General features: G+C 39.0%; 7 protein-coding genes across 8 annotated transcripts; all 7 read right to left on the reverse strand.

The window, feature by feature from the left end:
* Positions 1-16,239: 16,239 nt before the first annotated feature.
* On the reverse strand, positions 16,240-17,100 carry LOC112185258 (senescence-associated carboxylesterase 101-like). The gene has a single exon (XM_024323505.1). The coding sequence runs from the start codon at positions 17,098-17,100 to the stop codon at positions 16,240-16,242; it is 861 nt and encodes a 286-aa protein (XP_024179273.1).
* A 6,315-nt stretch (positions 17,101-23,415) lies between these two features.
* LOC112186791 (senescence-associated carboxylesterase 101) lies at positions 23,416-26,442 on the reverse strand. Of its 2 annotated transcripts, none has more exons than XM_024325303.2 (4): positions 26,046-26,442; positions 25,515-25,839; positions 24,819-25,370; positions 23,416-24,621 (listed from the first exon to the last, which is right to left on the reverse strand). In XM_024325303.2, the coding sequence occupies exons 1-4, from the start codon at positions 26,078-26,080 to the stop codon at positions 23,758-23,760; spliced, it is 1,776 nt and encodes a 591-aa protein (XP_024181071.1). In that variant the 5' UTR covers positions 26,081-26,442; the 3' UTR covers positions 23,416-23,757. The 2 variants fall into 2 exon arrangements, with proteins under 2 accessions (XP_024181071.1, XP_024181070.1); XM_024325302.2 differs by having other exon boundaries at positions 23,416-24,624.
* Positions 26,443-26,611: 169 nt separating this feature from the next.
* On the reverse strand, positions 26,612-33,217 carry LOC112186790 (GPI ethanolamine phosphate transferase 1). Its single transcript, XM_024325300.2, has 18 exons — positions 32,913-33,217; positions 32,626-32,817; positions 32,390-32,545; positions 31,839-32,132; positions 31,439-31,668; positions 31,272-31,346; positions 30,907-30,973; positions 30,434-30,759; positions 30,001-30,234; positions 29,722-29,909; positions 29,212-29,353; positions 29,004-29,112; positions 28,592-28,694; positions 28,295-28,478; positions 27,731-27,829; positions 27,590-27,648; positions 27,251-27,356; positions 26,612-27,000 (listed from the first exon to the last, which is right to left on the reverse strand). The coding sequence occupies exons 1-18, from the start codon at positions 33,145-33,147 to the stop codon at positions 26,836-26,838; spliced, it is 2,964 nt and encodes a 987-aa protein (XP_024181068.1). The 5' UTR covers positions 33,148-33,217; the 3' UTR covers positions 26,612-26,835.
* Positions 33,218-33,984: 767 nt separating this feature from the next.
* On the reverse strand, positions 33,985-35,030 carry LOC121051671 (gibberellin-regulated protein 14-like). The gene is made up of 4 exons (XM_040514565.1): positions 34,973-35,030; positions 34,843-34,881; positions 34,445-34,730; positions 33,985-34,358 (listed from the first exon to the last, which is right to left on the reverse strand). The coding sequence occupies exons 1-4, from the start codon at positions 35,027-35,029 to the stop codon at positions 34,177-34,179; spliced, it is 564 nt and encodes a 187-aa protein (XP_040370499.1). The 5' UTR covers position 35,030; the 3' UTR covers positions 33,985-34,176.
* Positions 35,031-37,594: 2,564 nt separating this feature from the next.
* Positions 37,595-38,822, reverse strand: LOC121051357 (formin-like protein 3). The gene is made up of 2 exons (XM_040513635.1): positions 38,787-38,822; positions 37,595-38,722 (listed from the first exon to the last, which is right to left on the reverse strand). Exons 1-2 carry the CDS (start codon positions 38,820-38,822, stop codon positions 37,595-37,597), a joined length of 1,164 nt encoding a protein of 387 aa, XP_040369569.1.
* Positions 38,823-38,920: 98 nt separating this feature from the next.
* On the reverse strand, positions 38,921-40,298 carry LOC121051672 (formin-like protein 16). The gene is made up of 4 exons (XM_040514566.1): positions 40,165-40,298; positions 39,977-40,054; positions 39,337-39,378; positions 38,921-39,103 (listed from the first exon to the last, which is right to left on the reverse strand). Exons 1-4 carry the CDS (start codon positions 40,219-40,221, stop codon positions 38,951-38,953), a joined length of 330 nt encoding a protein of 109 aa, XP_040370500.1. The 5' UTR covers positions 40,222-40,298; the 3' UTR covers positions 38,921-38,950.
* Positions 40,299-53,364: 13,066 nt separating this feature from the next.
* On the reverse strand, positions 53,365-59,129 carry LOC121051896 (early nodulin-75-like). Its single transcript, XM_040515502.1, has 3 exons — positions 59,004-59,129; positions 57,234-57,686; positions 53,365-53,589 (listed from the first exon to the last, which is right to left on the reverse strand). The coding sequence occupies exons 1-3, from the start codon at positions 59,058-59,060 to the stop codon at positions 53,500-53,502; spliced, it is 600 nt and encodes a 199-aa protein (XP_040371436.1). The 5' UTR covers positions 59,061-59,129; the 3' UTR covers positions 53,365-53,499.
* Between the last annotated feature and the right edge of the window lie 11,729 nt (positions 59,130-70,858).

Genomic DNA, 70,858 nt, shown 5'->3' on the forward strand with positions numbered 1-70,858 from the left:
CTATAGTTTCGAGGAGGAGACTATATATATAAAATTGCTGAAGGGGGATGTGCTTAAGCCCATAAGGGAGTCACCTAGGGAGGTAACCCAACTTCTGTGATTGGAGATCCCATGAAGGAAGTTCAATGTGGTAGAAACAATCCATACTGCGTGACTCAAATATAGCACACATAAACTTTAAGGATATATCCAAAAGAGATATTATCATGTGCATCCCTAAGGCATTAAGTGCTATATTAAATTTAACGTTAGGAAGGGAAAACAATGATACCCTGAATGAGTTTCGAGACGGGCAAACTCCCGCGGGGTCCAGGCACACGTACCCTTGGAGAACTCACCTAAGTGAGAGTTGTTCGTGAGGCCGCGGCAATGAGAATTGGACTATTCTCTAATACTCTCATGAGAATCAAGATACGCGCATGGCCATAAATGCGCCAACACGCGAACCTGTCTAATTACCCGTACTGTGTGTGATATGTTGAAGTTTGGTCAAAGGTATCAAAGTTCAAGACTGTGTCACTTTGGTTCCTCAAATAGAGACTATCACACTAAGCTAGGTTCAAACCTGAAAGGTACCTATGCCGATTGCACAGTAAAAGCACTCACTTATTTTGTTTTAAATGATTTTATTTTAATTTTAAATCAGTGGGGGATTGTTGGAAAATTTATGATTTAAAATTAAAATATATTTTATTTATTTCTTTATTTATTTTGGGGGTTATTTTTATTTTGTGTTTATTTCTTTATTTATGGTTTAACAGTTTTATGTTTTAAATATATTATTATTATTTGACCGTTATATGGTTAATGAGGTTATTGATGGTATATAAGGGTACATGGCTATGGTTGGAAGGCATATGGTGAGACATCAAACATGCACATGTGTGGGAGTTTAGATTGTCGGATAATGAGGGTATACATGACGGTATAATCCACCATAATGCAACCACTCTAGCCAAATACCTCAACCAAAGATATTCTTACAAACTATACATATACATACTTTACTTATACACCGTTTTGAGTGCACGGGTGATAAAGGTTCAATGGGGCTTCTTAGCTGCACGACGGAGCTCGAAGAGTTGTTGTATATTGGGGGAAGTTCGTCATTCAACCATGTGCAGTAGGGGACGAATCTTCTCTTAGGACAGTGCGCTTGCACGCCTCGACTCGATAAGTTTTCCTATATAAAAATCTATATATTATATTATTTTCTTACTTTATTTTAGTTTCTCATCTATATCATTATTCTTATTTCCCAATATATTACCATATTATTTTGTATTTTAATTTACAGAAATTCCGTCCCATATTTTTTACAACATAAAGTCATGCTTAATCTTTGCCTGTTCATACGCAAATCACCATTACTTTACTCAGTAGTTGTTTTAGTTCCGGACTACCACATTTGTTTATGTTTGCTGGAACCACTTTTGTCCCAAAACAAACTTGAGAATAAGAATGTATTTGAGAGAATGATGAGATAATTTTATTGTTGAATGTATTTTTCTAACCAGACCAGATGTAGCATATGCAGTCAGTGTAGTGAGTCAGTTCATGCACAATCCAAGTGAGGCTCATATGGATGCCGTTGCGAGAATTTTAAGATACTTAAACACTGCACCAAGGAAAGGTCTGATGTTTTCTAAACATAATCACCTGGAGGCCGAAAACCGACCCGAACATAGTCGGTTCGGTTCTACCTCGGTTCTTGATCCAAAAAACAGCAAATCCGAACCGATAAGCCATAGTCGGTTTCGGTTCCGGGTTGACTACTGGAAACTGCAGAACCGACCCGAGGCCAGCCCTACTTATATGACAAGCATAAATGGAATGAATAGCTTGAAGATGAGTAACGCTGCCATAAGAAAAGGCTGCAATGAGAGAAAACAATATCAGCTAAGTAGCACTGTTGAAGGAAAATCAACTTAGTGTGCCTTATATATCAAACTAGGAGTAGTAATAGGAGATAATGTTCTAGAATTCCTAATCCTATACGGATTAGTATTCCTTGTAATATTAGAATATGTACTTTGTAATCCCTATATATAGGGCTCCTATTCTCAATAATAATACACAATTCTCTCATCAATTCTCTCTCGAATCTATTTTACTTAAACACGTTATCAGCACGACTCTAACCACATAGCAAAAACCAAAAAACCCGAAAACCTTTTTTCACCAAAACTGCCGCAGCACCTAGCCCCTTGCTAGCCCGCCTGCTCCTGCAACCTTCTCGGCCAGCCTACCTGCCAGCCCGCGCGCTTGCCTGCTTTCACGCACCTGCGCCCAGCTCGTAGCCCTGCAGCCCCTTGCCCATGTGTCCGCTCCATGCTGTATCGCTGCCCCTGCAGCCCCACAGTAGCCCCTGCTACCTTGCGTGCTGCCCCTGCAGTGTCTGCATCCCAGCTGCCTTTGTAGCCCCGTCGGCCAGCAACGCAACCTACCGGCCACACTCTCGGCCCCATCCCATTAGTGCACAAGCCTAGCACCGCCGAGCCATTAGCCACGACCAGGATTGTAAACAAGTTACAATCCCAGGTTAGGATCGAACATCCACTTCAATCCTAGCTTAGGATTGAAGCGGCATATGCAATCCCGACCCAGGATCGATAGCACACCTGCAATCCTACACGCCTGCATCAACACGCGCGTGTATTGAGAATTTCAAATTCTGAAATTCATGAGTAAGTTTTCACTGGTAAGTTGTTCCAATTTTTGAAATTTAAATTTATTTTTATTTTTCCGGGGACTTACAAAATCCTTTCTTCTACATCCCACCTTTCTGTAACGTGGGTTCGATTTGCTAAAAGCGGAATCGTGGGGATTCAAGCTATATACAAACTAAGTGCGTTCGTCATCTTCAGACTAAAAGCGTCCGTGAGCATCGATTTTTACGAACTAAGAGTGTTCGTAGGCTACGGACTAAGAGCGTTCGTAAGCATAAAAAATTTGACCATATAAACGTCATTGGTTTCAATCCAAATCCAAAAAAAATTGGAAACTATCAACAAAGACAGTGGTTATAACTCTTTCTCACTAGGCGTACTCAAGAGTAATTGTGATGTCTAGGAAAAGTTTGAACTGAGAGAACGGTTTAAAAGTGAGCAACGCTCCACCAAAATCTCGCCTTACCTTACCTGGTCACAACCAAATTGGAATTACCAAACAGATTGATTCACTACTACTTGTCTAGCTTGATTATCCTTTTTTGGATTAAATTTAGAAACTTTGACATAGTCATTGGCTTTCATTGAAATAAAGTGTCAATTTTGATTCGAACTTTATTCATTCAAGTATGTTTCCCGGAGAGCTAGAATGCCTCGTGGATAGTGCTACTACGCACACCATACTTCGAAATAGGCAGTTATTTCTTGAGATAACGCCTACTCAATCTTAAGTGACTACGATGGCAGGGTCATCTAAATTGATTCATGGTCGAGGACCAGCTCAATTCTTGTTGCCACATGGCACAATCATTAATGTCACTGAAGCTCTCTACGCTCCTAGGGCTGAAAGAACCCTTTTGAGCTTCAAAGATATAAGAGCCAATGATTTTCATGTGGAAACACATTGTGAGAATGGACAAGAGTTCCTTTGCATCACCTCTAATGACTACGGACATAAACGAGTATTAGAGAAACTTATGTGTCGATCTAGTGGGTTGTATGCAACCACTATTCGAGTCATTGAATCTAACCATGTCATGAGAGATGATTTATGGGATTCTGACACATAGGCTTTGGCATGACCGTTTGGGACACCCAGGTCGTGATATGATGATCCGTATATTAAAGACTTCACACGGACATCCATTTTTCATATCGAAAAGAAGTAAAAATCGGTTTTTGGAAACCGAAAGAGCCCCTGCGCCTCACGGCGCCGTTCACCCCCAAAACCGGCCATCCTTGGCCGGCACCGCCGTCCCCCTGCGGCCTCAGGGTGGCATTGACTCCACCAATGCTCTTTCTACTCCAAATTTTGCTTCTAAAGTCAATTGTGACTTAGTGGCTCAACCAAAATCCTCATTGGTTGTTTCTAAAGCCCATCATTCGTTCTGCAAAGCCTGCTCTTTAGCAAAATTAGGATCGAGACCATCCTATGCAAAGGACACTAAAGAAAATATACCATTCTTACAATGAATCCAAGGTGATATTTGTGGACCTATTCAACCACCATGCGGACCATTTCGATATTTTATGGTGTTGGTTGATGCATCGACACGCTAGTCACATGTCATGCTATTGTCCACTAGGAACGCTGCATTTGCTAAACTCCTAGCCCAAATTATTAAGCTAAGGGCTCACCACCTTGATCATCCTATTAAGTCTATAAGGTTAGACAATGCTGGGGAGTTTACATCAAAAATTTTTGATGATTATTGCATGTCCATTAGGATTGAAGTTGAACATCCAGTTCCTCATGTTCACACCCAAAATGGTCTCGTAGAAGCCGTCAATAAACGACTACAAATGGTCGCTAGGGCATTGGTAATGCGCACCAATCTCCCTATTTCTGCTTGGGGCTATGCAATATTGCATGCAGTTGTGCTTATTCGTCAGAAACCCACTGCCACTCAACCCTTCTCTGCGTCCCAGATGGTGACTGGGTATGAGCCTAATGTCTCACACTTATGCATATTTGGGTGTGCAGTTTATGTGCCTATTGCGCCGCCACAGCGCACCAAAATGGGTCTTCAACGACGATTAGGCATTTATGTTGGATATGATTCTCCAACGATTATCCGCTACATAGAACCCTTGACAGGCGATCTCTTTACCGCTAGATTTACGGATTGTCACTTCAATGAGACAGTCTTCCCGTCGTTAGGGGGAGATAAGAACATCAATGTTCAACAGGAATGACAGGAATTGTCGTGGTCTGTCCCCACTCTGTCTCATCTTGATCCCCGAACCGCACAGTCCGAAATTGAAGTGCGGAGAATTCTCGATCTTCAGAACGTAGCAGAATCGATGCCTGATGCGTTTTCTGATATCGCTAAAGTGACGAGATCACACATACCTGCTGCAAACGTGCCTGCAAGGATTGATGTCCCTAAAAATAGAGGACATGACGCCACCTCAAGGGCAATTGAGCAGGGCGCCAATGTCCCCTCTCACAGTGATGATGACGTTGTGGCTAGGCCCATGGCTCCTGCCAGGAAGAGAGGGAGGCCCATAGGTTCGATGGATTCTCGCCCAAGAAAGAAAGCAAGTTTGGCACAAAATAATCCATTAATCATCGATGTAAATAATCCATCTCATGAGAATATTCCAGATTATGGTTATGTCCAAGAAACATCATTGGGGGACGCTCCAATGTCAGAACCGATTCCAGAGAATAGAGAGATCTCCATGAATTACACTAGTGTACATGAGATGATGGATAGAAATTCTATAGCAATTAATGATGCGTTTGCATATCATGTTGCAAAAGGAATCATAGAATATGATGATATCGAACCTCGCTCTGTCGAAGAATGTCAACGAAGAGTGGATTGGCCTAAATGGAAAGATGCGATCCAGGCTGAATTGGATTCACTAACAAAGAGACAAGTATTTGGGCCTATAACGCAGACACCCCCAAATATAAAACCTGTTGGGCATAAATGGGTCTTTGTTAGAAAGCGTAATGAGAAAAATGAGGTGGTTAGATATAAAGTCCGCCTCGTGGTGCAAGATTTCTCACAACACCCTGGAATCGACTATGAGGAGACATATTCTCCCGTAATGGACGTTATAACGTTCCGCTACCCTGTCAGTTTGGTAGTTTCCGAAAAACTTGACATGCAGCTTATGGATGTGGTTACAGCATATCATTATGGGGATCTAGATTCAGAGATATATATGAAGGTTCCAGATGAACTTCAATTTCCCAAATCAAGTGGCTCTAAACCACGGAGCGTGTTTTCAATAAGATTAAAACGCTCACTATATGGATTAAAGCAATCCGGATGGATGTGATATAACCGTCTAAGTGACTACTTGATTGGGAAGAGATATATTAATAATGAAATATGCCCATGCGTGTTCATTAAAAGAACAAGTTCCGGATTTGCAATCGTAGTAGTTTATGTCGATGACATGAACCTAATTGGAACTCTAGATGAGTTAAAGGAAACTGCTAAATAATTGAAATCCGAATTTGAGATGAAAAATCTTGGGAAGACACGGTTTTGTCTCGGTTTAGAACTCGAGCACCGTAGTGATGGAATTTTGATCCATCAGTCTGCATACACTCAGAAAATCCTAAGGCACTTTAATGAAGATAAAGCAAAGCCTTGGTCGTAGTCTTAAGCCTGGAAAAGATCCGTTTCGTCCAAATGATGAGGACAAAGAATCGTTAGAGGCCGAAGTCCCCTATTTAAGTGCAATAGGCACATTATTGTACTTAGCTCAATGCACAAGACCGGATATCTCATTCGCAGTGAACTTGTTAGATAGACATAGCTCTGCGCCAACACGCCGCCTTTGGATTGGTGTAAAGACAATCTTTCGATACCTAAGAGGTACGGTTGATATGGGCCTATTTTATCCCTACAGAGAAAATAGGAATAACGGAAGGATGGGATTGGACCATATATGTAACATCCCGAACCTAAATTCACCGGTTTACTAGTCATTGGGACGGTAAACAACATTTACTTTCATTTTTACTTTCGGTTTAGTACTTTTAGTGGCCCTAAAAGTTGACTTTTTGTTCGGGTCAAAATTTGAGAAAATGTTCTTCATGGAAGTTGTAGAGGACGTTAAACCGAGCGCGTACATATGTGGTACGTAAAAATCGGACTTCGTATGCCAAAGTTATGGCCAAAAATGTGAAGTTACTGTTCATGGTAATTTTTGATTAAAATAGAAAGTTACCCCGGGTAGGTTTCCATTTCCGGAAACCCACCCCAGCACTTTCTCTCTCCTCTCCCCTGACCTCTCTCTTCTCCGGTTCGACCATTTTCCCTCTCCCTCCGATTTCGGGCGATTCCGGCCACCAACCGGCGTGCCACCGGTCACCAGAGGAGCGCCTCCTCCCTCCGAGCACCCTAGCAACCTTGGTTTTCCACTATTTGGCCGGAAAACCACGGATCGAAGCAAAATCCCCTCCGGCTACAGTTTGAAGCTTTTGCCGATTTCCGGCGATTCCGGCCACCTCCGGTCCCCATTTCGCCGTCGAAGGTTCGATTTTCATCACTGATCATTTCCCCTATGGCCTTGTATCACGATTTGTTGTGTAGATGCCGAATCGACGAATTGAAATTCTAGGGTTCTTAAGGATTTCGATGGAATAAATTCTTGTTTATTTATTCGATTTTTGGCATTGGGAATGCCTCATTGACAATCTACTTATTTCTTTAGCGTGTGGGACACGCTGTTAATTTATACGACTTTATGAGTATTTTCGGGTACGGTTGGGAATCGTACCCGTGTTTTCTTTATTCGTGGGATATGGGGAAGCCTTAAGGATTTATGGGATTTTATTAGTTTTTACCCACCATACCTGGGTCGTTATATATATATTTATTGCTAGCTAGCCTATTATAACTCCTCCCTACTTACTATGTGTTTGTAGGCGAGTAAGAGCAGAGCATGGGATGCTCCAGAGTGTGGGACACTCCGACCCGAGCCTAAGAGGCTCCCTTATTTCGTATGGTGAAATTTCTTCCCCATATTTTATTGTTGCTTGACTAGCGGGGCTAGTCCGATTTTCACTGTAGCCAGCGGGGCTGGTCTTATTTTCTTGAGAAATGAGATTTCGGTTTTACGATATAGTTTTCGAATGTGGTGACTAGCGAGGCTAGTCAATTTATCGTTTTGGAATTCTTGGATTTAAAGCTAAATGTATTTTTCTAATTGTTGCATGCATCGGTTATTAAAGAGAATAAATGTGGGAAAGTATGAAATCCTTTTTCCTTTGAGTTGTTTATTTTGTCCACTCACGCTAACGTTTTTCGTCTACTTTCCTCTGGGCCTTTCGGTTTCTAATGCCCAGTTTGCAGGCGAATTAGTGGAGGTCGGGCGTACATGACATTTGAGGCATAGTTGTCACTACTTCCGCAGTGTAGGATCACTTGATCCTTTACTCCTCTGTTATATCCCTGTGTATAGTAGTACTGCTCTGCTTAACCTTTGGGATTAGTATTTTTGAGTTTTGTGTGTTTTACAGGTTTTCGGGTAGTCCATTTTAGAGATGACTCTGCCGAATTTTTGGTAGAGTTATCCCTAAGGTGGGCCCCACAGGGCCACCTCTGGTTTCAGGGTGAAATTCGGGGCGGGTCCTGTCAATTTGGTATCAGAGCATTAGGTTGTTAGGTTCTGTAGACTCGTTTCTATTCTGTTACCTTATATACTTGGTGTTGCCCAGTACCTCTCGAGTGATGGCCCGACTGCAGCGGTTCCCCATCGTGTGCTCTTCGGTGCTGTGGTATTCATCAAGTGTGTAAGGTACAAAGTTAGTTGGTTTTCTTCTGGTGCTATGCCTCTTGTACGCTGACCTCCTAGGGTTTTCTTTGCGTATTCGATTGGTTAACTATCATGCGCCTATCCCTGGTGATGGTAGAGTAAAACTACTCTACAGTTTTGAGTTGTGCTACTAAATGTGATTCGAGGAAAATGTTGTGGTTGTCTTTTCTTTGATGCCAACAAGTTTGTTGGGGCAGGGATTAAGGTGCGGAAACCGGAGTTCGAGTTTGTGTTTGAGTGTCTGAGACGAGCAACAATAGCTTTGGGCTGTCTCTAGATGATATGATTGCTTCGGGAATCAGGATTGTGGGTAGAAATGGACTTGGTAATAATGGTGGTTTTGACTTTGAACCAAGTTTCGGGAAAGATGTTTTGTGATGTGATTGGTTGTTAAGTAGCATTTGAAATATTATTGGAAGTTTTTGGTGGTTCTTTGGGAACCTCAGTGTTGGAAACCATTTACAGAGAAAATTGAATAATTATTCTGGGTTGTTATGGCTAGAGTCTTTGTTTTCAAGTGACTTTGGTCACTGATGATGGCAAGTGAGAAGTGATGACAGTAATTGAGAGATATAGTAGGATGAGATTTTTAGAAATTGTCATTTTGAGTCGTACCCTAACCAGGGTGTATGGGTATGGTTTTGCTCGGAATAAAAGAATTGATTTCAAATACCACAACTTATAGTTTTGTCTTCCCGAGTATTGGATGATAACGAGCAGAGAGATTAACAAGAGTGGGTTTTTGCAGTTATGTGCTTGAAGTGCAAGAATTGGAAGAATGCTTAAGGTTTTATAATAGAGTTACGACTTTGATCGGTAAATAATTGGGAGAGTTGGAATCAAATCTTCGTATGTGGTATTATGCAAATTGATTCCTTTGTTTATCCATTTATGAGTGAAACGGTTGTACGTAAATTTGGGGAATAGTGATAGTGACATAGTTCAGTGTTCTTAGAAGTTCAAACGGAATTACTTTGTGATACGGAATCTGATTCGAGTTTTGAATCACAGAGCCTTGAAGGTTGAATTGTGATAGACTCTTAGTGGAAGTTTGCCGGACGAATGGGTTGTGATATGATATTAGTGGATGGTGGAATAACTTTAAGGAATTAAGTTTTCAGTTGGCTCTGGAAATGTTTTAAGTTAAGGCTTGACCGAGACTCTTATTATCTTGGGTGGAAGGTATTGTAGTACGTTTTAAGTGACGTACTTCAGTGATGATTATTTGTGCAAATTGGATCATTATTGTGGTGGGACCACGTTCGGACCCGGATATCGCTTGGTGTGCTACAAGATGTTGGACGGGTGTCCTATGAATTATATAAAGGAAAGATCTTGTGAATTGTGTTAGCTACCTTGGGGGATTGATTATTACTTGAATCGATTATGTGTAATGGATTTCTTTGGAGGAATTGAGCGAACTTTGCCACCCTGGTGACCTTTAATTGGAAATGTATAGGAAGTTTTTGGTATGAGTGAAATCCGGTCACCACTTATCTAAAGTTAAGACGACTTGAACAGGAAGTAGGAGTTGAATTGAAATAAATTGATTGGGCTTATGTTCTATCAAGGGTTCAATAGATATTTAAGTACTAATTGTTGAGCTACTATGATTGAGTTATGTTATTGGAATAATTCTTAGTGAGAAGATTTGGAAAGTTTTTGGTGCAATTTTGGTTAGCACAGGGAAGTCATATGAATTCTTGTTGTAGCTGAAATTTTATAAGTTAAGCGTCGATTGAGGAGTGGATTCGTGGTTATCTTATCCTCTTTTTGGTAAGGGCAATTGTTGTTTATCAGTTTTGGCCTTAAGTTAAATAAAAGGAGTTGGCTATATTCTAGTACTTGCAAGTTCACCGTTGTTTTACATAACTGATTTCTATTGATTCTTGTAACATCAGACAATGAACCTCTTCGATATCATATTTTCCTATCTTGGGAAGTAGACTCCGTTTCTGTGGTACACAAAGTGTTATTTGTTTAATTAAGTGACTTTGTGAGTTTTTCTATTTGGGCACTTATTCGACTTTCTCTCCAGGTTGTTTTGAGCAAAAGAGTTTTTACGAATTTTTGCTTAGCAGTGGCTAAGAGTTTTTGGTAATGCTTGAGGGCATATCTATACTTTAAAACTGTTGAGTCAACAAGGGATGCTGTGAATTTTGTTGGGATTGTTGCCTCTGACTAGATTCCAGCTTGAGGATTTTTCCTTTTTAAATGTTGAATTTCTTTTTCTGTTGGTCAAGATTTGGATCAGATTTGGAGAAATTTCTAGTGTTGTTGGATTGTCCATTAGAGGATTTGAAACATACAGAATTTAGAACTTTTCTATAATGTCATACCTGTAGTAGAATTGTTATGAGGTGATGTCGGACAGATGGTTGGAAATGTTCTACTTGGAACAGGTGGAGCAGTTATGAGAGAGTTTTTCTAGTTCTCTAAGGATGCTATTTTATTTGAGTTTGATCAGAATTCCAATCAAGTATTGTTTTCGGTGGTGAGAATTATATTGGCATACGAAGTAGAATTATCATTTGTGGCGTAGAGGCCAGCGAGAATGACATGGATTCAACTAAATTTTTGACCTATGACTAAGAAGTGTAGCCTCAGCTAAGAAAAACTTTGGTGTGATGTATCTCCTCTTAGATTTGAATATTTGGGTTGGAATTGAGCGAATATTTATGGATTTTGCTTTGCATCAGGTTTCGGAAGATGTAGTACATAATGTGAGCAGTTTCGATTTTAGACATTGGTAATTGGTAGACTCCTTGGAATGCATGTGATTTAGAAGAATTTTATCCCCACATTATAGTTATAAGAAGTTTTCGAGGGACAATGCTAATTTGCCCGTTTGAGAACTATAGGTGTGGCCAGCGGGATAACTATTAAATGAGTTTTCTTGTGACTGGGAATGTCATTTCAAGGCGTGATCAATGTTCCAGTCAGTTGTCTGAGTAGCAAAGAGGAAGTGTAGTAGTTCCATAACCTACCTGCTTAAGAACTTATAGGTTTGTTCGGAGCTACCCTTTGTTATATTTGACAATTGTGGAACCTTTATGTGAATGATATTTGATCAATAATCTGTGCACAACAGGCAAAAGAGGAAGTGTTGTTTTGGGGTAGCTAAATTAATTGTGTTGGACTTGTTGGTTAACAGTGACTATTTTGTGGCATATTAGTAGCGGTTGGGTTACCCCCATGAACGCACGTACGAAGGGAAATGTATTAAGTATGGAAATGATATATTATCACAATATTATTGGAGAACGGGGTGGATCTTCACGGTGTGACGTATTTGAAGAGGTTACGAATGCTACTATTTCGATAGAATGGTTTGTGATGTCCATACCATGTGTTATCTGATCTATAAGCATGTTTTGATTTGCTTGGGTAGTTGGGATTATAGGAAAACTCTTTAGGGTTGTCAAAGTAGTTGACTTGTGATTGTAAGAGAAAAATTTGACCAAGGTTAAGTCGACAAGCTTCAAGGTTTTGGAAACATTGGATGAGATATTGTTTTGATTTGTCTTTTGGGGACTATGAAAAGAAGTTCATTCTGGTTGTGGGTTATATCGTTATTTCCACATCTTGGTTTTCTTGATGGGCGAGCCGATTATTCCTTGCGGTATTCAAGATTACAGTGACTGGTCATATTTCTGCTTGAGGACTGTTACTTTTTAAATGTCGATTCCCTTATTGTATTTGACCACCTCTTGAACTAGATCTAAAGTTAGTTTCTGCATGAGTTGAGCAGACTTGCATATCGATCGTGCAATATCATCCCCACCTTGTTATGATCTGAGTACTACATTCGTTGGGGATGTTGCATTGCAGATTAGTATATGTGTGCTACCTCTACTTTAACAGTATGAAATTTCGAGGACGAAATTATTATAAGGAGGGGAGATTGTAACATCCCGAACCTAAATTCACTGGTTTACTAGTCATTGGGACGGTAAACAACCTTTACTTTCATTTTTACTTTCGGTTTAGTACTTTTAGTGGCCCTAAAAGTTGAATTTTTTTTCGGGTCAAAATTTGAGAAAATGTTCTTCATGGAATTTGTAGAGGACGTTAAACCGAGCGCGTGCATATGTGGTACGTAAAAATCGGACTTCGTATGCGAGAGTTATGGCCAAAAATGTGAAGTTACTGTTCATGGTAATTTTTGATTAAAATAGAAATTTACCCCGGGTAGGTTTCCATTTCCGGAAACCCACCCCAGCTCTTTCTCTCTCCTCTCCCCCGACCTCTCTCTTCTCCGGTTCGACCATTTTCATTCTCCCTCCGATTTCGGGCGATTCCGGCCACCAACCGGCGTGCCACCGGTCACCAGAGGAGCGCCTCCTCCCTCCGAGCACCCTAGCAACCTTGGTTTTCCACGATTTGGCCGGAAAACCACGGATCGAAGCAAAATCCCCTCCGGCTACAGTTTGAAGCTTTTGCCGATTTCCGGCGATTCCGGCCACCTCCGGTCCCCATTTCGCCGTCGAAGGTTCGGTTTTCATCACTGATCATTTCCCCTATGGCCTTGTATCACGATTTGTTGTGTAGATGCCGAATCGACGAATTGAAATTCTAGGGTTCTTAAGGATTTCGATGGAATAAATTCTTGTTTATTTATTCAATTTTTGGCATTGGGAATGCCTCATTGACAATCTACTTATTTCTTTAGCGTGTGGGACACGCTGTTAATTTATACGACTTTATGAGTATTTCCGGGTACGGTTGGGAATTGTACCTGTGTTTTCTTTATTCGTGGGATATGGGGAAGCCTTAAGGATTTATGGGATTTTATTAGTTTTTACCCACCATACCTGGGTCGTTATATATATATTTATTGCTAGCTAGCCTATTATAACTCCTCCCTACTTACTATGTGTTTGTAGGCGAGTAAGAGCAGAGCATGGGATGCTCCAGAGTGTGGGACACTCCGACCCGAGCCTAAGAGGCTCCCTTATTTCGTATGGTGAAATTTCTTCCCCATATTTTATTGTTGCTTGACTATCGGGGCTAGTCCGATTTTCACTGTAGCCAGCGGGGCTGGTCTTATTTTCTTAAGAAATGAGATTTCGGTTTTACGATATAGTTTTCGAATGTGGTGACTAGCGAGGCTAGTCAATTTATCGTTTTGGAATTCTTGGATTTAAAGCTAAATGTATTTTTCTAATTGTTGCATGCATCGGTTATTAAAGAGAATAAATGTGGGAAAGTATGAAATCCTTTTTCCTTTGAGTTGTTTATTTTGTCCACTCACGCTAACGTTTTTCGTCTACTTTCCCCTGGACCTTTCAGTTTCTAATGCCCAGTTTGCAGGCGAATTAGTGGAGGTCGGGCGTACATGACATTTGAGGCATAGTTGTCACTACTTCCGCAGTGTAGGATCACTTGATCCTTTACTCCTCTGTTATATCCCTGTGTATAGTAGTACTGCTCTGCTTAACCTTTGGGATTAGTATTTTTGAGTTTTGTGTGTTTTACAGGTTTTCGGGTAGTCCATTTTAGAGATGACTCTGCCGAATTTTTGGTAGAGTTATCCCTAAGGTGGGCCCCACAGGGCCACTTCGGGTTTCAGGGTGAAATTCGGGGCTGGTCCTGTCAATATAGGATCAAGAACTAACGTCCAAAACACCATGGTTGGTGACATTGCCGCCACCACCACCAAGGGTGGCCGGCCTCACTCTATCCCCCTCCATCAAAACGACAATAATGTTTTGATGGGTTTTGCTAATACAGGGTACCTCTCTGACCCTCACAAAGGTAGCTCCCAAACGGGTTATGTCTTTACCATGGGAAGCACTGCGATATCTTGGAGGTCTATGAAACAGACCCTTGTTGCTACTTCTTCGAATCATGCTGAGATTATTGCTCTACATGAAGCCATTCGTGAATGTATATGTCTAAGGTCTGTAATTAGACATATTCAAGGAAGTTGTGGTTTGAAGTCTACCACAGATGAACCTACATGCATTTATGAGGATAATGCAGCTTGTATTGAACAAATGAAGTTAGGTTTCATCAAGGGCGACAACACCAAGCATATATCGCCTAAGTTCTTCAATAATCAACAACAACAATCACTTCTAAAGATTGAAGTGAATCAAATCCGATCAGAGGATAATGTAGCGGACTTATTCACTAAGTCGTTACCTAAATCCACCTTTGAGAAACATGTAAAGAGCATCGGATTGAGAAAGTTATCCGAATTCCCACGATTGTAGCAATCAGGGGGATATATCGACATCAGGGGGTAGTTATGATGTCTACATGTTCGATCTTGAAGAGTGAAGGACGTGTTGTGCTCTTTTGCCCTTCGACCAGGGTTATTTTATCCCACAGGATTTTTGTTACCTGGCAAGGTTTTTAACGAGGCAACGGATGAAGCGTCACCACCAAGTTTGAGCGGCACAAGGGGGAATGTTGAAGGAAAATAAACTTAGTGTGCCTTATCAAACTAGGAGTAGTAATAGGAGAGAAGGTTCTAAAATTCCTAATCCTATACGGATTAGTATTCCTTGTAACATTAGAATATGTACTTTGTAATCCCTATATATAGGGCTCATATTCTCAATAATAATACACAATTCTTTCATCAATTCTCTTTCGAATCTATTTTACTTCTACATTGAGTGTGTATAGAAATGTTGTGTCTGGCCCACAGATTTATAACTAAGAAATTAGTATCTTTATCTGTTTAATCATTACTTTATTCGGGAAATTCTGCTACATTAAGATACAAAAATGCAAATGACATTTCATGTACAAGGAACTGAAGACCAATGAGACAGCATAATTTTATTTGAAGAATATAGTAACCCTACCAGGAAGAAGAAATGCATAGTCATAACGTTTGAAAACAATATAACGAGAAAATGGCATCCCAAACGTGGAAGTCGGTTCAGCTTTGTTATTGCACTGAATATAAGTACAAGCTATAACCATTTGATAACTTGCTCACATTTTCTTATGTCTCAATGCTATAACAAGTCGTAAATACCTATTACACACAAAATTGTGATTGTACTTACATGACAAGCATAAATGGAATGAATAGGTTGAAGATGAGTAACGCTGCCATAAGAAAATGCTGCAATGAGAGAAAACAATATCATCTAAGTAGCACAACTCTGCAAATAATTTGATTCAACAAAAATTCAACCTTCACTTACGCTGAAGACAGTAATGAACCGATAAACTGATGAGATTTCGAAACTTGCGATACTTGTAAAATTTCTCATTCCGAAGAAGGCAACATTAAACAAGACCATCTAAAGACACAAACTCCATTAAAACAAAAAAATTGGAAGACTTGACCTCACCTAAAGTTGTTTTCTAATATAATTAAAATAAATGTCGTAAGAAACATCCCCGACAAACAATTTGTTTGACAAAAGTTGTTTTCCAGTATAATGAGAAATAAAAACATAGACCATCTTCGGTAAATGCAAGGCTGCCTCCCAAAGGTCTCCAGCGTGTGGACATTCATAATGCTGGTGGTGACTTGCAGATTAATCAAGGTGTTGTTGATAGTGCCGGTTATAATAATACTTCCCGAGAGCTTCCCATAACACACAAAGCAATACACAGCAAGAAACCAATCTTTTCCCACAAGCTAGGGTGAGGAAATCAGGAATTGACTGGGTCTTTTACAACAAATTTATTGAACCACCAATTCCAAAGATTGGAAACTGAACACAGAGAGCAATACAACAACAGAAGGAAAAACACACCAAAGTACACACAATTTTCAATGACATAAACCTTATTTGTTGGATACCTGGATCACAAACTAGGTAAACTTCCCTTCCTCGTACTCTTTGGGACCACCATTTTTCATGAAGTGCGAGAGCGATGAGGAGCTTTCAACAATTCCTTTATACTCATTCCACCATTTCATAAAACTGCTCTTCTTCAAGAAAATCTCAGGTGACACTGCATAATTCTTTAGAGCAGTCCACACATAGTCCTCAAACTCTTTCAACTTCCCTTTGTCATCAGTAGTTAGTCCTCCATTCTTCAACAAGATGAGAGCTTCCTCAACACGTGCCCAAAAGCAAGAATCATCATTCAAATTAGAACCCACGTTCTTTCTTTTGGATTTGCTTGGGCCAGATTCTGGTGTTTCTTCTTGTTTCTGTGTTTCCTGCCTCTTCTTCTTTTCTTGCTCCTGCTTCTCCTGATGCAATTTCGCCAACAGAGTAAAATGTTTAGGCCTTTTCCCATCCTCGGTATGGTAATTTTCCCCACCATCCTTATAGCAGTCTGCAATGTGAAGTGGTTCAACCATCCTCCAGTAGGTTGTGCCTGCATAAAGCCAACGAAGCCGCAAGTAAGCTCTGTCTAACTGAGGCTTGTTCTCTATTTCTGTGACAGAGTCCTCCCAGTAATTCATGAGTTTCTTCTTATACTCGTTAACCTTAACGTCAGCTGGCTTCTCCTTATTTCTGTACATGTCATAGTATCCATAACCTTTATCTTTGGAATCCTTCTTGTACCACTCCAAGTAGGCCATGTGAATTTTAACATCATTTAATTTGTTGTCAGAATCCGAATTCTTCTTCTTCTGAATTAATAACTTTGTTTCATGTCTTTTCATCTTCCCAACCAGATTGTCGATATCCATACAGGACTGCTGTTGCAATGATAACATTTTAGTCAGAAATTGAAGAGTGTTGTAAAATAGAAAAATTTTTGAGAGAGAGAGAGAGTTTGGACACAGAGAATTAGATTGTATGTATTCATCTCACCATGAGGGGGTTTATGTAGGAGTACATGATGTATACAAATAGGCAACATTTAATAGTAACGTCAATTACTCCTATTCACAATTCTATCAATCACTTATCTATAGTGAAAAACATATACGACTCTCCATCTATTTACATGATATTAGCCATAATTATTTACAACACTCCCCCTTGGATATTTCATGTCAATAGTGTTGCCTAGGCTGAGCGCTTCTAAGTTGCCTCATCAAAAACCTTGCCAAGTAACAAAAACCCTGTGGGAGAAAAACAACATTGGTCGAAGGACAAAAAGAGCACAACGCGTGAGAATGTGGAGTAGTTGTATCACAATAAAGATAGGTGAAGTCTTCTTATCAGCATCATAAGTAGATAGTATGTCTACGAGAGGGATGCATTAGAGTTGCTACACCAAAACCTTGCCCGGTAAACCCAGTGGGAGAAACCCTTGGTCGAAGGGAAAAGATGAGCAAATGCATATATGTCAAATCAAAACATCTTCAGGATATACTATAATTGGGGTGACCATGCTAAAGATGTGCCTCGTTAAAACATTTCCAGGTAACAAAACCCAGTGGGATAAAATAACCCTGAATGAAGGACAAAAAGAGTACACGTGGTCAAGTGGGTATGCTTTAGGATACTCCCCCTGATTTCGACTCCCCTTTTAAATTACAAGTTAGGTAATTCAAATAGTTTACGTAGACCAATATCTTGAACATGCTTCTGGAATGTATACTTTGGTAGTGACTTGGTGAAGAGGTCTGCATGATTGTCTTCAGATCAAATCTGCTTAACTTCAATCTTCTGATGCTCTTGTTGTTGCTAAGTGAAGGAGAACTTCGGTACAATATGTTTGGTGTTGTCTCCTTTGATGAAACTTGTCTTTATCTGCTCTATTTAAGCAGCATTATCCTCGTAGATAATGGTTGGTTCATCAGTGGTGGAATGCAGTCCACATGTGCTTCGAACATGCTTTGTAACAGCTCTTAGCCCTGTACATTCACATATTGCTTCTTGAAGAGCTAGTAGTATCTTAGCATGATTCGAAGAGGTAGCAACAAGTGTCTATTTCATAGACCTCTAAGAAATTGCAGTATTCCCAATGGTAAAGGCATAACCAGTTTGGGAACGTGCCTTGTGCGGGTCTGATAGATAGTCTATATCAGCATATCCAACAAGGCGAGCATCATTCTAAGGATCAAGGGGGTTTGATCCATTCCTTGATGCATAGGGATAGAATAAGCCTATATCCGCCGTACCTCTAAGGTAGCGAAAAATGTCTTTTATGCCATTCAGTTGGCGGCGTGTTGGCGCAGAGCTATATCTAGCTAACAAGTTCACATTGAATTAGATGTCCTGTCTAGGGCATTGAGCCAAGTACAATAATGCGCATATTGCACTTAGATATGAGACTTCTGGCACCAATATCTCTTCGTTATCATTTGCAGAACAATACGGTTCTCTTTAGACTTCAGACAACCATGGGTGTGCTTGCTTTTATCCTCATTAAAGCGTCTTAACATCTTCTGGATTGTAATTTGGTTGATGGACCAAATTTTTCATCTGCACTGTGCTCGAGCTCCAGGTCGAGACAATAATCTGTTCTCCCAAGGCCTTTCATCTCAAATTCCGACTTCAAGTGCTTTGCGGTTTCCTTGATCTCTTCAGGAATATCAATCAAATTCATGTCTTTAACATAGACCGCTATAATTCCAAACCCGGAACTTGTTTCCTTAATAAACACGCATGGGCATAGTTTATTATTCACATATCCCATCCCGATCAAATATTCACTTAGACGGTTATACCACCTCCGTCTAGATTATTTCAATCCATAAAGTGAACGCCTCAAAACTAATGGAGAGCGTGTTCCGTGATCTAGAACTATTTGCATTGGGTATCATAAGTCCTTCAGGAACTTTCATGTATATCTCTATATTGTGATCCCCATAGAGATAAGCTATGACCACATTTATATGCTGCATATTCAGTTTTTCAGAAACTACCAAACTGATAAGTTAGCGGAACGTTATGACGTCCATTACGAGAGAATACGCCTCCTCGTAATCAATCACAGGGCGTTGAGAAAATTCTTGCACCACTAGACGAGCCTTGTGTATCACAATCTCGTTTTTCTCATTACGCTTCCTTACAAATACCGATTTAAATTCTACGGGTTTAACATGGGGAGGTGTAGGAACAACAGGTCCAAACACCTTTCTCTTTGTCAAAAAATCTATTTTGACCTGGATTGCTTATTTCCTTGTTAGCCAGTTGTCTTTTCATTGATATTGATCAACAAAGCAAGCTTCGAGGTCATCGCATATTATAGATTCTGTGGCCACCGCAAATACTAATATACCATCGATGATGATCTCATTCCAATTCCAAATCTCACTAAATTTACCTAGGTTTCTCTATTCTCAGGAGTGGGTTCAAATGTTGGAGCGTCCCCCAACATAGTCTCTTCTAGGACATACCCACAATCCGGATTTATCTCGTGAGATGAATCGGTTTGAGATTGCGATGTCAAGAGGATTCGTTTGTGCCAAGTTTACCCTCTTCTAGGGATAAGAATCCTTCGAACCTAGTAGTCTACCTCACTTCAGGGCAGGGACATATGACTGGTTAGCCGCCATGGTAGTACCTCGTCCATCTGGGACGACACATCCTACAGGGACTTCTATCCTTCCAGGCACATTTGCAGCAGGTATATATGATCTTGGCACTTTAGCTAGATCAGAGAAAGCGTCTGGCATATTTTGGGCTACACTCTGTAGATCTAGAATTCTCCTCACTTCATTATCACATTGTGCGGTTTGGGGATCAAGATGAGACATAGTGGGGACATTCCACGTCAATTCACTTCGTTCATTAGGAACAGTAACGTTCTTATCTCCCCGTAACGGCGGGAAGATTGTCTCATCAAAGTGACAATCCGCAAATCTAGCGGTAAAGAGAACGCCTGTCAAGGGCTCGAAAGAGCACAAAATGGATGGGATTCATAATCAACATGTATGCCCATCCTTTGTTGAGGACCCAATTTTGTACGTTGTGACGGCACAATTGGCACAAGGACTGCATACCCAAATGGGCATAAGTGCGAAACATTAGGTTCGTACCGAGTCACCAGCTGTAACGCGGAGTAAGGTTGGTAGCAGTGGGCCTCAACGGGACCAACATAGCTGCATGCAATGCATAGCTCCATGCAGAAATTAGAAGTTTGGTGCTCATTACCAAGATTCTATCTGCGAGACCATCTTGGGTGTGAACATAGGGAACTAAATGTTCAGCATCAATCCCAAAGGATATGCAATAATCATCGAAAGACTTCAATGTAAACTCTCCGGTATTATCAAGTCTTATGAACTTTATGGGATAATCTGAGTGGTGAGCCCTCAATTTCATGATCTGGGCGAGAGTTTAGCAAAAACAGTATTTTCTTATGGACAGTAGTGTAACATGTGATCACTTTGTCGATACATCAACCAAAACCATTAATATTTAACTGGTCCACATGGTGGTTGGATATGTCCACAAATTTCTCTTGCATTCTGTGCAGAAAAATGGTGGTGTATGTACTAGTCTTTGCATATGATGGTCTAGTATTAAATATTCTTAACGAGTATGGCATAGTGTGTCATTATATACAAGATCCTTATTCAGAAGGGGATGCACCTGTGATGAATTGAGGATACGGTGCATCATACTTTGACCTGGGTGTCCCAAACAGTCATGCCATATCAAGTAGTTGCTTGAATTGGTTAGCTTCTAGCTAACAGATTTCAATTTCTCCAATGTACGCTTCTGGCTGCACACTCGGAGGTTATGCAAAGATATTCCACTCATTTTTCTCAATGGTTTCAACGTGATAACTGTTGGTTCGAATATCCTTAATACTCAATAACATTCTTCTGGAACGTGGAGAATATAAGGCCTCATTAATAGTAAGTTCAGTACCATTGGACAACATAAAGTAGGCTTTGCCATATCCCTCTATCAGGTTGGATTGCCTTGATACGGTTGTCACAGAGGTATGAATAGACAATAAGTTTAAAAAACATCTCCGATCTGGGAGTGTGGTGTGTGTAATAGCACTTTTAACCAGACAACAAACTTCCGCACAGAATATGTCTATTCATTTATTTAATTCAATGGATCACATGTATAAATAAGTTTATTGAATTAAATACATTCGAACATAACCACATTTCCATAATCCAAAATAATTGAAAACATAAATCACCAAAATCCGAAGATGTTTCTTTCATTAAGATGAAATAGATATGGCACAAGGGGCCAATTATAACCATGTCGTCGAGTTCTAACCCTCGGTATGTTCATTTACTTCCCAAAAATCCATGATCTCTAGTGTGGAATAGATAGAAAATGATCCTTCAAAAAAGTTGGTATTCCGAGTTCCGCGACCAGCGTAATACTCATCTACTGCTTCGGCTATTGCACAACAAGTGCGGGACTAGCAGTCAATTCCTCCACATCGATAACAAAGATCATGTTGATTCTGGTGGAGACAGGCCGGACCAGTGTTCCTTTCAACTTGAGCTTGCTGAGTTATGACATCATGGTTCCTACCACGTGGAGCCTAATTACGTGGCCTCTTGGTCTTTGGCCAAGTGGCAGACAGTCATATGGGTTAATTTCGTTCTGCCAATCATGTCTTGCTTCAAGCAAGAAATTGTCATCTGATGGTGAAAGTGCTCTTCCAGAGCGACCCAATGAGTTTGTATATTCTCTTCATCGGATACTCAACTTGGAGTGTTTACTCCATACGTTTCCTTTTTGAAAATTATGGCACTCATATTAAAAGCCTCAATGACGATATTTCTAGGGATTTTTTTCCCACTTACCCCATTAAATTTTTTTAATTCTCCCCTTATCCAAAACACTCTAAGGAAGTCTTTCTTAATACCCCATTAAGTTTTTTTTTAGACCATTTTACCCTCACTCCTTTGTTACTTAGAGAGAGAAAAAAAAAATGGAAGAGAGAGAAACTATAGGAGACTTCGCCAGAGCCAGTCACTGGTCGCCGGATTCCTGTAAACTTTAGCCTGATTCAAGTCGCCGGTCGACGAAATCCCATCACCAGCTGCCGCCCACCGGACTTTTCTGAAAACCTCGTCAGAGGTTCCAAAAGAAATTGTCGGAGATCTCCTAGGTCGCTAGAAAGTTTATTCCCTCAATAGACATGTATTGCCCCCCAATAGACCTCTATTGGGCGGGCAATAGACCTCTATTTTATGAAACCTCGCCGAAAATCTCCAAAGAGGTTGTTGGAGATCTCATATTGAGTCTGGGAGGTTTATTGTCCCCGCCAATAAACCTGTATTGCCCTTCAATAGACGTTTATTACCCCCCAATAGAACTTTCGGTCGACGGAATATAAACTAATTTCAGTAAAATTAGACAAATAAAACTTTGATTAAGGAAAAAAATGAGAAAATTACTTCAATTTAAAAAATTTATTATCTCCAATAGACGTCTATTGCCCTCCCATAGCCCTGTATTGCCCCCAATAAAATCTTTTTTTTTTCTTTTTCTTTTTTCTTTCTAGGCTTCTGCCCCCATTTTGCCAAAAAAAAAAGAAGCAAAATTGATCTGGGAATGTCTTGGCGCTGTAGAAATTTGAGCAGGACGTGATCGGTGTTATCACATACATGATAATGAAAGATCCAACAACAATGTTTAACCGAGCCACATTACAACAAAAGCTAGCTAATCTAAAGGCAAGAATTGCAGGGAAAAAGAGTTAGTCAATTGATAGAGAATATTGAAAAAGAGGACATGGGGATAAAAAGAGAAAAAAACACAATTTGGGGTCCAGTTGGGTATTGTTCCAGCTCCACTTGATTGCAATCAAGAGTTTCTAGCTTGACTTTTGAAGAGAGACACAGAGACTGGGAGTCATAGGCAGAGAGAGAGAATCATGAGAGAGAGAGAGAGTCACAGAGTGATTCTTCACCTTCGAGTTTGAGAATTGTTGGAGACCACCAAGGAGGCTTTCCAGCTGCTTGAGCTTCCTCTTGAGAGTCCTCAGACGAAACACCCAGAATCAAGTATCTGCGAAGGTTTTGTTCTGCTGCTCCTTTTCATATAATTATAATAAATGTCGTAAGAAACCTCCCCGACAAACAATTTGTTTGACAAAAGTTGTTTTCCAGTATAATCAGAAATAAAAACTTAATTAGACGATCTTGGGTAAATGCAAGACTGCCTCCGAAAGGTCTCCAGCATGTGGACATTCATAATGGTGGTGGTGACTTGCAGATTAATCAAGGTGTAGTTGATGGTGCTGTTTATAATAATACTGCTCGGGAGCTACCCATACCACACAAACCAATACACAGCAAGAAACCAATCTTTTCCCACAAGCTAGGGTCAGGACTTGACAGGGTCTATTACAACAAATTTATTGAACCACCAATTCCAAAGACTGGAAACTGAACACAGAGAGCAATACAAAAACAGAAGGAAAAACGCACCAAATTACACACAATTTTCAAAGGCATAAACCTTATTTGTTGGATACTTTAGATCACAAACTAGGTAAACTTCCCTTCCTCGTACTCTTTGGGACCACCATTTTTCATGAAGTGCGAGAGCGATGAGGAGCTTTCAACAATTTCTTTATACTCATTCCACCATTTCATAAAACTGCTCTTCTTCAAGAAAATCTCAGGTGACACTGCATAATTCTTGAGAGCAATCCACACATAGTCCTCAAACTCTTTCAACTTCCCTTTGTCATCAGTAGTTAGTCCTCCCTTCTTCAACAAGATGAGAGCTTCCTCAACACGTGCCCAAAAACAAGAATCATCATTCAAACTAGAACCCACGTTCTTTCTTTTGGATTTGCTTGGGCCAGATTCTGGTTTTTCTTCTTGTTTCTGTGTTTCCTGCTTCTTCTTCTTTTCTTGCTCCTTCTTCTTCTCTTCTTGCTCCTGCTTCTCCTGATGCAATTTCTCCAACAGAGTAAAATGTTTAGGCCTTTTCCCATCCTCGGTTTGGTAATTTTCCCCACCATCCTTATAATAGTCTGCAATGTGAAGTGGTTCAACCATCCTCCTGTAGGTTGTGCCTCCATAAAGCCAACGAAGCCGCAAGTAAGCTTCTTCTTCTAACTGAGGCCTGTTCTCTATTTCTGTGACAGAGTCCTCCCAGTAATTCATGAGTTTCTTCTTATACTCGTTAACCTTAACGTCAGCTGGCTTCTCCTTCTTTCTGTACATGTCATAGTATCCATAACCTTTATCTTTGGACTCCTTCTTGTACCACTCCAAGTAGGCCATGTGAATTTTAACATCATTAAACTTGTTGTCAGAATCCGAATTCTTCAACTTCTGAATTAATAACTTTGTTTCATGTCTTTTCATCTTCCCAACCAGATTGTCGATATCCATACAGGACTGCTGTTGCAATGATAACATTTTAGTCAGAAGTTGAAGAGCAAGTATAGAAATAGATATCATACTCTTATCATAGTTTAGTTTGATCTTTTCTTTTTTAACACTCCAAACCAAATATAGAAGTACACAAGCTGATATTTTCTGTAAATTTCTGTGAAATCATTTGTTATCATCAATTTGTACTGAAACTTGGCTACCGGTGAGACTGCTCCAATTGCTAGGAGTTGTGTGATCATGCTAGCTTCAAGTGGACCTCTTTCCGTCCCAATGGACTTGAAAACATTACATAATGCCTTGCGCTTGAGATCCTCCAAAATTTGTCCATAGGGGAACCCCAAATTAGGATCTTGAGTTTGAGCTCTGTGAGAATTGGTTGTCGCAAATTGTTCCAAAACGAAATCCAGGTCCTCAGAGCAAGCACAACCCGAAGCCGAGCATAATAAGAATGTCCCAAATGGCTTATAAGCACCAGTTGTATTTTGGGACATGAAGATTTTAGGAGTATGATCTTGGTTGGAGACTATATGCAAGAAGCAATATTTCCAAGTTGAGAATTCTAACACACATTTTTGAAGGTGTTCATCGCCAACAAGGGGAGAACCGAAAGTAATGCAAAAGGGGCGTTTGGCTTTCAACAAGTTGAGGCCTTCTAGCAACCATAAGGTGAAGAGTGTAGCTATAATACCTCCCACAGATTGTCCAGTGATGATTATTAATGGTGGGGTTTTGCCCGTGCTATTCTCTACCAGCTGAAACATTGTAAAGGGTTACTTCCACGTCAAAATGATAATGAAGCAGAACAAGAGGCAAGCAAGTTATGTCGAATCTTTAATTTTTACAAATACTAGTGAAACTAAGATGACTACTTTAGTTGTTAGCTTCCTACAACCAACCTTATTTTTCAGAACGAGGAGGTCACTATAATGTGACTGAAATAGTTTGATTGCTGCTTCATTGATGCAGAAAACTGGATTGCTTTTGTTGCACAAAAATTCAAAGTGAGCAAAATCTTTTGATGAAACCAAGCCTTCTTGTCCCTGAAGAGAGCCAGGTGGAGTGCCAAAAGCTATGATGATTGGATTTTCTGGTTGGATTTCATTGTACAAGGATGGCTCTGCATTTGGATTAATCTGTCTTTGTTGCTCAATAGCACACCATGCCTGGTGTACTGGATCAGAGTTCACCACAAGATTCCCCGATTCTAAGCCGCTGCTAAACCTACCATCATCAATAACATAAGTCAAACATAGAATCAATATGGGAAGTGAAAACAAAAGAACAGAACCCAGCAAAGCACCGGTGGACACTACTTGAAAATGACACGAAAATCGAAGCACAATGGACTCAGATTTGGTGAACAATCACAAAAACCAGCTTGAAAAAAAAAAAAAAAAAAAAAATAGCATCAATGGACAATCACGTACCGGTTTTTTATGGGCATCTTAAAGCTTTCTGGCATATGCTTAAGAGTGACAGCAGAATGGTCATATGTATAGTTATATAGTTAAATCATTTGCCTAAATCAGCGACCCCCATGACACCTAATGAAATGTACGAAGCATAGGAAGTCTTCGTCTTCGTCGAGCAAGTCAACAGCAACTAGTCTATATTGTTAGCTTGATACAAGATGCTTTCCCTGTCAGTGTCGCTTTTCCTGTCCGTCTCTCTTTCTCTAATAAGATAAGTTCATACTCCATATGCAAATCACCATTACCTTACATAGAAATTATTCTATGGTCTCAGATTATCACATTTGTTATTTTCGCTGGAACGACTTTTGTCACAAAACAACATTTTTTACTCAAATTCCGAAGACTTCTTATATAAGCACTTTCTGATGAAGCACCTGGCAAGTACTTCTTCAAAAACCAATTTGATTGTCTTAAAACATTTAAAAATTCCAGGTGGTTTTGGTTCTTAAACTACATTTTCCTGACCATAAATTAAATTTAATTACAGATCGATCAATGATCTGTAAAGAATATAACTGGTTAAACTAATTAATCAACTCGTATTGAAGATTTCCATCGAATTTGTACAACCTTTGGGGAGCACTTGGAAAATCCCCTTGCTCTGAATCTCGCAGACAGCAAAGCAAAGACCAATTATCAGAAGAAATGAGAAGCTGCTGTTGGAGCTGTAGCAGGTGGCCTTTGAACATAAAGCTCAGCTTTAAGGAAAACTGATGAGCGCAATATCCTAATTTAACATGCTTTAAATTGCTTTCCGAGAAGACCGCTCCACAGAACCAATACAGATATCCTTCGTGTATACGTTTGTGAGTGCGAAAAGCAACAGAACAAAGACAACTTGAGCACTCATGATTCCAAAATGGCTGATGCTGTTACCAATTTCCATCCAACTTCCTGTATTCTGGACCTGTCACCGATCAAAAGTCAGCGAAGTTTGTAAGATAACAGAGCCTTCATCTACATTGAGTATGTATAGAAATGCAGTGTCTGGCCCACAGATTTATAACTAAGAAACTAGTATCTTTATCTGTTTAAACATTACTTCAGCAGGAAATTCTCCTATCATTAAGATACAAAAATGCAAATGACATTTCATGTATAAGGAACTGAAGACCAATGAGACAGCATAATTTATTTGAAGAATATAGTAACCCTACCAGGAAGAAGAAATGCATAGTCATAACGTCTGAAAACAATATAACGAGAAAATAGCATCCCAATCGTGGAAGTCGGTTCAGCTTTGTTATTGCACTGAATACGCATCTGCATTTCAATCCACCAAAATAAGTTAAAAGTTTTCATTCATAGAAAACCAATTCAGCATTCTCACACAATAACTATGTAACATTAAACCATAAATTAACAGGGCAGCTCAAGCCAGGAGAAAACATAAGTACAAGCTATAACCATTTGATAACTTGCAAACATTTTCTTATGGCTCAATGCTAAAACCAGCCGTAAACACCTATCACACACAAAATTGTGATTGTACTTACATGACAAGCAGAAATGGAATGAATAGCTTGAAGATGAGTAACGCTGCCATAAGAAAAGGCTGCAATAAGAGAAAACAATATCAGCTAAGTAGCACAACTCTGCAAATAATTTGATTCAACAAAAATTCAACCTGCACTTACGCTGAAGACAGTAATGAACCGATAGACTGACGAAATTTCGAAACTTGCGATACTTGCAAAATTTCCAGTTCCGAAGAAGGCAACATTAAACAAGACCATCTAAAGACACAAACTCCATTAGCAACATACTTATCAAATCATGAGTCATGACCATTAAAAAAATGAAAACCACTAGGCAACGTAAATGAAATCCACTCACACAACAGTCAGATACTTTTTATCAAACCTTTGAGGTCAATCATCAGTGTAATGAGTTTGAATTGTTTGATATGAATTCCTTCAACATGACTATCAGTACTTGCTAAATTTATTTGCGCAAATTAATACAGAAAACCATGCTAAACATAATTGATAGGTGGCAACAAGCCTTACTTTTCCAATTCACAGTTTTCTCAATATATATTGCCAGTTTCACAAGATCTTGTCAGACTTAATTGATAAGAAGCAACTTTACAGAGATCACTAATACAGGTAAGGGTCTCAAAAACTTCATTTGGAAAAGCAACTAGGAAAAAAAAAAATCAAAATTCATGAAGATATAATTTAAGAAACCAAAGCACTTACAAAGGTTAAAGGAATTCTGATGTCAGACAGCTGCAAGTATCTACCATCAACTATGGGATTATCCTCCATATTGTTAAAGGAACTTGACAACCTTTTCACCTTACTTGAGTAAATAAGTGTGTTTTCAAATAGTATCCAAGCCATGAGTACAAGAGCAAAAGCACCATAGAAGACAGCTTCATATCTGCATAAGTTTTGAGAATTAACCAAAACATTAAAACAAATCCATCCTAATATCATGCATATCACAAAGCTGTTGAAGACAAAGATGAGAAGTAACACATAAATCGCCTGTACCCGATAGATAATAGAAGAAATGTGGGTGCAAAGCCAAGAAATATGGACGTAAGCCGGGACAAGAGACCATTTGCTGAAAATAATGGAAGTACCATCGAGGGACCTATGAGAAGACAAAATAACAGATAAGTACAATATGTCGAATTCACATCTACTGTTACTCAGGCTTTGAAATATATCAATTAGTATACTAACCACACAGAATTGATAAAATAAATATAGTAAATTATAAAATAAAATTACAATAAACTAAATTTGGGAGAAAAAAAAATTGTAGAGCAAAAAGTATAACGTGACTTTTTAGGAGCTTAAAAGGAATGAAAAGGAGAAAAGAACAAAAGTTAGATGTTGGATGTATAGTAACGCCCAAAACTATAACCTAAAACACTAAAATGCTACTCTAAGAGCATACCGGCAATGGACCAATTTATTATCTGGTGCCAGACATGCAGTTCTTGGTTCTCCGTTCTATGAGATGTTGATATTGATACCATCACAGATGCTAATCCAACCAAAAGAGCCTAATTATATCCAAGAGAGAAAAAAAAAAATCTTTAGATCAGTGGAGTTACATTAAACATTAAATTCATACCAACAGAGGGCTGAGACAAGTGAAGCACCTGAAATTGAAAGAGCATGGGGAACTTGGATTTCTTTGCATCACTATTACAGATAGTAAGCCAAAATTTGTTTCCTTCAGTATGCTGATCTAGAAACCTCCCAGCTGCTCCGATCAAAATAATCATAACCCCACTCCAAATTCTGCAGACATGATATTTCACAAACACAGACATAATTGTTATGGCCAACCAAATGCTACTAGTAGGCATCAAACTAAGGATAGTTAATACAGTAAAGTTGTCCATTTATCTTAAAAAGCTCAAAATCTTATTAAGTAGTTATATGGCAATCAGATTCAATTCTTATTTTACACAAACCTAATAAAGCATACCATAGCTGATTTAAGTTCTTGAAACTAGTTCATTTTGCCCATAAGCTGATTTGAGAAAGGCATTGTTTGAATTCGAGATTGTGCTAACAACTTTAATTCTTTGTCATAATAAGTATGCAACTATTTGAAAGCTCAACTGTCACAAGCACACACAAACATTCAACAAGAGCCCACTTACACTAGATTATTATTATCCGGAATTTCCGCTGGCATCAAAGTAAATACAGATAAGAACCAGCATGCACCACAAACAAAGAATGGAATCCCAGATCTCCATGGAATTGACTTCAAAAAATAAAGAAAGGCTATGACCCCCACAGTCAGAAAACACCATGTGTAGAGCTTCCTCTCGGTGAAGCTATTCACCTGCAGAAATTACCAACTTATGGTTCAGAATTTTAAAATACCACTTTACCAGGGCTTGCAGCAATATGATTAATAAGTTTCACTTCAATACCAGATATTCAAGTATGAATACTGAGACAGCACAAGCGGCTAGAACTTTTGTGAAATAATTTATTTCTCTTCCATGTAACTGTTTCCATAATGCTTTTATGAACCGATATTCACTAGATATTTGTGTCCACAAAAATACTGTCATTGTTGTGTATGCATGGTAAAGAGGAGGAGACTGCTCCATGAACAGTATAATGCTAAGTAGTCCCAGAAACAAGCATCCACAAAGTTGTACCTGCCAAAAATAATGAGATGTTTTAGTTAAATTTTATAGTTAGAAAATTTAAAATTTATCGACCAACAAGTTTAATATATTCAAAAAAAAATTCCAACTTTTTTTTTTTTAAGCAAAATGTTTCCCTGTTTTTCTGTTAACTTCTTCAATTAATAACACAATTACGGGTTACACAAGATCAAGCTTACACAAACATTACTTTTCTGGTATTATCTGTCCGGTGATCTGCTTGCTCCTTTGTCAATATGTCCCCTGCCAATGACGTGTAAGATTGCAACACATGGAGAACAATATAGGTCATCCAACCAATATACCCAAGAATAATTATAGTCATGAGCATCAGCCAATCATAAGTTTGAAAATAGTGAAGTCCTTGCAGTGCCAAGTCTCGGAGATTTTCAGATAGTTTCCTTGCAGCTTCATAGTCTCCATTAGATATATGATCCTCAATCTGATCCAAGAGGGATGAATAATGGCCCAATGGTTTGAAAGGCTTAAAATATAATGAAGTTGCCTCCTTCGTTTCTAATTTTGTCAAGAAAATCAACATCAATAAAAATTCAGTACCACCTCCTCTCCTTCCAAATATCCCCAGTGGAATCAGATATAGTAAATAAAGCCTAGTTGCAACCCACATCAGTTATCTAAATAAAGATATAAAAAAAAGGATACGTGATTTCCGAATAAATTGATTGAGAACTTGCTTTGTATTGGCTAGAACAGCTTCAACTTCATCTGTCTGGATCATGAAACAAAAAATAATAATGATCTATCAGTATTCTACCCAATTATAATCTAGTTGCACAAGTCTAACTAATCAACAGAATAACATAGCCCAAATCACAAGAACATGGGGAGAAAAAAATGTTGGACACTGCTCTACCAGTAGGACAATGGAATTGATGATATGTACTTTTACTTCTTTTTTTCTTTCTTGATAAGTGATACAAATACAAGAATGTTGGCAAAGATACAAGAGATAACACTTTCAACCATTTACAACAAATAGAAAAAGTCCTTCGAATAGATTGACTAACCTTTTTCATGTCTATGTAATCAAGGGGTAAACTCCCAACCGAGTTTACAGGACATGGCAATCCAAGAAGTGTTGACTGCGAGAAAAATGAATCAGTAATTAAGAGTAACAAAACTTGAGTGTAGCTCAAATGGACAACAGAAAAAGGGGACAAAAAAATTGTACAACCATGAGAGGTGCGATATCAGCTTGATTGACATCCACCCTTTCAATGCCATGAAGGCCCCATTCTTTAGGCGTTGGCGTGTCATGCATATGGTCATCAACAAAACGAGTACCACAATCAGAATGTCCATCTCCATGGCTGCTGCTGGAAATAGGCTTCGGATGTTCAACACCTGCTCCCCAAACAACAAGGGGAGTATCAGTGTTTGAAGGATGTCCATCTCCGTGGCTACCTATGCACAAAATTATAACACATAAAAATCGTTATGAGGGGAAAACCAACATAAGGAAGAATTCTTTTCTGGGGATAGAGAAGTTTATTATATAAGTAATGCAGAATCAAAATAATTATAGCTCGGGGTGAACAATGAAGCAATACACTTCTCAAGCAAAAGCTTCCAACCTTTATCATGCATTCCATGATCAGCAGTAAATACATATGCTGTACGATTGTCCTTGTAGTAATCTTCAAGAAGATTATAAACCCTTTCAGCAATACTGTCAACAACCGCAACATTATTGAGATAGATGGAGGAAAAGGGCCGATGTGCATGACCATTTGAATCACAACCAAGTAGGTGCAAAAACACAACAAGATTATCCTGTAAAAGTAACTCGTTCAACTTTGGGTCCTCTTTGGACCTATTCATTAGGCTCTGAAATTGATCAAACGACCACTCATCCAGAAAGGAGGCATCTGCATCAACACATCTAAATCAATAAAGCACTGTACGAAGCAAGAATCTTGTGCCTGTATATGTAAACTCCTATCATTTCTACACTTACTATCACACCTACATCATCACTTCAGTATTTACTTTCAACATTACCAGTGTTCAGACAGAATGATAAGTAATTAACAAAAATGTAACTTTTACTATTAAATGAACTTGATTGCAAATTCAAATAACTCGAAAAGTAAACACAAGGAGCTCAAAAGTTAAGAAATCAAACCAGTAGCAAAGTCTTCAAAATCATGAGGATAACTGTTCCAAGTAGTGTGAGGCAATGCAGCACAGAAAATCGGAACTATATCCGGACTACCATACGAAAATGTATGCCGGCTCCGGTTAAAAACCGAATCAAATTCAACAGGATTAGCTTTCCACCCTGCAAAACAACTCCTACATCTCATCAACACCGCCATTGTTATCTCTAAGAAAAACACTGAAACAACAACTAGGTCATACCTTTCGTAACAGCACTCGGATCCTCATAGAAGCCAGCAATAATCGCCACGTGTCCCGGCCTCGACTCAGTCGGCGGCCGAGCATGAGAGACTCCCCACCGACCTCGCTCCTTGATCACGCTCCTCAGAAACGGCGCTCTGAACTTTCCGGCGGCGTCGGACTCGAAGAACTTGTCCGCTCGGAGACCGTCAGCTTTGAAATTCCGAAAAAAAAAAACCTCTCGTCAAAATCCGCAACTCAAAAAAATTGACTGAGAAGAAGAAGAGAGGTGAGAAACGACGACGTACCGACGAGTAAGACGAGGCGTTTGGCGGGGGCGGGGAAGCGAGGGGAGACGAGATCCATGCCGTGAACAATGGGAGACTTGAAGTAGATGTCGAAGATGCTGAGCATGTAAACGGCGTGAAGAACGACGCCGACGACTACAAGCCATTTCTCTTTCGTCTTCAGCCATTTTCTCCTCACGCTTAAGTTCACTACTTTCCGGCTTCTGCTGCTTTCTTCTACCTCTCTCCCTCCCATTTCTCTGAGACTCTTTGCCTCCGCCGGCGTTCAACAACTCCTTTCCGTTTGCGCTCTTTTTTTTTTCTGAAAAAAGGAAAGAAGTAGTGGGCCGGGCCTGGGTCGGGTGATTTTTAGGGTCAAGGCCCGGAATCTGATTGGGTATTAATCTTATAGGCAGAGGTTTTTTGCTTGGTCAAAATAGGAAATTTAGGAAGAAAGTTGAGATTGAAGGGAGGTATTTGCTCCTACATTTTGGGGAGAGATAGTGGCTTCTTGTTCTCTACTTTTACTGTTCTGAGCTCCATAGATCTCAGTATTACACTATATTTGAGTCTCGAATGACGTGATATCTATTTCAATAAATCATACACTATTTATTTTGAATTAGTTTATTAATATGCTAAGTTATTTAAAAATAAAAATAAGGACATAGTACGTGAGAAATATATGAGACTTGAATTTGCAATTGTTAGCATTTTCTTTCACCATGTCATTCTTTTTTCCCTTGAAAATATGATAGAAAATTACAAAGAGGATTCCCTTTGAATTTATACGAGACTGTAATGAAAAGTTGTATCCTTTTTACACGAGGAGAGAAATGATTACACCGAATACTGCTTTCGGGATAAGTTTCGCTTAATTTAGCAAAGTGATATGCTACCATACATATTGGTTTCTCTGTAAATACCACGAAAAAAAATGGTTGTAAAAATTAAAGTCAAGTACTAATATCTTGCAAAAGTGTGGACAAGAAGAGATGTCCTTCTATAATCGACAATTCTGGTGTTTTGAAGTAAAAAGTTGAGTATTAAATTTAGCAACTAAAATCACAAAAACCTAATACGTACAGTAGTGGAACTCTATTATAACTTAGTTAAATAACGTATACTTAACAACAATTAACGTAATCTTAGTCATATAATAAGATGTTACTCATTTAATACCCAATTTCAAGTTTTATAATATGTATACTTTTATTAATGATTGATCGACAACATATACTTAACTATCAGTAGTAAAATGAAATGCTTAGTTAATTGATATCAATCATGGGCACTTATGGCCGTGATACTCCATATCAGTGTAGCACTTGCCACACTTATCCATGTTGGCGCCATATTCTCCCGGTGGAACACATTTGCACCGGCTACAGCACTTCATACACAACCTCCTGCATATATTCCTGTGTGGTTCTACTCTGCACCTCGCTGCACACAACGGCATGCAATCTGCAACAAAATTAAACTAAATAAACTGGAACTTGAAAAATAATTATAGTCGTTGAAGTAGAGATGGTATTTTCGTTCGTACGTACCTCTGTGAGTATTCACAATGGGAGTGAATGATGTTGCGGGTGGTGTTGCTTGTGCACAGATGACTGGCGAGGGTGCTTCAGGAATGCTCGGATATAGCCACATACTTAATAAACTTTGGGGCTGGTGACTGGCGGGTGGTTTTGCTTGTGCACAGGTGATCGGCGAGGGCGACCGTGGTAGAGTAGCAATGGGCTGATTTGGCAGTAACGGTGATGATTCGGGTGCTTTAGGAACATTGCGCGGATATAGCCACGTACCAAGTAAACTTTGGCGTTCACTTTGATCCTGTTCGAACGCAACACAGAAAGATATAATTGATCCAAACATATTGAACAGGACTAACTGAGAATAAACGAAAGATTAATAATAGGGTAAAATTATATTAGGATATGCCTACCTTCTTCTCGACTTTCTCGTTATCATCATAGCATGAGACCTACGAAATGATCGAGGATATATATTAAAGAACTGCGACACTAATTGTAAAAGGAAAAATGAACACAAAAATATAACGAAAGATTAATTACCCTAGTAGCGACAAGGAGAACAGAGGCACAGAGAATGAGCATAGCTTTGAAAGCCATTACCGAGAAGACAATGAGAATATGTGTGCGCCTTTATATATAGTGTCGAAAATTTGAAAATAAGGAGCAGAAAATCCGGTAAAGATAAGCCCCATGCCAGCTGATGATTCATGAATTGTGAGACATAAGTCATGGCTTGCTGTCCAAAATCTGACTTGAGAGTTCGAACCTTAATTTTTTTTCCCCATATATGTATGCGCTAGACTACACGAAACATCTACATGCATTTCTTATAAGAGTATGTGTCACTAAATCAATTGGTACCACCATTTTACCCGAACCTAACTAAATTGCATCAAACTTTCACATTTTCATTTGCAGTTGCTTGCCTAGCTATTTGACCTTCCTGATTTTTTTTTTTTTTTGGGAGCTTGCTTTTCCTGCTTTTGTTGAAAAATGTCAAGACAAAGTTAAGAACCTTGTTGGGGCAGGAGAAGTGAAGATCGACCTTGAACAACTATGTTATTATCCGCGGAGATTTTAATTGGTGCTAATTCTAGCATAATTTGTTTCTTTCAATTTTCATATTTGGATTAAAAGTTGTCCATTTTTCGCTATAAATGTACCGATATCCTTATATGCATCTTAACTTCAAAAAGCGGGATAGCATCCGCAACGCCGCGGGTTTGTTTGTTTGATGCGGCATTTTCAATCTAACATTATTACGTTTTGTCTAAACTTTTAATGACCCAGACTAGAGCTTAAAGAGCTCCATGTTAGAAATTTGTAATAACTATTATCCCAAATTGATGCTCAGCACACATTATCTTCTTTGCGACGGGTAAGTAAATGTTCTCATTCAGAATGTAGAATGTACTAACAAATAAAGAGAGATAGGAAGAACACATAAATCAACACTCCAGAGCAGCTGGCCATCCTAAATTGGCATTCAAAGGACATGCAAGCTTAAAGCTGGATTGCACACAACTGTGCAACCAAAATTTTTGGGTCGAATAAACATAATTGAAACATAAGAACATACAATTTTTTTTTTCGTTCTAAAACACTTACGGTGGGCAACAATATCATAAATCGCAAACATAATTTTGTTCAAAGCTTCTTGCGGTTATGCCTCTCCATGACACTTATTATGCAACCAAGTGATTTCCAAACCAACGAAAACTTAATCCTAAGCCCCTAAACCATTCATGTAGAACTCTCTTGCCAGCCATTTTAGTCACTACCTTATACTGTAATCATGCCTCCCGTAAAAGGGACAAGTTATGGTACCATGATGTTTATCATGCAATCACTTTACATCTACTTTAGCAAAAATTACAACCTTGAGAACAAAGTTTTTATATTCATTTACACTATTTACATATAACTAAATCAAAATTATAACATTGACAACAAATTTGTTCAAAAACTTAGAACAAGGTCATAGGTGGTGTAATTATCATTAATAGAACTAAGATTATATACAAATATGACTCACATTACCACTCTGACAACAAATTTGTTCTTACATTTATAATTGTTTGTATGACATACATGTATGTATCATAAAAATTTTCCCCATGAACCATTCAACTGAAACAAAAAGGAGGAAAAAAGCCATAACATTTGATAAAATTGTTTCAAGAATCAAGATGTTGTCATGAACCGCTACCACAACCACCCACCCCTCATTGGAATTATCTACATTGATCATAGTATTAATGGATCAGCATTCTCTGCTGTCAAGTCTTGATTTTTGGCCTCATAAGCATCCACTCCCAAAAATGAAATAGTCACACATCGGACATGAAGTGGTTATAGAAGGCTAAATAAATCGACCAAGCTGCATACAATCTTTTTATAAAAATCATTATTAGTCTTCTTTCCGGTCCATGTTCCCCGTTGCTAGCTCCCTTCTTTATGTTTTCATGTAAAAGAAGTAGGTGGATGAATATGAAATTGTGTAGGCCTATACAAAATTAAGCTAATTAGTACCTGAAGCAAAGTCATTATCTCCATGCCTGATCAAGATTCCTTCTTTTCCTTCATCAACACTTGGTTTAGCCTCTCCTTATATTATAAAAGCATGACTCATACTTTTCAAATCATGTAGTCAGTCATGTATGAAATTCTTTTTTGAAACATATATAGATACCCAAATGTTGTTCCTAAAAGTAGAGAATAGATTGCTTCATATACTCCTTTTCTTGTTTTCTTCTTCTCATGCATTTGTTGTGTCTTTTAATCACTTCTCAAGATCCTAAACTATATCATCTTAACAACAAAAACTCTTTTAACAAATTCAAAAGCAACCGATTTGGAAGTGATTAGAAACATGATAGAAAAATTATAGGGATTTTATGTTTTGAGTCTCTATAATAGTTTTTTTTTTTTTTTTTTAGAAAAACTGTCGAATATGCTCTAATCATGATACTTGAGCTTGAAGAATATCTTTAGAAGTGTTAACATAAACAAGTTGGATTAATTAATACCAAGAGAAGTTGTGTCTAGACATATGAATAAAATTTCTTTTAATATTATTAATTATTTTTATAAGCTCAATAATAGTATTGTCTAGCTTGATGATATATATAGCGTTTAAAGAACGCGGCTAGCTATTTTATTTTAAGGGCAATTGTACTTGTATTCTTGGATAAGTACTTGAGTGTAGCAGAGGCCACATGTTTCCTTGTTGCGGTTAGAAGGTCCAGGTGGAACACAATTGCAGCGGTCACAACAAATCATGCACACATCCGTGCACACTTTCTTATTTTGATGAAACGCACACCTCTGATCACATAACGTTATGCAATCTGCAACAGGAGTGTTGTCATCTTGAGGTGCAGGAGCTGGTGCCACATCATTGTCATCTTGAGGTGCTGGAGCTGGTGGAGGTGGTGGTGCTGGTGCCTTTTTTGAAGCTAGGAGAGGTGGTGGTGCCTTTTTCAGAGGTGACGAAGGTGGTGACCTTCTTTGAGCTGGTGGAGTCGAGGGTTTGATTGGAGATGGTGGAGTGGCGGAGGTCTTAGAAGATTTTGGGCACCTGCACTGATGTGGATAAGGCGTTCCCTTAGTGTTTAAATTTTCACGGGTCTTATGACTACCCATGTCTGAGATGATTTTTCCAATATTACCGCCAAGGATAGTCCCTCCGCCTCCTGCTTTGGATTTGGATCCACCACTGCCACCGCCTACAATAGGAGCGGGTGCATTTGCCAGAGGTGAAGGAGCGGGTGCGCTTGCCAGAGGTGAAGGAAATGGTGCGTCTATAAAAGGGGATGGAGCCAATAAGTTGTCATCTTGAGGTGAGGGAGCTGGTGTCTCTCCCTCTACTTCCTCAAGTGGTGGTGGTGGAGGTGGTGGTGCCCTTTTTAAAGGTGGCGGAGATGGTGGTGTCCTTTTCAGAGGTGGCGAAGGTGGTGACCTTCCTTGAGTTGGTGGAGTCGAAGGTTTGATTGGAGATGGTGGAGCAGGGGAGGTCCTAACTGGAGAAGGTTCCTTCCCACCTGACGAGCACGTGCAATTACGCTTACCGGGAGGTGTTTCATTTTTCTTATGTTTTAAAATTTCTTGGAGCACATCTGCAGCTGCAACGGCAGCTGCAGAGGTAGCTGCAGCTTCGAAGCTAGATATGATAGCGCCACCAAGGTCGCCGGCAGAGCCAGCAGCAGTGGCAACGAGAGCGGCAGGTAGAAGGATCAAGCCAAACAAAGGGTTGTTGTCGTCTGAAGAATTATTCTGTTTTGAAGGTGGCTGTATTAATAATTGAAATGTATATTATCCAAAAATTCTACCAGTGAACTAATTACATACAGACTATTATTTCAAGAGTTTTCGCCAACTTTTGGCACATAATGAATTAGATACAGTTGTTTATGAATGAGACTTTACCGGGGGTGGAGCAGGAACCGGGGGTGGGGGTGGGGGTGGGGGTGGGGGATCTGGTGCATTTGCTCTGGGTGCCGGAGCCGGTGTACTCCTTCAAGGTGGGGGAGCCGGTGCATTTGCTTGGGGTGCCGGAGCCGGTGCATTTGCTTGAGGTGCCGGAGCCGGTGCATTCCCTCGGGATGTCGGAGTCGGTGATGGTGACTTCACTGGAGCCGGTGGCGGTGTTTTTTGGGGTGGAGGTGGCGGCTAGAAAAGTAAAACGTACTTCAGGATTTATAATCAGATCCAAAATGTGATCAAACTCCGACCCGATTTCAAGAAACATAAGTAGGGCTCCCGAATATTAGATCCGGAACTATTTATTTCCCTTTTAGTACGTATTGTTTTGTTGCAAACGTGAAACACATAAGAAAGAACAAATAATTAACTTTCATCAGCATGCTACGAAAGTACGAATACATATAAGGTGGTGAATTTACCGGAGGTTCATCAGCATAATCATCACCATGTCCTCCATATTGCTAGAAAAAAAGTTTTCATGAGAAAAGTTTCTCTTCAATTAATAAAGATGTTAAATACAGGTTACATCATTTAATAAAAAGAGACTACCTTATTTCTTAATTAATAAAAGTGATACATAGTATAGAAATTGAGGGATTAAAATAATATTTTTTACAGTTAATTTTACATCAACGAAAATAAGAATACATGAAAATATGGTTTTTTTTTTCAAGTAAAATGCTTACTTGGTTAACAATGACATGGACAACTCAACTTATAATATGATATTTTTTATAACATGATCTCACAGAGTGGTGCTATATCAATCTCGACCTTTAAGTTACGAGAATTAAACATATGACCTCCACAATATTAGCTATTCTAATAAAGTAATATGTTACACCTTGTTTGACCCAGTATTATTTAGTTTAGTAGCATAAGTCTTCTATTTGTAAATTGTATATTGTGAGTTCGACTCATAAAAAAAATAAAAATAAAAACTAGTTGTTGATATAACCAAAAAAGTATGTCCCAACTTATCACCCACTATAAATTGATGATATACATATGTAACACATTTTGGTGGACAAATACTCAAACAATATTTGTTTACAATACCAACGCGCCACCAGTAATGCCCCCCACAATTGCACCCACTCCGTCTTCAATATCCCATTTCAATGGGTGATCAGAAACCTGCAAAACCATAAAAGTTGGAAAATATAAAAAGAAAAATAATACTGTATAATAATTGGAAAATCAATGCTGGTATATCAATATAGATATACTGTATATAGATTACTAACCGTTGAAGTCACCAAAAGACTAGTGACAAGTAACAGGAGCGCAGCTTTGAAAGCCATATCTTTTTGTACATATATAGATTCTAAAACAGGAGCTGATTATATAACGGCCGATCAAGAGCTGATTTTAGTATATCAGAACCAGAACCAGAACCCGGTATATATAATAACCAGCTCTTGCTCGATCACGTTGAAAGGAAACTTTCACGTATACGACTTTGCTGTCCTCTGATCGAAAACTGTAGTCGTTTCCATATTTGCTACCTTGCATAAGCTTCATTACTAGAGCCTTTGCCTAGCTATATCTGACATTCCTAGGTTTATTTGACCTTCGAAAGTTTCATTCCACATGAACTGTTCGTTCTAAATCAGAAGACAGCCATGCATGCATGGACCGGATTAGGTCAAAGGTTGTTTTATTTCTAATTACTATAGGTGTGGGAGAATTAATATCTTTTTTTGAGTTGACCCTTTTTTATGGGATGGGTAGATTTTTTTTATTTCTTTCCACGTATTTATCTTTCACAATTTCACCGTTTTTTTTTTTGTGTTCTATTTTTTTATCTCTATCTATTTTATGAATAATAATTTTTTAAAAATATTTCAGGATTATTATTGTACATTTTTTATGTTTTAGTTTTTTTTTTTTTTTGAATCAAGGAAATAACTTTATAGATAGAAACTCAATAGAGTTGGGTTACAATTATATCGTAACACATCCAGATAGCATTCGTGGAGTGTTATTAAATTTCTAGAAATTTGTTGTAGCCTAAGGCCAGAGTGACAATTACATACCTTTCCGCTGCCATCTACTGACAGATCAAGAAGATGTGGTAGTACCCACGGTGGTACATAGAGATAGGTCTACTCATTCGACGTGTCATGGCCATTATAGAATAGCTTGAATCCTCCTTTAGTACTATTCCAAAAGATTCAATAATGTCACTGATGCCAAACATACTCAGATTCTGTTTGAGTAAACCTCCAAGATCCCAAATACGATACCCTAGAGAGTTGGAGTCCATCAATTGGGCCCATGAAATAGCCCGAGTCGAGCATAGAGCCCATAGCTGAGTCAACTTCCAAGCCCATCGGCACTTAGGCCCCAAAACTGTGCTATTTTTGGGCACCCATATGAATTTGGGCCTGAACACAACCTTGGGCCCCAAAAGTGATTTGGGCACCCAACCTGCAGCCTCACCGTCGCTGCCTCTCCCGTCCGCGTACCGCACTGTCGTTTCCTCCTAAGCTGTACGGTCAATCTCGTGGGCCGCCTCAACGCTCCACGTTATGATCTTCCTCACAACCTCAAGCAGCAAATTCATAGCAAGACTGGCCTGCCATTCCATGCCTGTCATCGCCTTGCTCTCAGGCGATGCATAATGACGCGCCGCCTCAGCTATCAAGCTAGCCCTTACAAATCCGACTAGATCTCCATGCCCGGCCCGCTGAGATTTCAAGTTTCCAGTGTGATCGACCTGAGATTTGAGTCGCCCTCTCTTCAGTCTGATTTGCACACCCGGATCCCAAGTGCTCCAATTCCCGATCCCGATTAGATCTGCCTGACAATCCCCTTTATACTCAACGAGTTCCCGTGGTCGAGAAGTTGGGCATGGTTGAGCGGTCGCTTGAAAAAAGCGGCGTTGGAGTGCAGGGACTAGACCGCAGAGCGTGGAGAACTAGTCGCCACTTAGGGCGGAGACCAGAGGTGGTCGCCGGAATTGGGAACCATAGCCCGAGCGGCTAGGTTTTGGAGAGAGCCACAGTCTCATTTTGAAGATTCACTGCAATAGATTTTATGTTTTAGTTGATAAGCTCTATTCTTTTAAATATTACTAGCCCTTTAACATGTACTAGTGTTACAGCAATTTCTTTCCTCATTTTGGAAAAGTTTCTCCTTTTTTTATGGGAGGTATTATAATTTTTTCAAATATGATATAGTCTATTGACTATCTTATCCTCATATAGAAATAGTTTATTTATTAATATTTATAATATGTCAGGGTATATATGGTAGTTCAAAAATTTAACTATTCTCTTAAGAAATGACTTAATTATATAAGATATAAGATATAGTATATCATTATTTTCTGAAAATTAGAGGCACCAAAGTTTCTGTAAATTAATTAGAGTGCGAAGAATTCAACAATCTATTAATGAATAACTGTGCATATACTTGACCAGATGGTTCATTTAATTCTCTCTTCTTCTTCTTTTTTTATGATAATGATTCAGTTAATCGTTGAACAGTGCAAGTGGGTTCTGTTTCATACACTGTTTGTCTTGCATGTGAGTTCACATGGTATGTCATGACTCTCACAAACCCTAGTCAAATAATAAACGAACTGCACGCGTGCAGTACGTACATATGTTTATCATTAGGTTGACCCGCTAGCTTGGAAAAATCCTCATCTTTTGTTTTGGTCCACGAAAAAAAAAAATTCACAGAAACCAGGTCATAATCACCATACTTTATATTCATATTTATGTTTGTACTAGGTAATTATCCGAATGACATGGGTAATATGAAAATTGAGAGGCAGTTACCGTAAATCAAAAGGCTGATCACAAGTACCAAATGAGCACAAACGGGAATAGGGTTTTATTATTATTATTATTATTTATTTATTTTTAACAAAAAAGGTCATCTTATTATGTAACTCAGCAAGCAATACAAAAACGATCCACCCCTATGAGGTCGACAGATAAAACCGTTTTGTATAAACTACTACAAAACCACCCCTGACTAAAAGAGCAAACAAACTAGTAATCTCCCGGCACACGCCCCAATGGGGACAACGAGATCTCTATTTTCTTTGCGATCTCTCCCGCTCAATGCAAGAAAAAAATTGGTTCATCGTCTTTTTGTATAAAAAGATGAAGGCCCAAAAAAATTAAAAGGTTAAAACATAAAGCCCATACAGACCCAATTCATCCCAGTCCATACTACGCCCAATATTGGAGCCCAACAGCCCAAACTCTCTGAAACCCTAGCAAACAACTTCTCCACAACACAGCCGCTTCCAAATTGTATGTCGTCGCTGGAAAAGATGTCGCTTCCCTGCTTCAAGCAATCACAAGCATAGCCTGAATAGCCACCACATTGAGCATCACCATCACTAGCCCATGGAGCCCAAGTAGTGGAGCCGCCAACCGCTAGCCCCAGGGGCGGATCCAGCCCCACCGGGCTTTTTGGGCCGGGGACAAAAAAAAAAAGGAAGGTATATAGCCTTTTTTTTTTTTTGGGAACTACTCTTCTCCTTTCAAGCCCCACCGCTTAACTCGGTTGGAGACTTGGAGCACTCCCTAGTCCATTTCACAGAACGCAGCAACCTGCAAGGCTACAACCAGCAACCCATCTCCGGTCTCCGAGCTCCGCCTCCAGGTATCTCACTATCTCTCTCTCCCTCTCCGTCTTCTCCTCCTCATCGGCTCCTCCAGTCCTCCTCTTCTTCTCTTATGAGTTTCTGATAGGTTCAATTTCAAATGTCTTTGATTTCCTTTTGATCTTGATCTTGATTTTAATTAAGGTAATGATACTGATTGAGTGATTGGGTAGTTAGAAATGGGTTCAATTTCCTTTTGAATTTTTGATCTTGATCACTTGATGTTGACTTTAATTAAATTAAGGTAGTGATACTGATTGGGTAGTTAGATATGGATTTGATAACTTGATTTCCATTTAATGTTGATTTCTTCTTCAATTGCAGTTTGTAGCTTTGTATGATTCATGACTGTATCTTTTGACAAATTATGGTTTTGTGCATGAGATAGGGTGTGTTGAAGTAGTTGGATGTGTTAGACGCAAAGAGTTAGCTGGTTGGGAGATGGTACCTGAAGGGGTGGGTATAATTACTTAGTTAAGCCATTAAATTTCTTAATGTAGTAAGCTAATGATTTCAGATTTTCAGGGGTGCCAAAACTGTGCTGACTAACCTTGGACTGTTTGGTTACATATACAGGTGCGGCTAGAAGCACAAACCTATATGTGTTGGCTTTGCGAGCTGCCACAGGTGTGTAACTTGAAGGATAAACTATACGGATACTGTTTGATTTGAAGGATAAACTATGTGTGTGTGCTGGTTTTGGTTAATGGAGAAACTGTTAATGTCGTTCGAGATGCGTGGCTACCAAGGTGTCTATAACTTGGAAAAGAAGGTGCATATTGCACTACTAGAAAAACAGGTCCATTCACACGGATGGATTCTATCTAAATACATTGAAATACACACGGAAATCTGTGTGTATGAGTAGTTTCACACAGTACATCCACGGATTCACAATTTGTACATGTTGCGAGAGTTGCAAAATCATTTTCACACGGAAAGCTTGTCTTGTGAGCTATATTAAGTGGGTCCCATAGGAATCAATTATATTAATTTCCAAATTTACAAACCATGTGAGATCTTTTCTCTCCAACACGCCCCCTCACGTGCAACCTAGCTCTAGGTCTGCACGTGAAATTAATTAACAATCTAATTCCCACATTGAAAATTGGGACACAAATCTCATATCGGAGACTTGGTAACAATCCAATCGGAATATTCCGATGGCAATATAAGGGACCCCAATTCGGGCTCATGATAATTGGAGACCCAATTAGAGAGGGCCCCGCTCTGATACCATGTGAAACAGCGACAAGTGTGGCCCATGGCCCACCATTGTAATGATATTGTCCCAACTTACCTTGTTGGGTTTTAATCACAAAATGCCTCAGTACAATTGAGTGAGATCCACCCACTTATAAGTTAAATTTTATTTGTCACTTTTCCAATGTGGGATCTTTCCTCTCCAACACCATGTATATGTTATTTGGTCGTATGTAAAAAGAATGAAATGAAATAATGGTGAGCCTAGTAGGGCGACAAACACGACTTCGGGGTTTCTATACAAAGCCCTTCTCTTCTTCACTCAAAGAGGCAATAACCAAGTAGGTGCAAAAACACAACAAGATTATCCTGTAAAAGTAACTCCTTCAACTTTGGGTCCTCTTTGGACCTATTCATTAGGCTCTGAAATTGATAAAATGACCACTCATCCAGAAAGGAGGCATATGCATTAACACATCTAAATTAATAAAGCACTCTTGTGCATTTGTGCCTGTATATGTAAACTCCTATCATTTCTACACTGACTATCACATCTACATCATCATTTCAGTATTTACTTTAAACCTTACTCGTGTTCAAAGACAGAATGATAAGTAACTAACCAAATGTAACTTTACTATTAAATGAACTCGATTGCAAATTCAAATAACTCAAAAAGTAAACACAATGAGCTCAAGTTACGAAATCAAATTAGAAGCAAAGTCTTCAAAACCATGAGGATAACTGTTCCAAGTAGCGTGAGGCAATGCAGCATTGAAAACAAGAACTATATCCGGACTCCCGTACAAAAAAGTATGCCGGCTCCGGTTAAACACCGAATCAAATTAAGAAGGATTAGCTTTCCACCTTGCAAAACAACTCCTACATCACATCAACACCGCCATCGTTATCTCTAACAAAAACGTACGCGGAGATAAAAACTAGGTCAAACCTTTCGTAACAACACTCGGATCCTCATAGAAGCCAGCTATAATAGCCACGTGTCCCAGCCTCGACTTAGTCGGCGGCCGAGCATGAAAGACTCCCCACCGACCTCGCTCCTTGATCACACTCCTCAGAAACGACGCTCTGAACTTTCTGACGGCGTTAGACTCAAGGGCGAAACCAGAATTTGTATCTTGGGGGATCCAGTTATAAACTAAATTTGCGCATATAACAGCAATTTTGGTAGTTTTTTTTATTTTGGAAAATAGGGTGGTTCTTTAATCAAAACCACCCTATCATGTAAAGTATTTCATCATATTAAGAAAAGTTTATTGAATATGTCCTATAACCACAATTAAATATTCAATAGTAAAAAAACGAAATTCATTTTAACACAAAAAAAAAATTACTACTCTGTGAGAGACAGGAACGCGCCGCACGCGCTCAGATTTTGATCGAGGTTTAGCCAAGGTTCTCTCGTTCGGCGGCACTCCACGTCGGTGGGGCTTGCCTCGGTGTCGCTGTGAGGCTTCCGGACGGGTGTTGATGGTCTAGGGTCCTCTGGCTTCTAGGATCTGCAGTGGCTTTAAGTCTGATAGCAAGATTTTGCTTTGTTTGGTTCGAAGCTTCTCCGTGGTGGGGAGTCATGGCGTCCGGGTCAAGGGGCGGCGCGGGCTGGTGTTTGGCTCCACGCATCGACAGGAATGCAGCTTCATTGTCAGGGTGCAGTCGGCGTTTCTAGGGGCACAAGAGATCCTTTTCTTTTGGATCGGGTCTGGTGCTTTCTCGATTCGATGTTGCCTTTGCGGTGGTGGCGGTGTGGTATGTGGTGGTCCTTGAAATGGGCAGAGACGATACTGTGCGGCCGAGGCAGGGCTCTGGTTGAGGCGTGCGTCCTCCTCAGCGTAGGGAGGTGGAGGTGGAACATGGCTGGATCAGCGATTTGGGCCTAGGGTTTCTGTTTTTTCTTTGGGCCATTTGGGCTATTTAATAGCTGGTTTTATTTTCTTTTTGTAAGGAACTCTAGGATAGTAATTTTATTACTTTCAATAAGTCCCTAATTTTTTAGGGAGCTACGCACTTTTGTGCCTCTAGCGAATCTTCCGGAGTAATACCGATGGAAGATTCATGCTATTTCGATGTATTTAATGTCAAATGAATGACCTAGTTTTATGTACCACAGTGGATACTAACACATCTTCTTGTCTGTCTATAGATGGCAGCAGAAGTGTATGTAAGGGTCATTCTGGCTTTTGATCAATATATTGGCTATCGCCTTCTTTAAAAAAAAAAACGCCAAAAAAAATTAGAAATTAATAGCAAATCAAATATGATTATTGTGTGCTTTTTTCGCTTTAAGCTTTCCTTTCAAATTAACCCTAAGCAACGGTGGGGAGGTTTACTGTACTTGGAACATTTCATGCATTTTGGTCTGACTAACCAACCAAAATAAGTTTCCTCTTTTTGTTCAGTTTTAACTTATGTAGGATGAGCTGACAATTTTTTGGTTTTTTTTTTTTTTTTGGTGGGGGTGACGGGGGTGGGGTTTCCAACCATATGAATTAGAGAAAATTTCACAAACAGTACCTGACTTATCGGCCACTAATAACTTTTTTCAAGGGTAAACATGTCCTTTCAAGGGAAACCTATTCCTCTTCCCCAATTTTCAAACTGTCTGCAACACCAGAAAGTCATAGCCGAAGAAGTCGAATCCAACACCTCAATGTTCTCACAGCTTGCATTAGACATTGATGCAATATCCTCATAGGCATCAAAAAACCCAAATTTGTCTTCGGTAAAGCTCCCCATTATGCTTTTGACTTTTCGAGACAAGCAACGCAATTGAGTATCAGTAGTTATCATGATATGGATTTAATTTGCATCTAGAAGTGAATTTTCTTTGAATGGTAGTTGTGTGATGAGTAGATGCATAGCAAAATGGATTGAAGCAGAATTTGATTATGTTAGGTTCCCTCCTCATGCTAGAGACATCATTATTAATGATGTTTGTCTTGTAGGAAATAAAGAAAGAATAAAGCTAGAGTTGGATTCTTTCTTTTAGCCCGTAGGCATGTTGCTGGCATTGAAGAAAAACAAGAGTGTTTTTCTAATGGTTCCTTTCACACTTCCTTTATTGGAGGAGACAAGAAAGATGAAAACATGCAAGAAAACAAGGCAGCAAACAAGGCAGAAGACAAGGAAAGAAGAAAAGGAGAAAGCATGCCGGCTTTGGAGAAAGAGCTGGAGAGAGAATGTGAGAGAGGGGAATATATATTCCCCATATCGGCAGAAAGGAGAAGAGAGAGGGCAGAAGCACAAAGAGAGTAAGGAGAGAGCAGAAACACTTTCTTTGTGAGCAACTCGGGTCTTCGTGTATAGAAGAAAAAGTGAGTTGTGTGAATAGCTCTTGGGGTAGAGTAATCTTCTAGGTTGAGAGAGGGTGTACAAGGGGTATCCGATTGGATACAAGGGCTCGGGTTGGGTATAAACTTGAGTGCTCGAATTGTGTATAAATTTGAGCGGTGTAATCTTGTACTTGTGTAAATCTCTCATTAGTGAAGGTGAAACTCTTCGAGGACGTAGGCAAGGATATTGGCCGAACCTCGTTAAAACTTATTGTCTTCTTGGTTTGCTTATTTCTTATTTCCATCTCTACTAGTAGTACTTGCGTGACGGGGGGATTAATTTCCCAACAGTGGTATCAGAGCTTCGGCTTATCGGTCGTGGATTGTTTGTCATGGCAAGTTCTAGCGTCTCACATTTCAAGGTGGAGCAGTTTGATGGAAAGGGAAATTTCACTCTATGGCAAAGGAGGGTGAAGGACATCCTAGTTCAACAAGGTCTTGCAAAACCTTTGAAGGGAAAGGATGCGAAGCCGGTGAAGATGTCAGATGAAGATTGGGAAGAGTTGGAGTCCCGGTGTGTCAGCACTATTAGGCTTTATATTGCTGACAATATTATCAATAATGTTAATAATGTTGATTCGGCAACTCAGCTTTGGGAAAAAATGGAGAAGCTTCATCTTGGGAAAGGCTTGCAGACGAAGTTGAATCTAAAGCGAGATCTCTACAAGCTCAAGATGGGAGAAGGTGCGAGTCTCATGGAGCACATGAATGTGTTCAGAGGATTGGTAGATCAACTAGCAAAAGTTGATGTAAAGATTGAGGAAGAAGATCAAGCCCTTCTACTTCTTACCTCGCTTCCCGATTCGTATGAGAATATTATCACTACAATCTTGTATGGTAAGGATACATTAAAGATGGAGGAGGTGGAATCGACTCTCTTAAATCACGAGAAGCGGAGGAAAGCCGATGATTCCCAAATTTCCGTCTTTGTTGCTCAAGATCAGAATCGATGGGGAAGGTCAACTGCCAGGGGATCTAGTGGACATAGTAGGTCTAAATCCAGAGGCAGGGGAAAGGGCAAGCAGTGCTACAAGTGCAAGGAGTGGGGACACATAAGGCCGGATTGTCCGTTGTGGAAAGAGAAGGATGATAAGGGCTCAGATTGCTCCATGACTGGTATAGCACAAGCTTCAAATGATTTTGGAGAATTTCTCACAGTCTCCAAAGGTAATTACACTTGTTCTCAACGTGATTGGATATTGGATACTGGTTCTTCTCATCATCTTTGCTCTAGGAGAGAATATTTTGATACGTTCCAAGAAGTCAAAGGATTTGTGACTTGGGGTGATGGCACAAGGCGTTGTGTCATGGGTGTTGGAACGGTGAAGATCAAGATGTTTGATGGAGCGGTTCGTACTTTGGGTGATGTTATGTACGTCCCAAGGTTCCGAAGAAATTTAGTATCCTTGAGCCAGCTAGACTCCAAGGGCTGTAGGGTTTTGTCAGCAGGGGGAGCTATGAAAATATCACGTGGCTGCATGGTCCTAATGAAGGGAGAAAAGTGTGGAAGTATGTTCCGTCTGATAGGAAAAACTCAGACCTCGAAGGTTGAAGGGAAACGGTGTGCACGAGGATGCAGGTACCTGAAGCGGGTCTCGTTTGCGAGCATAGCAGAGACTCCAGTGACAAGTTTCCAAGTTTCAGACGATGGTGAGAGGGTAAATCCTGCTAGGGAAGGGGTCAAGTCGAGGTCCCTCTTCAGAGTCAACAGGTGATCGTTGCCTCAGGGCAGTTACACATGGTATTGGCCGACTGAATCAGGGGGAGCTAGGACCAAAAGCAATTGACTCTGATTATGTGTAACTGCGCAGCTAGAAGGCCAATAGAATGCTTGTGGGTATAACAAGTTGTGTCTCGGATTGAGATGACTTCAAGAATTGAAGTAGTGATGCGGAGCTCTCCACCTAAGTCGGGAGGGGGAGATTGTTAGGTTCCCTCCTCATGCTAGAGACATCATTATTAATGATGTTTGTCTTGTAGGAAATAAAGAAAGAATAAAGCTAGAGTTGGATTCTTTCTTTTAGCCCGTAGGCATGTTGCTGGCATTGAAGAAAAACAAGAGTGTTTTTCTAATGGTTCCTTTCACACTTCCTTTATTGGAGGAGACAAGAAAGATGAAAACATGCAAGAAAACAAGGCAGCAAACAAGGCAGAAGACAAGGAAAGAAGAAAAGGAGAAAGCATGCCGGCTTTGGAGAAAGAGCTGGAGAGAGAATGTGAGAGAGGGGAATATATATTCCCCATATCGGCAGAAAGGAGAAGAGAGAGGGCAGAAGCACAAAGAGAGTAAGGAGAGAGCAGAAACACTTTCTTTGTGAGCAACTCGGGTCTTCGTGTATAGAAGAAAAAGTGAGTTGTGTGAATAGCTCTTGGGGTAGAGTAATCTTCTAGGTTGAGAGAGGGTGTACAAGGGGTATCCGATTGGATACAAGGGCTCGGGTTGGGTATAAACTTGAGTGCTCGAATTGTGTATAAATTTGAGCGGTGTAATCTTGTACTTGTGTAAATCTCTCATTAGTGAAGGTGAAACTCTTCGAGGACGTAGGCAAGGATATTGGCCGAACCTCGTTAAAACTTATTGTCTTCTTGGCTTGTTTATTTCTTATTTCCATCTCTACTAGTAGTACTTGCGTGACGGGGGATTAATTTCCCAACAGATTATTTGTAAATTTTTCTTTCTGGGAGAGAAGATGAAATCCCCTCTAGCTCATCTGCGAGTTGCCTTCCTTCCCTCTAGCTCCAAGACATCATAAAATGGATCAAACACATATGCAATCACAGAAACTCAATCGAGAATTGCATAATTAACAAAATCCAATTGAGATTTCACACAAATAACAAAACTCAGTTTATGTTTGACAATTGAATGAGTCTAAGTTGAACACTGAAGACAAAATAGCATAATTAACAATAAACGTCAAATTTCATATAATCAACAAAACCCAGTTGAGATTTTGAATAATTAACAAAGCCCATTGGAGGGAGGTGGTTGTTATGGGGTTGCTCTAACATGTATTTGAAATCAGAGAGGGTCGGCTAGCTCCTCTGAACGAAGATGACTAGCTCCCAAAATCTGTAGGTCGGATAAGATGCCGACAATTGAGGTCTTCATGCAAGTTCATTGATGGCAGTCAAAAATGAACCATCAAACAACCATTGCCATGAGCTGGACCTGTGAGATATCCAACACCACCACATCAATCCCAGCCTTCACCAACTCCTTCAGACTCTCCTTATCCGACTCCCTTGTCCCTATCTCCGCCCCGACCCTCCACGAGCCGTCCGGTCCAACCGACCCGAGCTCCAATTTCGAGTACCCTCTTATCTGCTTCATAGACTCCTTCCCCACAACGTTTACAACGTCGTCGTCCCTGCCGAGAGAGTCTGAAAATTGGGAAAGAGGAATAGAGTTGAAGATAGGTAGAGAATGGACGACTCTACCCTTGAAAAGTTAACCTCGTTAACGGCTTTACTATTCCCAGGTACTAATACTGGGTCGGGCTTAAAAGTTCAGGTACCAATCTGATATTTTTTAAACTTAAGGTACGAAAGTTATTAGTGGCCGATATGTCAGGTACTGTTTGTGAGATTTTCCCTATGAATTAACACAATTCTACTTGTTTATATGGTTATACTAGTTTTTTTATTTATTAAAATATGGTTATACTAGCTAGTAAGACTGAATATGCAATAATAGTGTGTGGGGGGGGGGGGGGGGTTGTCTAGACCCTTGCATGCCCTTACACAGTTCCGCCCGCCCCTGGTCGGACTCCGCTCGGAGACAATTCCGGAAAAACCTCTCGTCAAAATCCGTAACTCAAAAAATTGACTGAGAAGAAGAAGAGAGGTGATAAACGACGACGTACCGACGAGTAAGACGAGGCGTTTGGCGGGGGCAGGGAAGCGAGGGGAGACGAGATCCATGCCGTGAACAATGGGGGACTTGAAGTAGATGTCGAAGATGCTGAGCATGTAAACAGCGTGAAGAACGACGGCGAGCCATTTCTCTTTTGTCTTCAGCCATTTTCTTCTCACGCTTAAGTTCACTACTTTCCGGCTTCTGCTGCTTTCTTCTACCTCTCTCCCTCCCATTTCTCTGAGACTCTTTGCCTCCGCGAAGGATGAAAAAGTGAACCACTGCGATAGGATTTTTTTGGTACATACTACTTTGGTATATAATCCTTCTAGAATTGAATAAAAGTACCAATTTATGTATTTTATTTTCTTAGTCATTAGTCTCCTCTAGTAAACGAATGTTTTCCACTGACTTCGCCAATTAAGTCTGTTATGCTCAATCTTTAGGAAGAGGTTCCTAGTCAGCACAATTTGGATTACAGAAGTAGTATAGGTAAATACATGTATTTTTGTCTCCTTTGACTTCTTACCATCAATAAAAGATGAATTATTCAAAAATCATCTGTCTTGTGAGATTGTTTCTTGATATTTTCTTTCAATTATTCATTTACTCCTCGTGGTTGCCCAACATCCATATAATTGTGTTCTTCCTTGCCGCTACTCCCATTTTAATATCGTGTGGTTTTATTGTTCCTTACAAGGTTGGCTCACTTGCCTCCTGGGTTAAGGTTGGCAAGTGCCACACGGTCTTATTTGAGCATCACACAGGACGGTCCGTGACAGTTGGTATCAAAGCTTTAGGGATCGTCCGTTCTTTATCTTTGTATTATTTGCTCTTCGATAGTCTTAGTTCTTTAATTAATCTCGAGCATCAAATTAATTACTCGTTAATAAAAATTATTATAAAGTCTCGGACTATGATATATGTGGTTGTTCGGGTTGATGTCATTGGTCTATCTGACATGTACTTATTCCTGCAAGGTCCTCATCAAATTCCAGTATTGTTATTGGCCTAAACCACCACATGACAATAACATTAATAATCCAAAATCATAGAATATTTACTCACTCGTTAATCTGTTCTTTTTTTCCTCATTCGGGAATTAATAACATTACTAATTAAGGAGTACTCATTTGCAATACGTTGAACTAACTTTGGTTAAGTATCTTCAATTCATGAATTATTATGTTGTGTGTTACCATCCGTCATTTCGTCGATATGTTAATCTCATGAGAGGAGCGCTGACTTTTGCACTGTCAATCTCCTACACCGTTCTTCTTCTTTTTTTTCCTTTTTCTTAATAAATTTTTCTGTTTGATGAATGTCTCATAAAAAATAAAAATAAACTGAGCGAAATTTCCAGGTATGTTTTTCATTTCCATGAATATTATTAAATGGATGCTACGTCCATATATGGGCGATGACATCAAGTAAATAGTAGACATTAATAATTGTATTATTAGAAGGATTAATTTATTAATTGACCATATGATACAACCCAATCCTATATTAATGGCTTCTCTCGATCTAGTTTATAAATCAATTAGGCATCGACGCTGTTATTAGCTGGGGTGACCGGAGGCACTGGAGCCGTACGCATAATGTGATTGCTAAATCCACGTGGACTACGTCCCTGAAACAAAAACATCAAAATTAACTAGATGTTAATAACGGTAAGCACTGCACATATCTCACCAGAAACAAAAAAACCACAACCCATATTGTCAAAATAATTGTTAAAAAATGCAAAATTAATTAAGAAAAAAGAAATGCAAAATAACTTAAATATCCTACAAAGTCAAAGTAAAATATGGAAAGAAAAAAATGTGAGACATTTATTAGAAGGGCAAACATGAAAAAATAGAATTAGTTATTCAATATAATAAATATTGAGTTTAAAGTGGTAGTGGAATCCACATGTCATTTGTTGAGTGGGAAATGTTAAAAGGAAAAGGTAGCTAGCATTCATCTTAATGGTAAGAGCAACTCCAACAGATTCCCTATAATTTCTGTATTATAGGGAAACTGTTGAAACCGAAAAAAATCACAAGTCCAGAAATTATATGGTGATGGTCTTTCAAAATTCAAAAAGTGGGAGCCCATTACAATATTGATATTCCTACAAGCTGCTGTGGATAAAGAAAATAAAGAGAGAGAAATACATTCAGTTTCACATGGGATAAGTTTGTTACAATTTTGACCAAACTCAAAACGGCAAGCAGCTGTTACTAAAAACTTATTCAAAGTCCTTTAGCTTTGACAAGTTCAAATGACATCAAGCAATAAGGGATAATGTTCTGTTAGCAAGTGATAAAGTTAAGCTTGTTATTCAAATTCAAATACAAGTGGCTATCAGCTATCCGGCTACACTTATCTAATCACCCTTATATAAAGGTGGCAACGGTGAAGAGACAGGGGGAGAAATACAAAAGATACAGGCAGCAGAGGAGAAAAAAGGCTACAGAGCAGAAATACAAAGAGTAGAAGAGGATACGCAGCACAGAGAGGCAGAAAAGAAAGGTCCAACTATGAGTTTTGCTACCGGGGAAAGAAGAAAAGCTGCAGGTATTCCATGGCTATTCTTTCCTACATAAGATTTTACCGATGATGCTTATGACAGGGAGAAGATCTCTACCTTCCTCCATGGTGCAACTTTCATATGGTGTTAAAAGACTCTAATAGGCCGTTCATGCAACGACCACAACCATTAGAGCCTTTCCAGACCTTCCAAGATAATGTTTCTGCTGCTCTCTAAAGCTTAAAACATCGAAACAAAGTGGTTGTTCATGAACAGCCAAGTTTCGTGCCCAAAACTCCTCCAAAATGGTGCTGCTATGCATAGAGATGGTTGTTCATGAATAGCTGTTAAAGTGCTAAAGCTCCCTCCAAAGTTTTCTCCATGATCGACCAACGCTTTCAGTTGATCTTTACTTAAGTTGTTGCTGATGATAACGCCACAAAGAGAACAAATCTGCAGTTAAGTTGTTTCTGCTCCAAGCGACACATATAAGGAAAGTAATTGGAACTTTGCGGTGGAGAACAATCAAAGCTTGCATACAGAAGCTCTGATATTAGTATATTGCTATTGTCAGAATATGAAGGCAAGACAAGTTCCAAAGGCCCAGACGCAAAAGAAAGAGCAATCTCACTTTGCTTTGTCTCTTAAAGCGGTGGTCTGATCAGCAAGAAGACAAACAAGCCTTGCTTAATTGACGGTGGTTTGATCAATAAGAAAACAAAAAAATGCAGGCCAAGCTGAATTGTTTAATTGGGCAAATATTCAAACCTGAACATGCTTTATTTAATTGAAGAGGTGATGTATTTGATAAACAAGAAGACAACCCACAACTAAAGTACTTAATGAAATATTGAAGCACAGGGAATCGGTGTAAAGCAAAGCAAAGATTGTCTTTATGTTGATTACAAAGAATTGCAGTTGTTTAGCCAAAATGCAATTAAAGATATGGGTCACAAATTAAGATGAATGGTCTGTGCATGTAGTGGTGATAGTGTTCCAAGCTTGCAAGCCAAACTAATTAAATTTGGCTTGATTGTTTTTTTTAACCGTGACACAAGGGAATGATTGCAAATGGGGGATATATTTGTACAAAGACCAGATTAAGCTATTGTGATCAAATCAAGCCGGTCTCTACATCAAAGTCTCTTCTCTACATCAAAGTCCCTGCATCAAAGATCCGGTCCACTTCGAACTCTGAGCACAGATTCAATTATTCATCTCGATGGGGTCTAAATCAAATATCCATCATCAAGTAAGACACCTTCAATGTAAGTTTCGGGCCTGGCCAAATTTGTTTGTCGACAACGCAAAAGCCCATTCATACGACCCAGTACAAGATTCAATACATCGAGTGCCCAAATTAAATTCGAGCGTCTGCAGAAGAAATACATTCGACAGATTTAAAAATAAATATATGTACATCCGTCGACACAAAAAATTCTCTGACCACCAGAAATACAAATTGTTATGAACTACGGTCGGTTTGATCCTACAATGGGTACGTAGGCAATCTAGCAACACCCACTAGATGCAACCACAAGTCCAAACAGAATCCCTGACTCCACCAGTCAAAATTTAGCCAGTCCTAAATTGAATCACTGACTCCAGTCAAATTCTCCCAACACAAGAAATACAAATTCTCCTGAACTACAATGATTTGATCCCTCCTCGAGGGTATGTAGGCAATCTAGCGACCCACTAGATGTAACCGCAAGTCCAAACAAAATCACTTACTCCCTGGTTCATCCTATCCGAATCCCTGACCTCATCAGTCAAATTCTGCCAAACACCAGGAAACGTCTCAGCCTTTCCAAATAAAATTCATGACTCCCTGGTTCATCCAATCCGAATCCCTGACCTCATCAGTCAAATTCCGCCAAACACCAGGAAACGTCATAACCTTTCCAAACAAAACCAAAACAAATCGAATCTCTGGTTCACTTACACCAAATTCGTCCAAACACTATTCCTATTCCAAAAAGCCATACCCTCCAATGGGTCATTCACCCATTGGAATTCTTGAACTACGAGTGGCTTAATCCCTTTCCAAGGGTACGTAGGCAACCCATTCAAATATCCGGGTGCAGCCGCAAAAACAAATAAACAAACACACATCCATCAATTGGTTTCTTCATAAATGGAATCAAAGGGTGTTTCCCTGTAACAAGGGATTGTAATTAAGAGACACATTCTGTCTTGAATGGGTCGAACCCAAAGTAATAAAAACTCTATTCACTAAATGAATACGAGTGAAATTATGTTGGGTGACATTTACGCTCGCTGTGTGCATATTTTTCCTCAACAGAAACAAAAGTCAAAACTTTAGCCTATTTTTCTTCTCCAACTCCAACAAATTTCCTATTTTACAACAATCTCTAAAATCTCCATATTCTTCCTTAAAATTTTAGAGTTTGCTATAAACATAGGGAATTTGGTTTTCTTTTTCCTCACTTTCCCTAAAAGATGGATAGTTATAGGGAATCTGTTGGAGCAAAAGAGGCTTATTTTTCTCTAAAGTAGAGAAAAATCAAAATATAGGGAATCTGTTAGAGTTGCTCTAATGACATCTAATGTACCTTTAAAAGATGGTTTTTCTCCTCATCAGCCTACGTAGACAAAGATACTTGCAAATTAGATATCTAAAGGTTATTTACATGTATTATCTCATAATGGTCAGTAAATTATTGTCATAGTTTTATATTAACGATCAACATGAACAATTGATGAGTACGTGATCTTATGGTGACGCAGTTTCTCACCTCATCTGGCTGGGCCAGAGTTGGGTCAGTACTTATTGGCTCTGGGAACTCATCTTCGTCATCTTCGTCAGGGGGAAACTCATCATCCCCCTCCCCTGGTTCTGGTTCCGATGGGGGGTCATTTTCAGGAACCATTGGTTTTTCCGGTTGTGGTAGTTCTTCCTCTGGTGGTTGTTGTGGTTCTTCTTCCACTGCTGGTTGTTGCGGTTGTGGTCTCACTTCTGGTCTCGGCGGTGCTTGTACCACCGGTGGTTGTTGCCACTGTGGCCCCGGCGGTGATTTTCGTGGCACGTGTGGTTGTTGCGGCTGTGATACTGGCGGTGATTTTCGTGGTACGTGTGGTTGTTGCCTCTGTGATCCCGGCGGTGTTTTTGGTTGTCCTCCCACCGGAGGTTTATGGATATTCACTGTAATACATGGCAAACGATGGCGTGGCTTGCCCTTTGCTGGTGGCTGAAACAAACAACATACATTAGAAAGCATTAACGTTACGAAATTGTACGTCTATTCCATCTCTGTATATAACTACATCGAGGAACGATTAAACGGTAGACCATATTCGTTTCAAAGAGTTTTTCGCGGTGCAATTGGATATAATATAGAACATTACTTTCGCCGGAGTTTTTCCGCGAGGTATATAATTGATGGAAGTTTCTATTCATACATCTAAAATTGGCATTTAGACTTCCTCACTTAATAGACATCCACCTTACTTTTATAAATAACTAATATGCTATTTACACCTCCCTCATTTTCGTACAATGCCCCTCTCGTCTAATCAACTTTGATCAATGCCTAGCAGGTAACAATGCATCAATGCTAGGGCATATAGGGCATATGATATATAAAGCAATGAGATAGGTGGATTCACTGCCTACTAGCTTGGGGACTCAGATTTCTCCGGATTTGCATCCCCAAAAGAAAAAATGTAACAAGCCATCATTATACTCTCCCTCGAAAGTTTCTGCCAATAATTGGTCAATTATCCAGGCGGTGCAACAACCCACCAATCCATATATGTTCTCCCTTTTGAACAAAAAAAGGCTAACTGGATACCACCACTCACTATTTTCAATTGCCAATAACCATAAATTAAACTTCCATGCAGCCAAATTTGGGGGAAAGAACACGTTTGAACCAATGAATCAAACACTCTATGTAGGTTCACAGCAACATTTAATTACAAAAAAACTCAAACTTGAACCAAAATCCAATACCCAGTTCATCAAAAAACAGAACTTCAACTGTCAATTCTCAACATCAGTAATTGAAAAATTCTATGCAATGCCCACATAGGCCACTCCAATCTTTGAATTTCACCAATTAATCATCTACTTTCCTCCACCTCCCCCTGTTCTTCACAATCAAATATTTAGAATTTTTAGTCCAATTTTTTTCCCAAGTTATTTTCCATAGGTTTTGATGTATATTTTAATATTTAAGTTGGAGGATAAATGTTTTCTCCAAGTTGAAGACTACATACTGTACTATTCGTGGAGGTGGAAAAAAATTACCCTCTTTTGTGTCCTTATTAGTAATTTGACAATAGTTGATAAAGTCAACTATCACTAAAAAAAAATATAGAGGTCCAAATGTCAATTTTGGATGTATAAATAGAAGCTCCCATAATTGATTAGCATTGTCAACAAAGTTACTATATACATGAGAATTCTGAAAGTAATATTAAGGTAATCAAGGCACGCGTATGCATGTAATTGATTAGTTAACGCAGTATTCGGCAAAAAAAATAAAAACAAAACAAAAAATTACCACAGCACTAGTCAACATAGCTGCAACAATCAGGAGGAGCATTGCTTTAAAGGCCATGGTGTCATGTACGGGGTATTGTTTTGTAGCTAACCAGAAATACCCACAGAATATATACTGTAGCCTGTAGCAGATCAAATGTTGTTGCTAGGTAGCTAGATAGGAGAACCAGGCCGGATGTCGTATAAATAGTGTTGAAATTAGGCAAGAGATTGATAGAGATTGAGAAAATCTTACATACGTACAAAGCTAATATTACGTACACTAGCTAGCTGCAGTACATAGGTATGTTCGTAGTTCCATGAGCAATAAGCCAATAAGCACTGCAAGTGGTTCTGTTTCTTATACTTTTATACATGCATGTGGTATCACATGGCTTGCTTTTCGATCATGACCCTAATGAAAACGTTTTTCATAACCCTAGTAAAAGGTCATGAATAGGCGGAACTGTGTAGCTAGCGGTGCTTAGAACCGTGGAGGTGGGAGCTTGGAAGTGGTGGTAATGTGGTGTCCAACTGTCCATGGAGGCGGTGGCCCAGTACTGGTGTAACCAAAAAATTTATCTACGACGGTCGAGACTTAAATAAAAAATATATACAAAAAAAAAAAACACAGTGCACAAGTATAATAAATCAATCATAGAACAAATATTTCTTCATATTTTGAGATTTACTAGGTAATTTAGTGACTTCAATGACAATGAAAGAAGCTAAAGTCTAATGGGAATATAGAAAGGGTAATAATTTTGGACAAGAAAGCAGTAAAATGAGAAATATAAGGTAAAGTGATTTATGTTAATGGGTTGAGCCTAATTTTTTTTTTGTGGCAATTTGTTGAGCCATTGAATCTGTATACTGTAATAAAATGCGGGTCAGTGTCTAGCCAAATAAAAGAGCTGAAACAAATGTCTGTTTTCCAAAGTGGTCATTCCAGATAAAATTCAAACGTCATCAGCCAATCAGAGGTAGTTTGAAAATGTTGAGAATCGACCCTTCTCGCCCTAGAAAAAGTCTTAGGTAGTGGCTGCCACGTGGTAGGGCCGTGCGGCCCTCAAATCAAAAATATCTCAAACTTTTTCCTTTTTTCTGAAACTGCCCCTAATTTTTAATATGCAATACTCAAAATACCCCCTGCTTAGGCACTGATTGGCCCGCCCCACTGTCACATGGTGCGGGTGCCGCACGTAAGACCCTCTCCTCACCCTATGCTAGCTATGCCTATGCAGTGGCTGGGACCATGGATATGAAGACAGTAGCTAGAATGGTCAAAAGGTTTAGAGTCATAGTGATGCTATGGTACTAGTTCAGTATTCCCTGTTATGTTTAGATTCGGTGAATTTGACAATTTGTCACATTCATAAGAGAAAAAAAAATTAAAGAAGACCAAATGATAAGATGAAGAAGAGAGAAAGGAGAGAGATAAATGATAACAGTTCATTAGTTTTTTATTTGTAAAATAGAATAATATATTTATTTCATATTCATGTCCTCATTGATCTTCACCATTGAATATCATAAAATCCAATCACCAAAAACTTGGGTAACAAAGTATGTAATTCTTGTGGTGCTGTTGAACGCAATACTTCATTGAATGGAAGAATCTTGATCAAAATACTAATTGCCTATTGAATAGATGATTGGGGAAGTAGCTGGAAAACCATTAGGTACATTTTCTCGCATCTCTCTCACATCCTTATTAATTACATATATCAACTGCTTACTGCTACAACCTAATTACTCGCTCTACAACCTAATACTATTACTACTGCACATTATAGGATCCCAACAATACGAGAGAAAGAAAATGGGCTTCTCTTGGATAAATGTATCACTTTAAAATAAGTCATTGTACTTTATATTATTAAAAGTTCAATAAAAATTCAATACAAAAAAAAAATACAACTTTTGATTGCCCAACTAAAAGAAAAAATTACCCAACATGTTACCCGGTCATTTGAACCAATTTAGGCCTTGCAGCAAAAAAAAATTAAAAACTAAAAGGTAATACCTCAACTATGCCTCTTTCCTTTGGATTTTCTAGGACCAACTATTTTCATGTATTTCGTATTTGTTTATTTTTAGCAAATGCATACTGTATTTGTTTGAACTTAATTAATTGAAATTATGCCTCTATGTTTCTAATAAATTGGTTATGTTATTCTTTAATTTCCATAGTTGAGACCTAAAATTATTTGATACAAGCCTTTATTTGTAAAGTAGGAAGAAACACTAAAAATGAAGAAAAAAATGCGAGTTATAATTTTTGCCTTGGGTCTCACTTATGATTGGGAGAGCCTTTGGTTAAAAGGATGGAGCCAATACGTTGCCATCGTGGTGGGGGAGCTGGTGCTAAAGCTGGTGGAGGTGTCAGCTTGGAAAGGTACCTGAACGAGGGTTATACGACAATCATGCTCAGAAAAATCATTTTAGTTAATTGCCTATATGACTGTTCACTATTGTATAATCAAAAATCAATTTATCCTTTGTAGTCTGTATACACCAATTTTAATGCTTGAAACCGTCATTGACAGTTGATTAGGAAAAGAAAAATTTAAGAACAATACACCAAAGAAGAGTTTAGTTGATTTTGTTACTGCATCAGTCAATTAAGAGAAAAGTCTATCCTTAAAAAAATAAAAAAGGGTTTTTGTTCATTTACACCATTTTTAGAGATTTTTTTCCCACTTACCCCACTAAGTTTTTTTAATTCCCTCTTACCCCAAACACTCTAAGGAGGTCTTCCCTAATACCCCATTAAGATTTTTTTTTTGTTTTTATTATTTTTTTAATACCATTTTACTCTCACCTTTGTTACTTAGAGAGAGAGAGAGAGAGAATGGAAGAGAGAGAAACCATAGGGGACTTCGCCGGAGTCCGATCACCGGCAGCCGGATTCCGGTCACCGGCCGCCGGATTCCGATCACCGGTTACCACCCACCGGAAAGTTTTTTTGCCCCCAATAGACGTCTATTGCCCCCCAATAGACGACTATCAGCCATGTATTGCCCCCCAATAGACGTCTATTGCCCCCCAATAAAGGGGCATTAGACGACTATCAACCATGTATTGCCTCCCAATAGATGTATATTAACCATGTATTGCCCTCCCAATAGACGACTATCAGCCATGTATTGCCCCCCAATACACGTCTATTGCCCCCCAATAGACGTCTATCAGCCATGTATTGCCCTCCCAATAGACGACTATCAGCCATGTATTGCCCCCCAATAGACGTCTATTGCCCCCCAATAGATGACGCGCTTAAAAGCAAGCGCATAATTTAACCCTGAAATATCGTTAGTAGTATAAGCAAATAGGGATCGTTCTATTCCGGGGATTGAGGGTACACCTGTCAATGTAGGACAAACAAACAATTAAAATTAAAACAAAGTATAATATTCACAAAGATATTACAAAATATATACATATTTACGAAAAAGGGGGGATTTTGTTTTTGGTTTTTCGAAAATAAAACTAAGTTAACAAAACAATTAAAATGCAAAAACATAAAAATACAAATGGAGTGAGAGAACAAACATCAAAAACCGAAACATATGATTAAAATTGATTCAAACCCTAATATTGTTCATCTAAGTCATGAGAGAGGAGTTGATCATGTGAAACGTTAAAAGCAAACAATTTCCCATATTTTACTTTTCAATGCTAATTAATCTAAGTGAAAGCACCTAGATTAATCCTATTAAACATGCAATCAAACCCTAGAAAGCTAGTCAATCATGTCATGTTTAACGCATTACACATAGAGAAAGGCTATCAACTCAAGTGTACAATTTAGTATGGAAAAGTCCACCTAATTGCAATCCTCTTCAATTAAATTCGATCTTTGTCCAAAACCTTTACTACTTTGGTTCAAGTTTACACAAAACGAAAAGTCGATTTCATGTTCTTAAACCTAGCAACAATTATGCATAAACCCTATAAGTGTCGACCCAAATAAGATTAATACACAAAGGATATCTATAATGCAAATTTAATTAAACAAACCCACATAAGCAACTCTCGAAGAACAATAATATGAATCTGAAAATTCTCAATTAATCATAAAAATTCCAGAAATTAATATTTGTTCAAACACATGTGTCAACTAGTTCATAACCAACGAAATTCAAAGCAAAGGTTACAAAGGAGAATCGGATTACACCGTGGATGAAGATGAGATGGATGATAAACGTTGTGGGCTCTTGAATCTCGAAAGCAAGCTTCAAGGATGGATATGGATGGTGATGCTCACGGCTTCTCTTCTTCTTCCTTTGGCCTTGCTTGAACTCGTGGAGATGACTAGAGGATGGATGGGAAAATGGAAAGGAAATAGAGAGACAAAGAAGATGGAATAGATGAAGGAGTTTGTGTTATGGATTCAGAAATTGGTGTTTGAGAGTGAGAGAAGAAGGTGTTTAAATAGGGAAGAAAAAGAAGAGTGAAATGATGAGATGAAGAAAAATAATGAAAGTGGAGTATGAGAGTGGTTTGTAAAATATGTAAAAGATGAGGTAATGATGAAAGCAAAGCATGAAGGTGAAGAAATGTGGAAGTGATGATGATCTTTTAGGGTAGAAAAATTGTATTCAAGGAAAAAGAAATGCTTTCTTCATATGGGTGGGAAACATGAATATGTGGTGTTGAGCTGTTTTTAGGTCACTTTCTTCCCCTTTATTCCTTCAATTATTTCTCCATCAAAACTTCAGAATGAGCCTTCAACTTCTTCATAAAAAATGTTCCACTATGAGTGTATATCATCCTCACAAATTTTCAGAGCTTTATTCCATGTGGTTGGGCTGGAAATGCTGCTGGACCTCTTACAGGTCCAGTTTTCCGGTTTTGCTTCTGTAGAAAATTGGGCTGATTGTTTGAAGGCCTTCCACTCATATTTTTCTCTGGCACTCTTCATAAGAAATGATCCTTTGGGTGTCTAGAATGGATCTGGAGAGTTTCAGCTCATTTCGAGTTCATTTGGTCAGGTGGCCGCTCCTTCTTCCTTGCTTGGCTCTGATTCTCCTAGCCGGAGTAAGAAAATATTCAAGGTTGACTTTTTAGTGCATTTTCATTTTTCTCCATCATTTCTAGGTAATTATGGACGTAACACTCATTTCTTCTTCATCTACTCCAATGTACCTAAAAATAAAAATTAAGTTAAAAATCGATTCATTAAGGAATAACTAAGCAAAATGTGAGGAATTAACATTTAAAATATCACATTAAAATGCGCCTATCAAATTCCCCCACACTTAGCTTTTGCTAGTCCCTTAGCAAAACAAAACAAAAAAAAAAAAAAAAAATCCAAAACAGAACAGAGACTTGACAAAAAGCAAGTAAATGACTCTATTGCTCCTAACTGTTGTCTCAGAGATTCCAAATTCATGGCTTTCACGTTAAACACTTAATCAAAATCACAAAGATAATTCCATGGTTAATAAACCTGTGACATTCATATGACTAAGCAAGATATGGAGAACTTAAGTTATACAGTGAATGATAGCATGTTTCGAACAAGTCCAATCCAAACTCACAGGGCATACTCTCGATTTTTCTCTCAGAAATGGCTATGCTTAAAAGCTTCACACTCAAGTATATGCAAGAGAACAAATTGTAAGGCAACAAACAGCTTGCATATTTCATCAATAAACACATTTTGTGAAGAATTTTTAAAGACCTCATGAAATGACTGAGTGCACAAATGGACCTAAACCATAAGCTCGACTGCGTAACTGACTCCACTAACCAAAGACTGACCATCTCAAGGATCAAGTCAGCACTTAAAACAGGTTGTAATGGGGCTAAGCTAGGGTTTTCGAAATGAAGATTAAGGATACAAAAAAATCCTAAGGACCTAGCAGAGCATATAAGGACCACCTTATGTCATTATTTTTGTAGACCAAATATCATTATTTTGGGCCAAACCTTCACTCTAACCAACATGGGAATGGACAAAGGCATAATTTTCAACTTTGAGCCTTCTACAAATTTGCAAGTCCAAAACCACACTTCAACATTTTCTCAAGAGTTTTCTTTTCAATTTTTCTTCTCTTTTGCCGCTTTTCTTTCTTTCTTTCTTTCTTTTTCAAGGCAAATTTTTTTTTTTTTTCTTGGATTTTCCCCACCCCACACTTGTCTTTCATCGTCACCCCTACATACTATGTCATGCTCTACTAAGTCCTTAAGACAAGGGTAGAGATATCCTGTACTAAGCTCATGGTAGGGTAGTGAGGGTGATGAAACAAAGGTTTTCAACGTAGGCTCAAAGGGGTTCATTCTAAGGAGTCCCACGACGGGCACAATTGGGGACACATGCTTGTTTGGCTTTGGTGGTTACCCTAATGCCTTCTATCCTATCCAGGATCAGTGCATATTATGGCATACAAGTTTTGACAGTCACAACAGCCGAGTTCTAGTACTCTCTAGTCCATTAAAATCTATGGCACATGATCATTGGATTTTCAAAGAAAGATGAGGTTTTGCAAATACAGCCATGAAATTCTGAAATTATCAATAAGCACTCAAAAAGAAAGTATTTTAGCTCAACAGCTCACTTGGGTCAAATGAATTAGACTTAATCCTAGCATGCTTAATGAACCAAGTTACAATCCTATCTCAAATCTTCATACAAGCATCACAATGTCGATTAACCACAGAATTCAATTAAGTCCTATTTCGATTGTGAAAACCTTCAGCCATGAATTCAAAGACATGTTCATCCTAGACGTTAAGAGCATCCTAAGACTCAAAAACAAAAACAAAAGCAACGAAAATTTTTTTTTTTAAATTTTTGACATTTTTCGAATTTTTTTGTTTGTTTGTATTTTTCAATATATATGACTCAAGATAAAAGTGTAAATCCCTTCCCCCACACTTAAATATTGCATTGTCCTCAATGTAATCAAGAATAAGCATGCAATGAAACACTTAAGCATATAGGGATGAAATAACTACTAAAACAAATAACCAAAAAATAAAAATAAAATAAAAGATAAGGATAAAGAAAGCAAATCTGATTTGCATGGGTTGCCTCCCAAATAGCGCTTGGTTTTAACGTCTTCTCAGCCTAGACGTGGTTTCCTCTTGTCCTTAGTTGGTGGAGCCTTCAAAGCCTCCCTTTGGGTTTGGAATTGTGTTGCTCGGAAGCCTACCAGTTTCATGAAACTTGGTCATGAAGTCCACCACTTGTCCCATCTGCTTCTTAAGCTCAGCAATGTCCTTGGTATGGGCTTGTTGTCCTTGTAGCAAAGTCTGTGTGGCACTAGTCAATGCCTGAGTGGAATTAGTCAATGCCTCTATCGTCTTATCATAGTGAGAATTGGAATTCCCTACGTTGTGTTGAGGAGGCATGTAAGGTCTTTGATAGGGAGGTCCTTGAGGACGTTGGAAACTGCCACCAAGAGGGTTCTGAACATTTTCATTGTTCGTCCACTTGAAGTTGGGGTGGTCCCTCCATCCAGGGTTATAGGTATTCGAATATGGATCATACCTTGGACGTTGGGGACCCCCTTGGTTCCCTTGATAGCCTCCTATGGAATTCACATACTCCCAACCACCATTCTCACTTAGTTGAGGACATTGATCCGTAGGATGTCCTTGGGTAGAGCATACCCCACAAGCAGAGGGTCCTCCTTGTCCTTGAGTAGTCGCCACCTTGTTCACAAGAAGGGTGAGTTTGCTCAATTGATCTTCAATGGCAGGACTAGTGCTCACCTCATTTACCCTACGAGTGGTTTGTCTCATACCCTCATACTGTTGAGTATTTAGGGCACGATTTTCAATAAGTTCCCTCCCAGCTGCAGGTGACTTGTCCACAAAAGCTCCTCCAGCTGCAGCATCAAGCATTTGCCTCTCTAAGGGTAAGAGTCCTTCGTAAAAACATGTCAGTAGGGTCTCATCCTTCATCTGATGTTGAGGGCATTGTGCAAGTAAGGAATTGAACCTCTCATAGTAGGCACCATAGGACTCATCATGGGCTTGCTCAATTCCACTGATCTTCTTCCTGAGTGTGATGACCTTTGAAGCTGGGAAGTATTTTTCCAAGAAGGCCTTCCTCATTGTTTCCCATGAAGTAATACGTCCAGCAGGAATCTCATATAGCCAATCTTTGGCTCTGTCAGCTAAGGAGAATGGAAATGCCTTCATCTTCAGAATGTTTTCATCAGCTCCTTGTGGTTGCATGTTTGCACACACAGACTGAAATTCGCGGATATGCTTGTTAGCATCCTCCATATTAAGTCCATGGAAAATAGGGAGCTTGTGCAACAATCCACTCTTAAGCTCAAACTCTGCCTGTCTTCCTGCTGCAGGGGCAGGGTATACTATGCCTGTAGGGGGTCCTCCTTGGACAGCTGCTGTAGAGAGTTCCCTAATAGATGCCATTCTCTCTTCTTGGACTTCTTCAGGTGGTGGTGGAAGCGGTGGTGCAAGTAATGGTAGAGACGAAGTTGATGTAGGTGATGTGGATTCCTCTTCTTTTAACTCAAGAAGTGAAGGATTCTTCAAACGAGCGAGCCTTGCTTCAATTTCTTTTATTGTAGAGGGTCTAGAAGGCTTGGTCATTCATAGAAATCCTGAACATCAATAAGAATTAGAGAAGTTAGTAAAGTGTATAGTGAGGTAAAAACAAGTTAGTGATTTATACATCAACGTCACTATTATTTATACATCAACGTCACTATTCACGATTTTTACAAGTATAAAGAGAAGTATATATTACAAAAATATGCACAATCTTCACAAATGAACCACGTAAGAAATTTATACAAGTATAAAATGTACAAAACAACACAATTTACATGTGGAGGTTATGTTCAAGTGTATTATTATCTTTACAATTAAAGTTAATATCTTTATTGATTACAAGTTGTAAGTCGAGCCCAATAGAAACCACTACTATTGGTGAGATACGATCTAGGGATAGTCGCCTAGACATAAGTCGCTTTCCTTTGTTTCAGAAGGCTAGATGGCCAGATTAAGAGGTAAGTGAGAGGGAGGACTCATTTTGGTGACACTACGGAGGCTACTCCCTCATTGAGGTTTAGGCCCCTATTGGCTACTCCCACATTGTGGTTTACGCACGGTCTATAGTATCTCTGAGATCCAATTTGAACCCATCACCCAGGGTCTCAACCTAAGACACCATCTATATGCCCCTTACTCAGCTTGGAAATAACTCATGTGTTAGACAGTTCTCCAAATGTTAATAAAAGCCGCCCTCAACCTCATAAGACCTCAGAAAGGCACTAATGAAGGGTTAAGGCCAATATTAACAAAAGGGCCCTTATCTACTCATACGATTTTACACACTTATAATAATCAAGAAATTAACGAAATTTATAATTAATGCTTTACATTTCTTTTGTTTAGTAAGGTTAGACACATTATAAACAAAAACTTTCAAACAATACTATTAACAAAACGTCACAACTTAACCATTTTTTGTTTTTTTTTTTTTTTTCGAACACAACATATAAACAAAACAAATATTCACATATTCAACAAGTGATTTTTCAATCCCCGGCAACGGCGCCAAAAATTGACGCGCTTAAAAGCAAGCGCATAATTTAACCCTGAAATATCGTTAGTAGTATAAGCAAATAGGGATCGTTCTATTCCGGGGATTGAGGGTACACCTGTCAATGTAGGACAAACAAACAATTAAAATTAAAACAAAGTATAATATTCACAAAGATATTACAAAATATATACATATTTACGAAAAAGGGGGATTTTGTTTTTGGTTTTTCGAAAATAAAACTAAGTTAACAAAACAATTAAAATGCAAAAACATAAAAATACAAATGGAGTGAGAGAACAAACATCAAAAACCGAAACATATGATTAAAATTGATTCAAACCCTAATATTGTTCATCTAAGTCATGAGAGAGGAGTTGATCATGTGAAACGTTAAAAGCAAACAATTTCCCATATTTTACTTTTCAATGCTAATTAATCTAAGTGAAAGCACCTAGATTAATCCTATTAAACATGCAATCAAACCCTAGAAAGCTAGTCAATCATGTCATGTTTAACGCATTACACATAGAGAAAGGCTATCAACTCAAGTGTACAATTTAGTATGGAAAAGTCCACCTAATTGCAATCCTCTTCAATTAAATTCGATCTTTGTCCAAAACCTTTACTACTTTGGTTCAAGTTTACACAAAACGAAAAGTCGATTTCATGTTCTTAAACCTAGCAACAATTATGCATAAACCCTATAAGTGTCGACCCAAATAAGATTAATACACAAAGGATATCTATAATGCAAATTTAATTAAACAAACCCACATAAGCAACTCTCGAAGAACAATAATATGAATCTGAAAATTCTCAATTAATCATAAAAATTCCAGAAATTAATATTTGTTCAAACACATGTGTCAACTAGTTCATAACCAACGAAATTCAAAGCAAAGGTTACAAAGGAGAATCGGATTACACCGTGGATGAAGATGAGATGGATGATAAACGTTGTGGGCTCTTGAATCTCGAAAGCAAGCTTCAAGGATGGATATGGATGGTGATGCTCACGGCTTCTCTTCTTCTTCCTTTGGCCTTGCTTGAACTCGTGGAGATGACTAGAGGATGGATGGGAAAATGGAAAGGAAATAGAGAGACAAAGAAGATGGAATAGATGAAGGAGTTTGTGTTATGGATTCAGAAATTGGTGTTTGAGAGTGAGAGAAGAAGGTGTTTAAATAGGGAAGAAAAAGAAGAGTGAAATGATGAGATGAAGAAAAATAATGAAAGTGGAGTATGAGAGTGGTTTGTAAAATATGTAAAAGATGAGGTAATGATGAAAGCAAAGCATGAAGGTGAAGAAATGTGGAAGTGATGATGATCTTTTAGGGTAGAAAAATTGTATTCAAGGAAAAAGAAATGCTTTCTTCATATGGGTGGGAAACATGAATATGTGGTGTTGAGCTGTTTTTAGGTCACTTTCTTCCCCTTTATTCCTTCAATTATTTCTCCATCAAAACTTCAGAATGAGCCTTCAACTTCTTCATAAAAATGTTCCACTATGAGTGTATATCATCCTCACAAATTTTCAGAGCTTTATTCCATGTGGTTGGGCTGGAAATGCTGCTGGACCTCTTACAGGTCCAGTTTTCCGGTTTTGCTTCTGTAGAAAATTGGGCTGATTGTTTGAAGGCCTTCCACTCATATTTTTCTCTGGCACTCTTCATAAGAAATGATCCTTTGGGTGTCTAGAATGGATCTGGAGAGTTTCAGCTCATTTCGAGTTCATTTGGTCAGGTGGCCGCTCCTTCTTCCTTGCTTGGCTCTGATTCTCCTAGCCGGAGTAAGAAAATATTCAAGGTTGACTTTTTAGTGCATTTTCATTTTTCTCCATCATTTCTAGGTAATTATGGACGTAACACTCATTTCTTCTTCATCTACTCCAATGTACCTAAAAATAAAAATTAAGTTAAAAATCGATTCATTAAGGAATAACTAAGCAAAATGTGAGGAATTAACATTTAAAATATCACATTAAAATGCGCCTATCAATAGACGTCTATCAATAGACGTCTATCAGCCATGTATTGCCTCCCAATAGACGTCTATTGCCCCCCAATAGAACTTTAGGTCACCAGAATGAGAACTAATCTTCTTAAAATTAGACAAATAAAACTTTGATTAAAGAAAAAAATCGAAGAGATTATATCAATTCAAAACATCTATTGTCCCCCAATAGATGCCTATTGCCCTCCAATAGACCTTTAACAAACCTCCAATAAACTTTTGAAGTCTAAGGAACAAATTCACAAAAGAGTAGAAAAAGCTAGTAGCAATTAAATCATTAGTGCTCCAAAATAAGAAACCTTCAGAATATTATAGGGATAGAATTTTGCATT

This window comes from Rosa chinensis, chromosome 2 (genome assembly GCF_002994745.2).
Source record: "Rosa chinensis cultivar Old Blush chromosome 2, RchiOBHm-V2, whole genome shotgun sequence".
NCBI lineage: Eukaryota > Viridiplantae > Streptophyta > Magnoliopsida > Rosales > Rosaceae > Rosa > Rosa chinensis.

Coding starts and splice junctions, on each gene's coding strand:
- LOC112186790 (XM_024325300.2), bottom strand. CDS start 33,147: ATGGGAGGGAGAGAGGTAGAAGAAAGCAGCAGAAGCCGGAAAGTAGTG. Junction 32,818..32,912: donor ACGCCTCGTCTTACTCGTCG/GTACGTCGTCGT, acceptor GGAATTTCAAAG/CTGACGGTCTCCGAGCGGAC. Junction 31,669..31,838: donor TCATGGAATGCATGATAAAG/GTTGGAAGCTTT, acceptor TTTTGTGCATAG/GTAGCCACGGAGATGGACAT.
- LOC112186791 (XM_024325302.2), bottom strand. CDS start 26,080: ATGCCAGAAAGCTTTAAGATGCCCATAAAAAACCG. Junction 25,840..26,045: donor AAGATGCCCATAAAAAACCG/GTACGTGATTGT, acceptor TGATGATGGTAG/GTTTAGCAGCGGCTTAGAAT. Junction 25,371..25,514: donor TCCTCGTTCTGAAAAATAAG/GTTGGTTGTAGG, acceptor ACAATGTTTCAG/CTGGTAGAGAATAGCACGGG.
- LOC121051357 (XM_040513635.1), bottom strand. CDS start 38,822: ATGTGCCAAAAGTTGGCGAAAACTCTTGAAATAATA. Junction 38,723..38,786: donor CGAAAACTCTTGAAATAATA/GTCTGTATGTAA, acceptor TTATTAATACAG/CCACCTTCAAAACAGAATAA.
- LOC121051671 (XM_040514565.1), bottom strand. CDS start 35,029: ATGGCTTTCAAAGCTATGCTCATTCTCTGTGCCTCTGTTCTCCTTGTC. Junction 34,882..34,972: donor TTCTCCTTGTCGCTACTAGG/GTAATTAATCTT, acceptor ATCATTTCGTAG/GTCTCATGCTATGATGATAA. Junction 34,731..34,842: donor ACGAGAAAGTCGAGAAGAAG/GTAGGCATATCC, acceptor GCGTTCGAACAG/GATCAAAGTGAACGCCAAAG.
- LOC121051672 (XM_040514566.1), bottom strand. CDS start 40,221: ATGGCTTTCAAAGCTGCGCTCCTGTTACTTGTCACTAGTCTTTTGGTG. Junction 40,055..40,164: donor GTCTTTTGGTGACTTCAACG/GTTAGTAATCTA, acceptor ATGGTTTTGCAG/GTTTCTGATCACCCATTGAA. Junction 39,379..39,976: donor GCATTACTGGTGGCGCGTTG/GTATTGTAAACA, acceptor CTTTTTTTCTAG/CAATATGGAGGACATGGTGA.
- LOC121051896 (XM_040515502.1), bottom strand. CDS start 59,060: ATGGCCTTTAAAGCAATGCTCCTCCTGATTGTTGCAGCTATGTTGACT. Junction 57,687..59,003: donor CTATGTTGACTAGTGCTGTG/GTAATTTTTTGT, acceptor TGTTTGTTTCAG/CCACCAGCAAAGGGCAAGCC. Junction 53,590..57,233: donor CTCTGGCCCAGCCAGATGAG/GTGAGAAACTGC, acceptor TTTTTGTTTCAG/GGACGTAGTCCACGTGGATT.
- LOC112185258 (XM_024323505.1), bottom strand. CDS start 17,100: ATGTTATCATTGCAACAGCAGTCCTGTATGGATATCGACAATCTGGTT.